At 43.7% G+C, this 72,089-nt stretch overlaps 4 protein-coding genes across 6 annotated transcripts in view; 2 read left to right on the forward strand and 2 right to left on the reverse strand.

Moving 5' to 3' along the window:
- LOC110485943 (E3 ubiquitin-protein ligase TRIM39) overlaps positions 1-3,006 on the forward strand; it is a 9,082-nt gene extending 6,076 nt beyond the window's left edge. For both annotated transcript variants that reach the window (XM_021557200.2, XM_036940618.1), the window contains one exon: positions 1,109-3,006. In XM_021557200.2, coding sequence (XP_021412875.2) covers positions 1,111-2,787 — 1,677 coding nt within the window. In that variant the 5' untranslated portion in view covers positions 1,109-1,110 and the 3' untranslated portion in view covers positions 2,788-3,006. The remainder of the gene's footprint in view (positions 1-1,108) is intronic.
- A 19,595-nt stretch (positions 3,007-22,601) lies between these two features.
- LOC110485945 (GTP-binding protein Rhes-like) lies at positions 22,602-24,382 on the forward strand. Its single transcript, XM_036940619.1, has one exon. The coding sequence runs from the start codon at positions 22,877-22,879 to the stop codon at positions 23,510-23,512; it is 636 nt and encodes a 211-aa protein (XP_036796514.1). The 5' UTR covers positions 22,602-22,876; the 3' UTR covers positions 23,513-24,382.
- A 3,065-nt stretch (positions 24,383-27,447) lies between these two features.
- Positions 27,448-52,011, reverse strand: LOC110485946 (phosphoribosyl pyrophosphate synthase-associated protein 1). Of its 2 annotated transcripts, XM_021557203.2 has the most exons (11): positions 51,457-52,011; positions 43,572-43,624; positions 39,642-39,708; positions 35,416-35,588; positions 32,111-32,226; positions 31,918-31,973; positions 31,623-31,777; positions 30,452-30,496; positions 28,672-28,742; positions 28,285-28,431; positions 27,448-27,933 (listed from the first exon to the last, which is right to left on the reverse strand). In XM_021557203.2, exons 1-11 carry the CDS (start codon positions 51,537-51,539, stop codon positions 27,775-27,777), a joined length of 1,125 nt encoding a protein of 374 aa, XP_021412878.1. In that variant the 5' UTR covers positions 51,540-52,011; the 3' UTR covers positions 27,448-27,774. The 2 variants fall into 2 exon arrangements, with proteins under 2 accessions (XP_021412878.1, XP_021412879.1); XM_021557204.2 differs by lacking the exon at positions 30,452-30,496.
- LOC110485947 (trichohyalin) lies at positions 51,636-55,410 on the reverse strand. The gene is made up of 4 exons (XM_021557205.2): positions 55,290-55,410; positions 54,201-54,465; positions 53,871-54,073; positions 51,636-53,495 (listed from the first exon to the last, which is right to left on the reverse strand). Exons 1-4 carry the CDS (start codon positions 55,321-55,323, stop codon positions 53,158-53,160), a joined length of 840 nt encoding a protein of 279 aa, XP_021412880.1. The 5' UTR covers positions 55,324-55,410; the 3' UTR covers positions 51,636-53,157.
- Between the last annotated feature and the right edge of the window lie 16,679 nt (positions 55,411-72,089).

Here is a 72,089-nt window from a genome sequence, read left to right on the forward strand (position 1 = left end):
CCGTGACTGGGCTGGTTTTCTTTTTGTAATCCGTGATTGACTGTAGACCCTGCCACATACCTCTTGTGTCTGAGCCGTTGAATTGCGATTCTACTTTGTCTCTATACTGACGCTTAGCTTGTTTGATTGCCTTGCGGAGGGAATAGCTAATATTATCTAGTTAACATTGAACCTGGATGGTTAGCTCCCAGCATATTCATGCAGGGTAGTAACGACATGATGTTCATTGTCGTTTAACTAGCAAACGTTAGCTGGCTGGCTCGTTAGCTAACGTTACATTCACCGTGTGATCTTACACGTTCTTTACCTAGCTTGGTTCATTGTTTACCTAGCTAGATAGCTACATGTCTTAAGCTAAAGTGTACAGCGCATTGAATATGGGCGGTGTCAGTAAACGTCTGCAAAAAAGCGCAATAAAATTGTTGCTAGCAGAGCTGGTTAGGCTGTTTTCATGTTATCCATAGGTAAACAAATCATCGGCCAGAGCGTCAAGTGTGCGCTCTGAACGCTCCGAGGGAGAAACGAGAGGGGTGGGGGTAAAGCTTAAGAGGGTGTGAACGATGCTAAATGGGTGTAGACAAAGAGGAGCTCTTCACTAGATACCAAAACATTTTCTCAAAAGTGCTTTCAAAGCAGAATTACTTTCCCTTTGTTCCTCAACAATGCAGTATATGATATAGCATTTTGTAGCTCTGAGTCTCCACTTTTATCCAATTGTACAATCCGGGTGTGCAAACCTCTTAGTGACTTACCTAGAAAGACTCACAGCTGTAATCGCTGCCGAAGGTGATTCTAACATGTATTGACTCAGGGGTGTGATAATTGTGTATTTCATTTTCAATACATTTTCTAAAATGTCTAAAAACAATGTTTTCATTTGGTCATTATGGGGAATTGTGTGTAGATGAGTGAGAAACAAATATATTTAATCAATTTTTTAAGTCAGGCTGTAACATAACAAAATGTGGAATAAGTCAAGAGTTATGAATACTTTCTGAAGGGCACTGTATGTTTAGTGAGCAAAGATATTGAAGTTGACTCATTCCAATAACTGATTTAGCCTATGTTTTGGGGGTTCTTTATAGTTTATATTCTGTATGTGTTCCAGATATGGCATCCCCCAGCAGTCTCCTGTCTGAAGAGCAGTTCCAGTGCTCTATCTGTCTGGATGTGTTCACTGACCCAGTCTCCATCCCATGTGGACACAACTTCTGCAAGGCCTGTATCAAAGGATACTGGGATAGCACAGGCCTGTTCCAGTGTCCCCTGTGTAAGCAGATATTCCACATAAGACCTGAACCGGATGTCAACAGAACACTTAGAGGAGTTGCAGAACTTTTTAAGGGATTGATAGTGAGAGACAGAGAGGATTTCGCTACAGAGCCTGGAGAAGTGGTCTGTGATGTCTGCACTGGCAGGAAGCGCAAGGCTCTGAGGTCCTGCCTGGTTTGTCTGACCTCGTACTGTGAGTCTCATCTGGAGCCTCATCACATAGCCCCAGCCCTGAAGAAACACCAACTGATCAACCCTGTAAAGAACCTTGAAGACAGGATGTGTAAGAAGCACAACAAACTCCTTGAGCTGTTCTGTAGGACTGACCAGATATGTGTGTGTCAGTTTTGCTCTGAGACTGACCACAAGGCTCATAACAGCATACCTCTGGAAGAAGAATGTGACCAAAGGAAGGCTCAGCTTGGGAAGACAGAGGCACAAGTGAAGCAGATGATTCAGGAGCGACTGCAGAAGGTTAAGGAGATCAAACACTCAGTAGATCTCAGCAAAAAACACACTGAGAGGGAGATGTCTGACACAGTACAGATCTTCACCGCTTTAGTTCACTCCATTGATAAATGTAAGGCTGAGTTCATTTGTGTGATTGAGCAGAAGCAAGAAGCTTCAGAGAAGTGTGCTGAAGGTATCATTAAAGAACTGGAGCAAGAAATCACTGAGCTGAAGAGGATAAGCTCTGAGCTGGGGCAGCTCACACACACCAAGGACCATCTCCAACTCCTCCAGAGCTCCCCATCCTGGTGTCTCCCTGTAAAGTCCAAGAACTGGTCGGAGATCAATGTTCAAAGCCACCTGCACATGGGGTACATGAAGAGAGCTGTATCTCAGCTGGGAGACAAACTGACTAGTGAGGTAACGAGATTTCATAATGAGATGGAGAACGAGCTGAAGAAGTTGTGTGAAGCTGAGATGAATATTCTGCAGTATGCAGTGGATGTGACTCTGGACCCTGATACAGCATATCCTGAACTAATCCTGTCCGTGGATGGGAAACAAGTGAGGTGTGGGGACCAATCACAGAATCTCTCAAATAACCCAAAGAGGTTTACTTATATATACAGTGTCCTGGGGAAGGAGGGCTTCTCCTCAGGGAAATATTACTATGAGGTACAGGTGAAGGGCAAGACTGAATGGGATTTAGGAGTGGCCACAGAATCCATCAATAGGCAGGGGTGGTTACCACTGAGCATTGAGGATGGAGTCTGGACTTTGGGGCTGAGCACAAATAATTACTATGAGGCTAATGACCCCAAAGTACAGCTGAGCCTGAAAAAAAAGCCCCAGAAGGTGGGGGTGTTTGTAGATTATGAGGAGGGTCAGGTCTCCATTTATGATGTGGATGCCACTGCCAGATCTCACATCTGCTCTTTCACTGGCCACAAATTCACAGAGAAACTCTATCCATACTTCCACTGTGGGTATCCTGATGGTGAGAGAAACATTGCCCCTCTGGTCATCTCTCCTGTCAGTCAGATGACTGGCCCAGTGCCACATTAGGGATGCATTTTGTTACGTTACAGATTTATTCTAAAATGGATTTCAAAAAAATATCCTCAATCTATACACAATTCCCCATAATGACAAAGCGAAAAACAGGTTTGAGATTCTAAATTGAGCTCGGATGCATCCTGTTTCCATTGATCATCCTTAAGATGTTTCTACAACTTGTTTTGAGTCCACCTGTGCTAAATTCAATTGATTGGACATGATTTGGAAAGGCACACATATGTCTATAGAAGGTCTCACAGTTGACAGTGCATGTCAGAGCAAATACCAAGCCATGAGGTTAAAATAATTGTTCGAAGAGCTCCGAGACAGAATTGTGTCGAGGCACAGATCTGGGGAAGGGTACCAAAACATTTCTACAGCATTGAAGGTCCCCAAGAACACGGTGGCCTCCATCATTCTTAAATGGAAGAAGTTTGGAACCACCAAGACTCTTCCTAGAGCTGGCCGCCCAGCCAAACTGAGCAATCGGGGGAGAAAGGCCTTGGTCAGGAAGGTGATCAAGAACCCAATGGTCACTCTGACAGAGCTCCAGAGTTCCTCTGTGGAGATGGGAGAACCTTCCAGAAGGACAACTATCTCTGCAGCAATCCACCAATCAGGCATTTATGGTAGAGTGGCCAGATGGAAGCCACTCCTCAGTAAAAGGGACATGAAATCCTGCTTGGAGTTTGCCAAAAGCACCTAAAGAGTCTCAGATCATGAGAAACAAGATGCTCTGGTCTGATGAAACCAAGATTGAACTATTTGGCCAGAATGTCAGGTGGTGGCTGCATCATACTGTGGGGATGTTTTTCAATGGCAGGGACTGGGAGACTAGTCAGGATCGAGGAAAATATGTACGGAACAAAGAGATAATGGATGAAAACCTGCTCTTGAGTGCTCAGGACCTCAAACTGGGGTGAAGGTTCACCTTACAACAGGACAACGACCCTAAGCACACAGCCAAGACAACACAGGAGTGGCTTCAGGACAAGTCAATGAATGTCCTTGAGTGGCCCAGCCAGAGCCCAGACCTGAACCAGATCGAACATCTCTAGAGACGTGAAAATAGCTGTGCAGCAACACTCCCCATCCAACCTGACAGAGCTTGAGAGGATCTGCAGAGGAGAATGGGAGAAACTCCCCAAATACAGGTGTACCAATCTTGTAGTGTCAGACTCGAAGCTGTAATCGCTGACAAAGGTGTTTCAACAAAGTACTGAGTAAAGGGTCTGAATACTTATGTAAATGTGATATTTAAATTTTTGTTTTGTTTTTACATTTGCAAAACATTTAAAAATAATAATATTTTTGCTTTGTCATTATTGTTATTGTGTGTAGATTGATGAGGGAAAAATCAAGTTAATCAATTTTAGAATAAGGCTGTAATGTAACAAAATGTGGAAAATGTAAAGGGGTCTGAATACTTTCTGAATGCACTGTATACTCAGGAGGTGGAAAAAGTGCCAAATAAAAGTAAAGATACCTTCATAGAATTTGACTCAAGTAAAAGTGAAAGTCACCCAGTAAAATACTACTTGAGTAAAAGTCTAAAAGTATTTGGTTTGAAATATACTTAAGTATCAAAAGTAAAAGTATAAATCATTTCAAATATTTCAAATTTAGTGAGTCTGCCAGATCAGATGCAGTAGTGACGTTCTCTTGATAAATGTATAAATTGGACCATTTTGGGTGTCAAGGAAAATGTATGGAGTAAAAAGTAAATGATTTTCTTTAGGAATGTAGTGAAGTAAAAGTAAAAGTTGTCAAAAAAAGAAAGTAAAGTTAAGTACAGATACCCCCCAAAACTATTTAAGTAGTACTTTAAGGTATTTTTTACAGTAGTATACTACTGTATAGTAGCTAATCGCCTGGTAAAAATGTATGATTACAACTGTTACTCTAATTTATTATGTGAAAATAAAGAACAAGTACTTCCCTAAACTGTGTGTGTTGATCAGTCTCTGTGTGTTGGATCAATGGCTGTAATAGAAAATGCCAAAGGAGTGTGGGGAACAGCATTCCTGGCATTGTTAATTGAACTAATCTGATCTGGTCTGACAGGAACAACAGGCAGGTGTGTGTTCCAGCAAACACCTTTTCACATCCAGTAATTCAGGCAGACTACTTGAACACATTTTGTGATGAAATGCATAGGCCTAAGTGATTTATGTAGATTCTGAGCTCCTTTTCATAAACATGATAATCTCAGGTCATATGCAGGTAGTACAAACCTGGGTCAAATGTACATTTGCTATTTCAAATACTTTAGGTGCATTTTTGCCTTGCCAATAGGAATAGTTCCAAAAGTGCCAAACTGCCCACCTGAAACACTGAATCTTAGCTAAATCAACCATGCCTCAAGTATTTGAAAGAAAATAAATATGCCGGTTATTGACTCAGGCCTAATGTGGCTTTGTGCCAGGCTCAAGTTACAGTATATGACTACTCTGACCACACCTCATCTAACTGACCCATAATTTGACATAAAAAACACCTACTGAATCTGACATATCAATGCACTATGTGCCCACACTATACAGTAGAATGTCCTAGATGCGGTTGTTTGCAGTAATGACAAAGCTAAATAGCAGTGCACCAATTACTAATAATTCCACACACATTAGAATGATAATGGTTCAGTTCCACCATTAAGTGAACTGTGGTGAAGGTGACCCATCTGTCAAGCCCACTTAATAAGGCAAATGTAATTATAATTCAGACAAAGACAAAGACATTAGATGTGCGTTTCTGGGTCAGAGCCTACATGTTTGTAACGGATTTCCTCCTCTTCGTCTGAGGAGGAGTAGCAAGGATCGGACCAATACGCAGCGTGGTAAGTGTCCATGATACTTTAATAATCACTGAACACGACAAAATACAAAAATAACAAAGTGAATGAAAACGAAAAACGAAACAGTCCTGAATGGTGACACAAACAACAAAACAGGCAACAATCACCCACCAAACACAGGTGGGAAAAGGCTACCTAAGTGTGATTCTCAATCAGAGACAACTAACGACACCTGCCTCTGATTGAGAACCATACCAGGCCAAACACAAAACACAACATACAAAAAGGAACATAGACAACCCACCCAACTCACGCCCTGACCATACTAAAACAAAGACATAACAAAAGAACTAAGGTCAGAACATGACAGTACCCCCCCCCCCCCCCCCCCCCCCCCCCCCCCCCCCAAAAGTGCGGACTCCGGCTGCAAAACCTGAACCTATAGGGGAGGGTCTGGGTGGGTGTCTGTCCGCGGTGGCGGCTCTGGCGCGGGACGTGGACCCCACTCCATTATAGTCTTTACCCGCTTCTTAACCCGCCTCTGTGGTGCCTTTCGCCGCCGACCTCGGACTGGGGACCCTAGCAATGGGTCCCGAATGGACGGGAGATTCCGGCACCACCGGACAGGCGGGAGAATCCGGCAGCGCCGGAGTGAAGGGCGACTCTGGCAGCACCGGACCGGCCGGAGACTCCGGCAGCTCCGACGTGAAGGGCGACTCCAACAGCTCAGGACAGACGGGAGGCTCTGGCAGCTCAGGACAGACGGGCGACTCTGGCAGCTCAGGACAGACGGGCGACTCTGGCAGCTCAGGACAGACGGGAGAATCTGGCAGCTCAGGACAGACGGGAGACTCTGGCAGCTCAGGACAGACGGGAGACTCTGGCAGCTCAGGACAGACGGGAGACTCTGGCAGCTCAGGACAGACGGGAGACTCTGGCAGCTCAGGACAGACGGGAGACTCTGGCAGCTCAGGACAGACGGGAGACTCTGGCAGCTCAGGACAGACGGGAGACTCTGGCAGCTCAGGACAGATGGGAGACTCTGGCAGCTCAGGACAGACGGGAGACTCTGTCAGTGCTGGACAGGCGGGAGCACCTGGAGGAAGGAGACAGAGAGACAGCCTGGTGCGTGGGGCTGCCACCGGCCTGATGTGTGGAGGAGGCACCGGATAGACCGGACCATGGAGGCGCACTGGAGGTCTCGAGCACCGAGCCTGCACAACCCTACCTGGCTGGATACTCCCCGTCACCAGGCCAGTGCGGCGAGGTGGAACAGACCGCACTGGGCTGTGCTGGCGAACTGGGGACACCGTGCGTAGGGCTGGTGCCATGTAACCCGGCCCAAGGAGGCGCACTGGAGACCAGATGCGCTGAGCCGGCTTCATGGCACCTGGCTCGATGCCCACTCTAGCCCGGCCGATACGAGGCGCTGCGATGTAACGCACCGGGCTATGCCTGCGCACCGGGGACACCGTGCACCTCACGGCATAACACGGTGCCTGCCCGGTCCACCTCTCTCCACGGTAAGCACGGGGAGTTGGCTCAAGTCTCCTACCTGACTTAGCCACACTCCTCGTGTGCCACCCCCAATACATTTTTGGGGCTGCCTCTCGTCCCAGCCGTGCTGCCTCCTCATATCACCGTCGCTCAGCTTTCGCTGCCTCCAGCTCTGCCTTGGGGCGGCAATATTCCCCATCCTTCTCCGTCCAGAATCTCCTCCCATGTCCATGAGTCCAGAGATTTCTGCCGCTGCCCGATACCACGCTGCTTGGTCCTTTTTTGGTGGGTGATTCTGTAACGGATTTCCTCCTCTTCGTCTGAGGAGGAGTAGCAAGGATCAGACCAATACGCAGCGTGGTAAGTGTCCATGATACTTTAATAATCACTGAACACAACAAAATACAAAAATAACAATGAAAACGAAAAACGAAACAGTCCTGAATGGTGACACAAACAACAAAACAGGAAACAATCACCCACCAAACACAGGTGGGAAAAGGCTACCTAAGTGTGATTCTCAATCAGAGACAACAAACGACACCTGCCTCTGATTGAGAACCATACCTGGCCAAACACAAAACACAACATACAAAAAGGAACATAGACAACCCACCCAACTCACACCCTGACCATACTAAAACAAAGACATAACAAAAGAACTAAGGTCAGAACATGACAATGTTCATGTTGTTAATTGGGATCTTATGTAGGTCACTGAAACTCTGGTGGAGATTGGACCAGGTTCTGTTACCTGAATCAGGGGGCACTGCAGAAGAAGAGAAGGACTTCTGCTGAGGAATTGATTTTTGGGGTCTTGTGTGTCTGAGTTTGACTCTGAAAAATGATATTCATATAAGCTAGGTTACTGTAACAGTGGTTGAGATCTGCCCAAGTTCTGCTATCTGAGTCAGAGGGCACGGACTGCAGAAATGGAGCAGCATTTTCAAGGAATTTAGTTGTTGTGGTTGTGTGTCTGGATTTGAGTATGAACATGTTTTTTAAAGGTAAGGCTGAACAGCAATGGTGTTCTTTTTGTTATTGGACTAGGTGGAATATAATAAAATGTGGGTCAGCAAGGTAGGGTGAATTGCACAATATCACCTACACAGAGATGACTTACTACACTCACACCTACAAGAGGGCTCTTACGGCCATGCTGTAGGTGGGCTCTCCTACTGCTTGCATATAGATGATTTCACTGCATAATGGCCCTTACAAGGATGTCCTGTTGAATGTTAAACAAATCCTTTCCTGGTGTACAATAACATACACCGCCACGTACTGTGATACTTAGCAAGCGTGGGACTGTGTAATTATGGGTCAAACACAGACAAACAAATAAATCCAGTTATTTCAGCTTCAGAAAACATTTGGTCAGTATCTGTTGACCAATGAATGGTTATTCCTGTAACACGTCTGTCCTTCTCTTTCCCATGTCGTCAGTGCACTAGAGGACGTTAGCACTGGCTGAATGTCTGCTGTCATAGACGGTTAACATTAAAGAGTGTGTCTATGGCAAATGCTTGCCTGGGGAGGAGAGCCCAACAACATTTTCATTAGACTCTCAAGGATTTCATCAGAAACAACAGATTGAGGTGGCTCATCCTCGCTCGGTGATGAAGCTGCTATGACTTAACGCAGCACCTGTGCATGAGGAGAATCGGGACCGAGGCTGAGCAGTAGTGAGGAGGATAAACCTCTTCTTTCCGGAATGTTCTGGCTGTTTCCCAGCCAATCTCACATGGCAGCTCGTCATGCGTGCCCTTGGTAGAGATGTGACGGGCCCAATAAGACGTGGCATAACGGATCTGTCCCTGTCACACACCATTAGGGCCAACGCAGACTGGCAGCCAGGCCATCTGTCTGCTGCTGTAGAGTCACACACACGCATACACGCACACACACAGAAACGCATATAGAAATAGGCACATGCATACACCAACACTGACTCCAGCACACAAACACAGAAAAAAAACAGGAGTTGCATGCATAGCACGCATCGCCACCAACACACTCACATGCAGGCAAACTAAAGGATTTCAGACACACACACAAACACTCTTGTCCTGTCAGTGGTGTAGAAGCGTGTGTGTCCAATGCCCACGCCCCACAGGCTCACAGTGCCTTGGCCTTTGAGAGTCTTATGTGTGTAAATATATGAGACTGGCTCCATTCCAGAGCTAAATCGATTGTAAACAGCATACATTAATCGACCAGATCTTCATTTGAATTCCCTCCAACACCAACATGAGTCATGAAGGTTATCTGTCAGGGTGTTGAGAGTATTGTTTTGCTTGCTGCTTATTCCCTGTTAGCACAGCGAGTCATACAATCAAATGTATTTATAAAGCCCTTTTTACATCAGCAGATGTCGCAAAGTGCTTATACAGAAGCCCAGCCTAAAACCCCAAACAGCAAGCAATGCAGATGTAGAAGCACAGTGGATAGGAAAAATTCCCTAGGAAAGCAGGAACCTATGAAGAAACCTAGAGAGGAACAAGGCTCTGAGGGGTGGCCTGTCCTCTTTTGGCAGTGCCAGGTGGAGATTATAAGAGTACATTGCCATTAAGGCCAGATCATTCTTAAAGATGTTCAAACGAACATATATGACCAGCAGGGTCAACTAATAATCACAGTGGTTGTAGAGGGTGCAACAGGTCAGCACCTCAGGAGTAAATGTCAGTTAGATTTTCATATGCGAGCATTCAGAAGTCAAGACAGCAGGTGCGGTAGAGAAAGAGAGAGAGAAGGAGGGAGAGAGAGTGAGGGAGAGGGAGAGAGAGGGTTGAAAACAGCAGTTCCAGGACAAGGTACCACGTCCGGGGGAACAGGTCAGGGTTCCGTAGCCACATGCAAAACAGCAGAAACTGGATCAACAGCAAGACCAGGTGGACTGGGGACAGCCAGGTGTCACCAGGCCAGGAGGGGAGCAAGAGAGAGCGAAAGAGAGAGATATGAGAGAATTAGAGGGAGCATACTTAATTTCACACAGGACACCAAATAACAGGAGAATTTCACCAGATAGGACAGACTGACCCTAGCCCCCAAGCACATAGACTATTGCAACATAGATACTGGAGGCTGAGACGGGGGGAAGTTGGGGGATACTGTGGCTCTCTCCGACGATAACCCCGGACAGGATCAAACAGGCAGGATATAACACCACCCACTTAGCCAAAGCACAGCCCCCACACCACTAAAAGGATATCAACTGACCACCAACTTACTGCCCTGAGACTGGCTGAGTATAGCTCACAAAGATCTCCTCCATTGCATGATCCCGAGGGTCCGTCAGACCGGACAGGAAGATCACGTCAGTGACTCAACCCACTGAAGTCGAGTATAGCAAAAAAAAGGCACGACGTGAGTCATCCCTCCTTGGGACAGCATGGAAGAGCACTAGTAAGCCAGTGACTCAGCCCCCGTAATAAGGTCAGCCCCCGTAACAGGAGCATGTGTAAATGGTAATGATGCCGCTGTAGCCCTATACCAAGAACAGTGACTATAGACTGATAGCTATGCCACTGCCATGTTAAACATCCCCCCGTAATGTCATCTCAGCACCTGGGGCATCATTTTAATTCTGATAAGGAATGAATTTAAGATACTATTCTGCCTTTTGGCATCTCCATCTTGCAATTTCATTTTCTCTACAAATAAAACTTGTCTGAACCGATTTGTACATCACTGAGTAGGTTAGTGGAGGGGCGTCCAAGATAAACATTCAATATTCATACTCCATATCTAAAGATCACACATTAACACACAATGCCTCCAGATCATTTCCATGCATGACAGCTTACAGCCAAATAAATATGTATATAGACCAGAGGTGGCAGCACAGGTGTGGCGGGAGGGAAAACAAATCTGGGGCCCGTAGTTTTTCCTGATCTGGTAACCTAACCAGGTAAAACTTCAAACCTTATACGGTATGACGTGATTCATCTATCTATTCATCTAAAAAAAATTCATTTGGGCGATGATGGGGCCAGAGTTTTTCTAATCAGGTCACATGGTTTTAAAAAACTTCCTGGAAAAACTCCTGGCCTTAGGGAGGATGAAAACCCTGTGAAACTGCAGCAACCTTGTACATGTTCATATGAATTATATTTTAAAGAAGAAGGACTAGGGGGTTTCCTATACACAGACAGAAAAAGCAACACAATTGGACAATAAAACCTTTACTCACAGTCTATGTCAGCTATTGTGTTAATTGATTGATTCCAGTTAATAATTTTGGTTTGAAAAAGTTTAGTTAGCCTAGTCAGCCGAAGTTTGAATTTAAACCAAATTTGATCGCATTCATATTTTCTCATAAACAAATGGGCTATAAATACACAACGTTACAGCTTTGTTTACCCTTTCCAGAGGGACAGGGTGCATAGTAGGCTAGCCTACGCAGCTGCTGTTGTTAGTAGCCTACAGTTGATCAGACTGAAAAAAGTAGTCTTGTTTCCATGCTTGAGCTTTTGCTTGTGTCTGTCGGGAGTACAGTGATGTGTTCTCGCACATAAATAAAGGAGGAAATTGATGTGTTCTCGCACATAAATAAAGGAGGAAATTGATGTGTTCTCACACATAAATAAAGGAGGAAATTGATGTGTTCTCGCACATAAATAAAGGAGAAAAGTGATGTGTTCTCACGCATAAATAAAGAAGGAAAGTGATGTGTTCTCGCACATAAATAAAGAAGGAAATTGATGTGTTCTCGCACATAAATAAAGGAGGAAATTGATGTGTTCTCACACATTAATAAAGGAGGAAGGTGATGTGTTCTCACACATTAATAAAGAAGGAAAGTGATGTGTTCTCGCACATAAATAAAAGAAAAGTGCTGTTCTCACACATAAATAAAGGAGGAAAGTGATGTGTTCTCACATATTAATAAAGAAGGAAAGTAATGTGTTCTCGCACATAAATAAAGGAGGAAAGTGATGTGTTCTGGCACATAAATAAAGAAGGAAAGTGATGTGTTCTCGCACATAAATAAAAGAAAAGTGCTGTTCTCACACATAAATAAAGGAGGAAAGTGATGTGTTCTCACATATTAATAAAGAAGGAAAGTGATGTGTTCTCGCACATAAATAAAGGAGGAAAGTGATGTGTTCTGGCACATAAATAAAGGAGGAAAGTGATGTGTTCTCACACATAAATAAAGAAGGAAAGTGATGTGTTCTCACACATTAATAAAGAAGGAAAGTGATGTGTTCTCGCACATAAATAAAGGAGGAACGTGATGTGTTCTCGCACATAAATAAAGAAGGAAAGTGATGTGTTCTCACACATAAATAAAGGAGGAACGTGATGTGTTCTCGCACATAAATAAAAAAGGAAAGTGATGTGTTCTCGCACATAAATAAAGGAGGAAAGTGATGTGTTCTCACACATAAATAAAGAAGGAAAGTGATGTGTTCTCACACATTAATAAAGAAGGAAAGTGATGTGTTCTCGCACATAAATAAAGGAGGAACGTGATGTGTTCTCGCACATAAATAAAGAAGGAAAGTGATGTGTTCTCACACATAAATAAAGGAGGAAAGTGGTGTGTTCTCGCACATAAATAAAAAAGGAAAGTGATGTGTTCTCGCACATTAATAAAGAAGGAAAGTGATGTGTTCTCGCACATTAATAAAAAAGGAAAGTGATGTGTTCTCGCACATTAATAAAGAAGGAAAGTGGTGTGTTCTCGCACATAAATAAAAAAGGAAAGTGATGTGTTCTCGCACATTAATAAAGAAGGAAAGTGATGTGTTCTCGCACATTAATAAAGAAGGAAAGTGGTGTGTTCTCGCACATAAATAAAAAAGGAAAGTGATGTGTTCTCACACATAAATAAAGAAGGAAAGTGGTGTGTTCTCGCACATAAAAAAAAAGGAAAGTGATGTGTTCTCACACATAAATAAAGAAGGAAAGTGGTGTGTTCTCGCACATAAAAAAAAAGGAAAGTGATGTGTTCTCGCACATAAATAAAAAAGGAAAGTGATGTGTTCTCGCACATTAATAAAGAAGGAAAGTGGTGTGTTCTCGCACATAAAAAAAAAGGAAAGTGATGTGTTCTCGCACATTAATAAAGGAGGAAAGTGGTGTGTTCTCACACATAAATAAAAAAGGAAAGTGATGTGTTCTCGCACATAAATAAAAAAGGAAAGTGATGTGTTCTCGCACATAAATAAAAAAGGAAAGTGATGTGTTCTCGCACATTAATAAAGGAGGAAAGTGGAGAGCGTCTTGAGCTTAATGCACTGTACTTTGTGCCCGGCCTGTGAGACCTGCGATTTCCGTGAATCTGATTGGTCAAGTCATGTGAGTGCCTGCAGCAGAACTCCAATGTGTAGGACAGAGAAATCGTGCACGTGTTGACAAATCACGATTCAAATTGTTCTAAAAACAACACTGACCCTCTTTTGAACGCCTTCGTCGATTGATTTTATTAAATTAAATCAAAAGTGTTTGAAAAGTGCTGTGTCAAATGCTGCCTCGCCACACGTTTTCCATCAGCCCTGATACAGACATCTCATGCAGTGGCAACCCGTCATTCAGGGCAGTGCCTTGCCTAGTTAAATAAAGGTAAAAAATAATTAAATCAACAATCTACTTGCCAATCTTTTTCAATCCTTGACATATGAAGAGAAATTATACAGTGCAAAAGTATTCATCCCCCTTGGCGTTTTTCCTATTTTGTTGTCTTACAACCTGTAATTTAAATGGATTTTTATTTGGATTACATGTAATGGACATACACAAAATAGTCCAAATTGGTGAAGTGAAATGAAAAAACCCAGCTTGTTTAGAAAAAAAAACCAGGGGAAAAAAAACAGAAAAGTGGTGTGTGCGTATGTATTCATCCCCTTTGCTATGAAGCCCCTAAATAAGACCTCGTACAACCAATTACCTTCACTAGTTAAATAAAGTCCACCTGTGTGCAGTCTAAGTGTCACATGATCTGTCACATGATCTCAGTATATATACACACCTGTTCTGAAAGGCCCCAGAGTCTGCAACACCACTAAGCAAGGGGAACCACTAAGCAAGGGGAACCACCAAGCAAGCGGCACCATGAAGACCAAGGAGCTCTCCAAACAGGTCAGGGACAAAGTTGTGGAGAAGTACAGATCAGGGTTGGGTTATAAAACAATATCTGAAACTTTGTACATCCCACAGAGCACCATTAAATCCATTATTAAAAAAAATTAAAAATATGGCCCCACAACAAACCTGCCAAGAGAGGGCCGCCTACCAAAACTCACAGACCAGGCAAGGAGGGCATTAATCAGAGAGGCAACAAAGAGACCAAAGATAACCCTGAAGAATCTGCAAAGCTCCACAGCGGAGATTGGAGTATCTGTCCATAAGACCACTTTAACTGGGTAAACTTCACAGAGATGGGCTTTACGGAAGGGTGGCCATAAATAAAACATTGTTTGAAGAAAAAAGAAAGCAAACATGTTTGGTGTACGCCAAAAGGCATGTGGGAGACTCCCCAAACATATGAAAGAAGAAACAAAAATGTGGCTTTCTGGCTCAAACACACCTCTCATCACCCCAAGACCGCCATTCCCACAGTGAAGCATGGTGGTGGCAGCATCATGCTGTGGGGATGTTTTTCATCAGCAGGGACTGGGAAACTGGTCAGAATTGAAGGAATGATGGATGGAGCTAAATACAGGGAAATTCTTGGGGGAAACCTGTTTCAGTCTTCCAGAGATTTGAGACTGGGACGGAGGTTCACCTTCCAGCAGGACTATGACCCTAAGCATACAGCTAAAGCAACACTCGAGTGGTTTAAGGGGAAACATTTAAATGTCTTGGAATGGCCTAGTCAAAGCTCAGACCTTAATCCAATTGAGAATTTTTGGTATGACTTAAAGATTGCTGTACACCAGCGGAACCCATCCAACTTGAAGGAGCTGGAGTAGTTTTGCCTTGAAGAATGGGCAAAAATCCCAGTGGCTAGATGTGCCAAGCTTATAGAGACATACCCAAGAGACTTGCAGCTGTAATTGCTGCAAAAGGTGGCTCTACAAAGTATTGACTTTGTGGGGGCGTTCTGTTTTTTTGTCTTATTTCTTGTGAAATAATAAAAATCACAATAAAAAATATTTAGCATCTTCAAAGTGGTAGACATGTTGAGTAAATCAAATGATACAAACCCCCAACAAAATAGGTAAAATGCCAAGAGGAGTGAGTAATTTCGCAAGCCACTGTAGAAAAAATGTATCGGTGCTCATCGGCCATTGGACATAAACATTGGACAAGTTGGAATTCGCAAATTCAACAACGAGTGGTTTGGAAGGATTCAGTGGCTAACTGCAAGCATTGCAAAGCAATCACTAGCCTGCTATTCAGTGGTGGCTGTGTGGTCCAAGTCTGGGTTTAGGGGTCTCTTTTCCAAGCTTAAAAGGATAAACATTCAACATTGGCCATGCTGTCAATCCAGCATGAATTCTGCCACATTCGTAACAACTGGATACTCAGAACTGGGAAATATCAGACTTCAGTGAGTTCAAGACAACTGGGAACTCTGGAAAAAAATAGCTCTGACTGGGAAAATAAGTTTTGAACGGTCATCCAACTCAGACCGAGGCTCCTGCGGTGGACGACTGGTTCAGGCGCGCGGAGGAGACATGGGAAGCTGTCCGTGTTCACCTTCAGTGGGCCGTGCTGCGCCAAAAGGAGAACGCAGACCGCAACCGCAGTGAGGCCCCGGTGTCCTCACCGGGGGACCGGGTCTGGCTCTCGACCCGAAACCTGCCACTCCGCCTGCCCTGCCGGAAGCTGGGTCCACGGTTTGTGGGGCCATTTACAGTCCTGAGGAGAGTGAACAAGGTTTGTTATAGGTTACAGCTTCCCCCCGATTACCTATTAACCCCTCGTTCCATGTGTCTCTCCTCAGGCCGGTGATGGCTGGCCCGCTCCAGGAGTCTGAGGTGTGGGAGGTTCCTCCGCCCACTCTGGACATCGAGGGGGCCCCGCGTACTCCATTCACTACATACTGGATTCGAAGGCGTTGGGCGAGGGGTCTTCAGTATCTCGTGGAGTGGGAGGAGTACAGTCTGGAGGAAAGGTGCTGGGTTCCGGTTGAGGACGTGTTGGACCCTTTAATGCCGCAGGAGTTCCACTGTCGTAGTCCGGATCGCCCTGCGCCTCGCCCTCCAGGTCATCCCCGAGGCCGGTGTCAACGCGCAGCTGGAGCCGCGTGTCAAGGGGGGGTAGGTGCTTCCTCCGAAGTCGGTCCCTCTCCTTGTTCGGGCGACGTTCGGCAGTCGACGTCACCGGTCTTCTAGCCATCGCCAATCCACCTTTCATTTTCCATTTGTTTTGTCTTGTCTTCCCACACACCTGGTTTCACAGAGCAGAAACACAGTTTTTGCTCTCCTGCCTCTAACTTACATGAGAGCATACATCATTAACAGAAACAACTTGTTACATCCCGTTGTGTTGTTGTCCTCCAGTGGCTAGCTAGCTAGCTAGCTAAAATTGTCCCTTTCCTAAATTAGCCATGGATGGAGATAGGTATTTGGACTTGTGTTTTACTTAATTATCTGTACTGGCCAATGACTATAATGGCGATTCTGATCCAACTATTAATTCATACATTGTTGTGCCCCTGGCTTGAGAGGATTGGAGTTCAATATGTAGCCAGATGTAGAAGGCTAATGTTAACTAGCTAACGTTGCCCATGAATGTAAGTTAGGCTAGCGAGCAAGCATTTTATCCAGGTAGCATAGGACAACAAAATATAAAAGCATGTACTGTATGACAGAGTGATAGACCGTTGGTCAACATGGAAGAGAAGAGGATGGCATTGGCATTTCTAGTAGGGTGAGTCAGCATGTTTTTCTACTTGCATGAAAGTGCACGCACGCACACACACACACACACACACACACACACACACACACACACACACAAATAATCATTGACAGCCACATCATATTTAGCTTACGTTGATTGGTTGAAATGTTGAAATGGTGCCGGAATAATGAAGCTCCTGTTTTCTTTGTGACTTGCGGTAACTCTCCGTGGTTCTAAATCAATAGTTGTTTAGTGGTCCAATAATGTCGGAAACATTAACTTGCTTGACCATGCTGTAGGTCATGTAACTGTCTGTTACTGTTGGCTTCCCCAGTGATTTTACTCACGTAACCGCTACTGGTTGCTTGTTGAGTATGCACAACAGTGTCTCCCTCGCTGCTTTCTATTACAACTGCCTTGGCCTGCACTGACCTCCATCCGTTTTTCTCTGTCACCTCGCAGGGGGTATTGGCCAATTAAGCCTGTGCATTGAGCAGCACTGAGCAGCATTGAGCAGCACTTCAGCACAGCTTCTCACCTGCCTTGGTTGTGTTAGGAGAGGGAAAATGTTGTGCTGACATAACCTCTGGTTAACAAGTCTATTTACAACATGGTCCCATGAAAGAACCAGGAGTCTGTCATTGTTTTACACCAATAAGACCTATTTGCCACACGCTGATAAAGGCTCTTCAGTCGAAACATTGGACAAATAAATCCACAGCAAGGAGAGAAGCGGGGGACTTTGTTTTAAACTAAGACATCATCCATTGGACCGAGCGCATATACGAAAGGATAGAGGCTCAGGAGCAACTATTTTAGCACAATGCTATTTTGACAGGCCTAAATATGGAACCGAGAAAGTAGAGGGGACCTGGGTCCGGCAGCCTTCTGGACAAAACCAAATCCGTTTTAGAGAGCATCTTGGAAGAGGACAGGGACAGTCAACCCATATCACAAATCAAACACGAGTGACACTCGTGTTGAAGCCCAAAGAAAGGAGAAGTGGAACGACCCAAACCAACCCCCGTAGGACATGGATAAGATTTAGAAAATGGCCTTGTTTCTCTGTCTTGAGTCAGTCAAGGGCAAAAAGCAGCAGAGGATAACAAAGGGAAAGAATGACATAAATACTGGCTTGTTGGTGTGGAACGAGCCAAAAGAGATGTACAGTGTTTATGGCGGAAGGCAACATTAGGTACAGTAGGATAGGTAGGGGATACCCTCTGACTTACTGTACTACCCATCCTTGCAAACATCCGATGAGCCATAATAAGAATGCCATATTGTTGAGAAGATATGGGCCTGGCTAGAGTTGGATTACCGGATCAAATGATAGTGTTTGTTTTCTCAGGTAATTGTGCATATGATGCTGCTTTCTGGAATTCTAACATACGAGGAAGGGGGAAAAGCTAAGAGATGATTGGCCTGTACTTAGGGAAGTCATATGGTGTAAATGACAGGACTTTGGTCAACAACAGAACATGTGACACAAATTACCAAAACATTGGTTTAATGACATTTCCATATCAACAGTTACTACTATACTACGATGAGGGAAGAGTGGAAACCATGGTGAGCACAAGTGAATACAGTATAATAACCATTTGGAATCAGTCCAAGCACTAAACCTACAGTAAACCCATAGAGAATGGATTTTCCACCCATCTAGTTAGATTTGTGAAACCCATCATAGCAGATACGTGACTAATGAGTTGAAAAACTGGAAACATTTTCAATGGAAGATGATACTGTCGAGGTCATGTTCCACTCCATGCATGCCTGGATTTTTCATTGAGGGAATTAAAGTTATTTCCTGATCAGAAACATTGGAAAGATTGCGCAGTCAAAAGTATTTACTCTTTTTGGTGGAACCACCACATCTGTTTGATATATTACAATGACAAATAAGAACACTTTTTCCCCCCCTACGAACATCATTACATGTGCGAAAGAACAGCAGCTTTTTACAAAGCTCTTCCCACTCCTCTCCTCCATGTTCCTCCATTTCATCAACAAAAACAATAACAAAGGTGCTGCCGTGTACATGGTGCTGTTTCCCTAAATGCGGATTCAATCTTTAACTGGTGCAGGCTAATTCAGTGCCTCACATACACAATATAATATAGGCCTATACATTTTTGGCCAAATATCACTGTTGTCATCTCCACCGTCTTATGTTGTGTTCAGTGGAGCCTGCTGAGGGGAGGACGGCTCATAATAATGGCTGGAATGGAGCGAATGGAATGGCATCAAACACATGATGAAACCGTGATGTATTTGATACCATTCCACTTATCCCGCTCTAGCCATTATCACGAGCCCGTCCTCCCCAATTAAGGTGCCACCAACCTCCTGTGATTGTGTTCCTCTCAGGGAATCATGGCACTGAACACGTCCACAGTACACAAGGGCTTTGAGCCTGGATACAGCACTTGGCCACACACCACAACCCCCCGAGCTGCTTTAGTGCTATTATAAACTGTTTACCAATGAAATTAGAACAGTAAACAAGTAATTTTGCGTCATACCCGTGGTATATTGTGTGATTTACCACAGCTTTCAGCCAATCAGCATCCAGGAGTCAAACTATCCAGTTTATAATGATTGTTAATTAATGTCCAAGTAATGACTCTGGTGATTAAAAATGATTAGACAGTCTATCGAAGGTTTTAGGTGATTGAAAATGAACGTCGCTGTGATCTTGATAATGATTGTAAATTAATGCTTGTGTAATTACCGTAGTAAATGGATGTCCGTCCGGCACTTGCACGCATAACGTTCGAGCTGAAGGAGCGATAGAGCTTGGCACACCTGGGTGCACGTGCAGCCTAATTGGGCTCTCCTACGCGGGGGGAGACCCACAGTGGTGGAGGGGCTTTGTCTTGAGAACATTAAACAGTCAAGGAGAAGAAGGACACGGGCAATTAGAGAAGAAGTGGACTGCAGGAGTGCACATGATCGCCCCCCTTCGCCCAAACATCTCCATCACTGCCGCCATGACAACACAAAAGACACCTGTTGTCACGCCTGCTCCCACTCTTCCCCCCTGGCGCTCGAGGGCGCCAGGCTCCCCAACATTACGCACTCCTGCCACCATCATTACGCACACATGCCTTCCCCCATCACGCGCATTATTGGACTCACCTGGACTCAGTCACCTCTGTCATTACGTCCCCTATATCTGTCTGTCCCCTCGCTCTGTTCCCCGCTTCAGCATTGATTGTCTTATGTCCTTGTATACCCGTGTGCTGACGCTGTTCCTGTCTCGTTTCAATCAGAGGACTCATCTGTAATGTAGAGGAGCACAGGGATAGAACATTTTCCTGAGATCAACAGCAGGACAGGGAGAACCAGTGTCTTGCCTGGTGATGGGACATTGGCAGCTTTTGGACAGACTGTACTATAATATGCTATCTACAGCACTACGAGGATCCCCCCCCCCCCCCCCCCACCACCATTATGCCCACGTCACAAGGGAAGAAAGAGGTACGCTAATAAACACAATGGAAGATAGGCCTATTTACTGGAAATTGGTTGTTCTGGACAATTGACATGCTCCCAAATGAGCCCACTAATGTCTCAGGTCATGTCAGAGTGGACGGAACATTGTGAATGAATAAGAACGGTAGAACACTGATTATAATTCCAGAGTTGTGAGTGCATACGAGTGCAGTATATGAGTGCATAAGAGTAGTATACGAGTGCATGGCAGTCTTGGAACATAGATTGTATAGATTATACTTCCCAGACTGCTCTGCTGCCTATCATACAGCCAGTGGTCTAGAGAAGATAACTGAGATCGGGTACACACCGTGGTGGGGAGGGAGTCCCTCCCTAGAGCTCAAAATGGTTCCATGCTGTCACTAGCCTGACGAGGCAGGGACAGGGAAAGTCACAGTCCGTCAAACGCTGCAGATCCCAGGGGAAATTTAAGAAGGAAATGGGCTCCCTTCTGTAAAGCATCTGGCTCTCACACAGGAGCGACATGATTCAGTACATATCACTCAAAGGCTATGAAATGCTTTAGCCTACACCTAATTGGATGCTGAGGAAAGAGCATGTGTTAAAGATTCAGGCAATAAGGACAAATGTGCCTCAAGACATATTCAATTTGTGGGAAGCATCACTGGAGTCAAAAACCAGATGTTCAGCAAACAACACCGTTCTTTTTCTCAGTGAAATAAGATTACGAGGACTATATTGGATTTTGCAGGATTTTCAAAAGAGGTGCCACAAATACATCATTTCCTTGAGTCAGCGTGTTACAGCTGAATAACAATAACCACCTACTCCAATGTCTACCTGGCTGCACTACTCGCGGAACACAACACACCAGGTTGCCAACGGTGGACCCTCTCATCGGGTACAGTTTCCTCCTGGTAATAACGCAGTAGTGGCATTGAGGGCTTTTGAAATGTTGGCAAATGTCATCAGAGCCGGACCTTATGGCCGTCGAGTTGTTTCACTCCTCAGCAACACAGACCCCTGGTGTGGAAAGGTCAACTGGAATTAATTCCTGTGAATACATACCTGTACATGTCATTTACACTGACTGTCCATAAAAAATACATGAATAGGTGTTGTGATTAAGTTCATCTGATAAAATATTCAGCGTGTTGTGATTAAGTTCATCTGATAAAATATTCAGAGTGTTGTGATGAAATTAATCTGATATAATATTCAGTGTTGTGATTAAATTAATCTGATATAATATTCAGTGTGTTGTGAGTAAGTTCATCTGATATAATATTCAGCGTGTTGTGATTAAGTTAATCTGATATAATATTCAGCGTGTTATGAATAAGTTCATCTGATATAATATTCAGTGTGTTGTGATTAAGTTAATCTGATATAATATTCAGCGTGTTATGAATAAGTTCATCTGATATAATATTCAGCGTGTTATGATTAAGTTCATCTGAGATAATATTCAGCTCACTAATTGGCTTCTTAAATAATCAGGCCAACACTGCTAAAGGGTTTATTTATGTCACGCTAATCATCTATGTCATACATTATTTGCGTGACCTATAGACATTACCATAATGGTCATGTGAGGTGAATGGTTTATTTAACCAGGAGGACCATAGCAAACCAGACAATCTGTCCTTGCACTGGCAAAGAGTTGTTTATGTAGAAGAAAATGACAAGCATGAGTCATAAAGTGGGATGTCATCATTTGATTCAAAATGTATTACCAACACATTTAGATGTGGACTGAGAGACTTCAACCATGAGGAAATACATAGCAAGCAGCAAACTATAGTCTCCTTGATGGCATCTTTTGCTGTTGTAATCACTGTCAAACACATTCTATTAAATTAAAGTCCATACTATAAATGTATAACTAAAGACACATTGTAATCACTACTCAAGGCAGATTTACTATATTTAAAAAATATATGTTATTTTTTATTGTGCACATAAACATAAAATAGAATATCAAGAGATCAGGCAGCTCTTTCATCTGTGAGTCTGCTTTGAATGATTATCAGACTGCTGCTCCTAGCAAATTTTCTCCGCTCCACTTTTCCAGTAGCTCTTGTTTATAGACTTTCAGATATCACCTCGTTTTCCCCTCCCAAATCTGTCTAGCACTCACATTTGCATGCAGACCAGTGATTGGCCGCTCGTATCTTACGCCGCAATAGACAACCATGTGCTGATTGGCTCCTGTCGAAAGAGGGCATGGAATCCCTGCGACCAAAAACACACATAAAAGGGACCGTGGAAAACGACAGAGGCAGACAAGCACCTACCTATTACAAGAGAACTTTGAGCACAATCAGAGACCTTCTGCTAGAATCTGTACAGAAATCTCAGACAATCTACACTCAGTGTGCAATTGCGCAGCTGTTTCTACCAACAGCAACTTCACCAGAAGACAGAAGAGTTTGACTGGTCTTGTGTCATACTATTCTACCTGTCTGCTGACAGAGACTGTCATTGACTGAACAGTCAGTTTAAAGATACTTTTAGAACCCAGACAAAAAGACAAAAAGCAGTATCATGTCTCTAGAGGTGAAGGAGAAGACCCAGGTGAGGTTGGTGTTCCTGGGGGCGGCCGGCGTGGGCAAGACGGCCCTGATCCGCCGCTTCCTCCAGGACACCTTCGAGCCCAAGCACCGGCGCACCGTGGAGGAGATGCACAGCAAGGAGTATGACATCGGCGGCTCTAAGGTCACCGTGGAGATCCTGGACACCAGTGGCAGCTACTCCTTCCCTGCCATGCGCAAGCTCTCCATCCAGAACAGCGACGCCTTTGCCTTGGTATACGCGGTCGATGATGCAGAGTCACTGGAGGCCGTCAAGAGCCTCCGAAACGAGATCCTGGAGGTCAAGGAGGACAAGTACACCCCGATCGTGGTGGTGGGCAACAAGTCAGATCGAGCAGGAAGCGACCGGCAGGTGGCAGCTGACGATGTACTGTCAACAGTGGAGCTGGACTGGAACAACAGCTACGTGGAGACGTCGGCCAAGGAGAACAACAACGTGATGGAGGTGTTCAGGGAGCTGCTGCAGCAGACCAACCTGCCCAGCCGGCTGAGCCCTGCTCTGAGGCGCCGCAGGGAGACCTTCCCCAAAGGAGACCCCAAGGGCATCCGGCCGCCCATGAACAAGACCAACTCCTGCATCATCTCCTAATGGGGCAGGTTGAAGGAGAAAAAGAGGGAAAGGGTGTGGGCTAGTACACCTGTTAAAGTGCTGCTGGACAAGAGGGAGAGGGAAACTTGACTGTGTTTGGGATGAAAAGGTTGAGTTGAGGGACTGCCAGTGTGCTGAAACGTAACTCCCAAACACTCTTGATTCCACTTCTGCTTCCCTTGTCCAAGCAATGTGGTTGATATGGGAAGAGAATGGGTGACAACGAATGGTTATAAAAGAGGACTTGGTCCAACTAATGTAAACATTGTAAGGTGGGGAGATAAGGGTGAAAAGGTGACAAAGATGTTCAACTGCTCAGTTGTTACTCAGTAATTACTTAATGTAATGTGTTGCTGCTTATTTGGTTAACAGGCTTCTGCTGTTTCAGTTTAGATCAATGTATAGCTTTTGTATTCAAATGATGCTAATTTTGCAATGTGTGTTTGACATTCACTTGCAATAAGACATTTGACTGTTGCAAACATACAATAAGAGTATTTATTGACTCAAAAGGAAGATTTATATGCTGGGGTTTGTGCAAAGTCAATGGTTTGATGTAAAACACCATCTATTCAGTTGGAAATTCACATGTAGCACAGCATTATTGTTTACAAAAGACTCGCTTGTATTCCATTTTTTTTTGATTGATTTGCTATTAAGCATGACTTGATTAATATATGTAAAAAGTGTTGACATGCAAATGTCTATTACATGCAATATGTTTTATTTTAAACATGTTTTTACATTCTTACGTTTTTTTAATTCACGATTTATACATTAAACTGCTTCACCAGTGTTCATTTTACGATGGAATGTTACCCCATAAAGCTAAATAAATAGTACACAAAAATAAAAAAAGCTATGATCTCGTGTAATAACTAACTGCGTTATGAATATGAGACACATACTTGCACTCTCAGTCGAGAATGAACAACTGGCAGACACCAACTGGAGGAGTGAAATGGATATCACACACACATCAGACATCGCACACGTCAATCAAATAGCAACGGTCAATCTATCATCATGACCCCAATAGATGTGCAGGTGCACCATGATGTGGATCAAATTTCCACAAGCAAACTACAAAAACATACTACCAAAGCCCACTTACTAGTGAACGTCTGCATAGTAGAATAAGGCCTAGACCAGGGATGGGCAACTTTGATGGGGGTGGGGACTCATCATGAGGGGCCGCTGTGGCTCACGGGTCTGCACACCCACATCCATACCCACACATGCAGTCAGAGCAGGCCCTAGCCTTTTTGGGGGCCCTAAGCTACAATTTTGGGGGGGGGGGGGGGGGGGGGGGGGGGGGGGATTGATCGCGGGCCTACAAAAGAGCTGCCAGTTGCCCATCCCTGACCTAGGGTATAGCCTACAATTACACAAGGCTCAAGGGATTTTGCTGTCGTTACTATGCTGGCGTTGTCAGGCTACCTGGAATACAATTGAATGACATTAAGCCTGAACCTTAATTTGTAAAGAATAAGATAGGCTTACAAAAATTGCAGACATAGCTTACTGTGATTCAGTTCACACAGCCCCACTTCTTGGTCCAGAAAAGGCGTCGAACTGAATTGTGCAGGCTGTGTTATAGTCCAACAACGCCCTCTAACGACACTTGTCTTTCACTGCGCCCCCTTCATAAAATATTTATCAACGTTATAAGCATAAATCGTTGCATTTCTTTAAATTACTGTATTTAATCAGTCTACCTTTGAGACGTTGACCGTTGCTCTCACAAACTAAATTTGGCTTAATTAGTTACACCTGCAGTCTAGGCATGCGCCAGAAGCCTCAGTACTGTATGCAAAATTAGCATCATCACGAGACAATAGGCTACCTTTCTCAAATGATATTTAGCACAATATACTGCACTTGAGTGAGCCCATCTTGGGACCTTTTTACTTTACTAAACATATCCCTTACAAAGTATTGTATTTCTGTCTTGTTTCGATAGCCTTGCGCAATACATCAGATAAGAGGAATGTTAAAAACTTCTGAGAGAAATATGTACGCGGATTTTCCCTGTATGTCATGAACACAGACAACACGGTCACAGCTCCCAACATACATGTAAAGTAGAGTACAACACACGGTCTCCACCAATAGCTGTGGTTGGTCCCCTGTCCCCCCATCAGACGCATTGTTTCCTGTCTAATATGAGGAAGTGGCCTGATGAACGTTAGTCCTCTAGTTCCTCTTTCTGTCCAGTTAAAACATTCTTCCGTACTCTCTCCCTATTCATTCATGGAATGGACGACTGGAGAAGAGAGGTCTATATATACACACAGTCAAACAGGTACGTAGGCCTTTGAGTCACAATAGTGTTATTCAATGACACGACTGAGGCGTTTTAACTGCGATACCTAAAATTGGTTCTCATATGCAATAGTTCTGTCTGTGATGAGTGATGACTAAATGCGGTACTATAGCCTACCGTATTGAAATGACTTGTAACTTATTTTGATTCTCTAGAAAATAAACCAAGTACATATCGTGTCCTCAGTTCAGATGGATGTTCAGTGTCTATAGTTGTCTCTGCCCCTAGACTTGGTCAAAGCTCCTCAGCAGATGTTTCAGAGAATCCTGAGGCGTTTAGAACAAGTTCAGGGTCCTGGGACTCTTTTTGACGACTACAATGCATCTGAAGATAAAACATTTGCTATAAAATGTGATGTTTTCTGTGAAGACAGATCAACAAGCTGGTTGAGACAACACACCAATTCTCTTAATATTCTGCTTGCAAGACGTAGTTAGCAGGTGCCGTTTGACTCCACGTTCTAGTCCATAATGAACTGTTCTTTCCATAGTTGCCATTAATACTGTATCCTCAGACAAGCATAAGTGAAATTAGGTGATATCACTAGCACACGTGGCAACAAAAAAAAATACAGAAAATATATACATTTCCTCACTTCTTCAACAGACTAGTTGCCTAATAGATCCATGCACTTGCCTCATTGCTGTACATTTAAGCTAGTACCACTTGCTTTCATGGCATGGTTCAGATGGAAAATACAGACAAGCTTCATTTGAATTTAGAGGAACCCAGAACCAAGATGTTAACCACACGCAACCAAAACCACCGTCAACATTGAGACAATGTTTCCATTGAGTCATTGAGTGTGGTAGATCATAAAAAGTGAGAGAAGCGGGCCTATTGAATAAGCTGTCAGAAAGAGGCAATAACTGACAGACCTATTCAGCTTGACCCTCCAACATCAGCTCGACAGGTTTATGAACGTTGTATTTCATTCCACATAGCTGTGAGAGGGAGACAAAAGAGAGGCACGCAATATCTACACACAGAACAGGTCAATTCAATGCACCTCTGCAGAACATGGAGCCAGTACTTCACTCAGACAGTTGTTTGCGCATGACGGACTTCAACAGAACACAACGCTTCAAGGGAACGAGAGGAAGAGATCATCTCTACACATGAAAATATGTAAGAGCAGATTTAAGCGTTTGTTCTCTTCAAAGGTTTAGCCTCATCTACTTCCGTGTGGTTAATGGGTTCAGTAAAGTCCTCAATATGCGTATTCCCTGTTTTCATCTATGAGCAAATGGAGATCAAATCCCCATGAAAACAGAGCAGTCTTCTTTGATAGCTGATAGACTGAGGTCCTCTGATTTGTCTATCATAATTTGCCAAGTGACAGAAAAAATAAACAATTCTTATTTTTTGTGTGTGCAGAAAACAGACTGTGCAAGTGTCTATTCTTGTCCGATTTCAGTTAGAGCGGTATCGGTATCTGTGACTAAAATAGGCCTTGCCACTTGTTACAATTCAGTGCTATAGTTCAACGGCTGCGAAGAGCTTCGGGCCATAGGCATCTAACTACAAGCTAATTCAGTAACCTTTTGAACAGACTAACTACGTACCAGTCTTGCTTCAATATTGGAGTTCAATTGATCACAAATACATGTTCATCAAAAAAGGATTTATTAACCAAATGCTGTGCTGTAAGTAAACACTGAAAAGTTGCATACAATACACACACTGTAGGATTAAATTAAACTAATCCAAGATATATCAGTGCAAATTGTTCTTTATGAGAGTGATGGGTGATGTATTTACCATGCATATAGTATAACACAGTACAGTAGTGGACTGAACAGTAGACATTTATTGAGAATGCAATATTTTTTCTTACATGGCAAGTCAACAAGAATGAAAAGCAACAACTGCCTATGTAACCGAGGTGAAAAGCCTTGGTCTCACGGTGTGAACACAACGTATTTGTGCGTGTAGCTCAGTCATCTACTGTGATGTTACGGAACAGGTAAGCCATGGACTCTCCATTGTGGATGCGTCGGATGGCCTCGGCCAGGATCATACTGACGTCCACTGTCTTGATCTTGGGACACTGGAGCTTCTGGACCTCGTGAGGGACTGTATTAGTCACCACCACCTGGGGGGGGGGGGGGGACAAGGACACAAAATGGAGAGCCAGGGTACAGCAGGACCTATGTTTAAGAATGTCCTTTGAATTATTAGAAAACAGTAATGTATTCGCAGAGTTTGAGTATGCATTGCATATTACTGTATTTGGGTATCGGTGTGTGTACTTGTCTTTTTAAGAAAGCATAGATTTGTTTGATTTATCCAGCAAAGAGACACACTTCCGACCTTGAGAAGCTTCAAGTATCGGAGCAGCACAGACTACTTACAATATTTGTCAGTGGTGTCGATGTTAGAAAAGACAGCCATTTCAGGCTTAATAAAACACCTGTGCGAGTACAGCCCGTGTCCTTCGTCTTACCTCGTCGATGGCGGATTCCTCTATGAGCCGGGGGGCCTCTGCTGAGAGCAGGCCGTGTGTCGCCATGATGTAGATCTTATAGGCCCCTCTCTCTTTCAGAATCTCAGCCGCCGCCACAAAGTCCTCCACGTCGTCTATGATGTCATCCTGAGAGAGGGAAACGACAAAGGCGGAAGGTTATTAGCGTCTAGATAAATAAAAAAACACAAGCTCTATCATACAGTATGTCCAAATACACCTTACACGAGGACCTCCTCAGAACAGTGAGTGTGAAACTTCACTAGTCGATATAACACTCACTCTTGATTGTTAGCAATAGCTTGAAGTTTTTTTTTGTCCCATAGGGGTTCAAGTTTAAACAGAAATAAGAGACGATCAAATTCTTACAACAATGATAGCGATGCGACCTCCCACATCTCCCACTACAGTGATTGGCGGTTTCTCCTTGGCCATCATTACTGAAAGAGAAGAGAGATTTATAATCACTTTCAAAACAGTGGTTCAGAGGAAAATGAGGGGGAAAAATGACATTGAAATTATTGGGAGAGGAGATTGAGTAAGGGATCAAGTTCAACACCTGCAAAGACCATGCAAGACAGCTCTACCTCAATGTCCACAGACTGCTACAACACCTACAGAATAATCCTGAAACTCTCATTTTGACAAAAGGACAACTAGGTGAAATTATTTGGGGTAAATATAGGGCAGCTTCAGGCATATTGCGATGATAGCAACACATGGCTTATGAGTATAGAGCTGTCTTCCTTCCCACAAATAAAACATCCGGTTTGGGATTTAGGGATCCACACAGCAACCCCATGCCATGCCAAATCACAACCAACTTCAAACCTGTTTCCTCATCGTCAGCCCAGAGGCATCCAACCAGATGTCTGCATATTTAAAAACTCAAGTTTGAATCATGAGGCTCTACTTGGAACTCCAAGGTGTTGACATTAGCAACAAAAGGATTTTGTTCAAATAGATTTGTTACGGCTTTGGGGGGGGGGGGGGGGGGGTTGAGTTTTTAAATAAACAAGAATCATACCGTTGCTGAATCAGCAAGTTAGCTCTAAAAATTCTAATCTAGGAATTGATCAAGAAAAGGGATGCAGGGGAACACAACCAAGCTTGCCATCATGCCTCACTCAACCTCTGAGGTGCTTGCAATGTTTCCTTCATCTCCATTGGAGCTATAGAGAAAATGACATAACATTTATGGGGCAATTATTGGCCCCATAAAATGTATGCCAATCACCAACCTGGCAGTGGAATACAGTAGGTGCCCTCTGGTAAGGCATTTGCATTAGCAGCCATTTTGTTGGTTGCTTTGAAGGGGTCAAAAGTCAGATAAATGCTACATTTGAGGCATGTTGAAGGGAATGTTGACAAGCCACATGGTTTCAAACTGGTATTAATTGTAGTGCAACTCCAAAGTATACATGAGAAGAGACATGTATTTTTCCATGATGCTTTGCATGAATGCATCCAGCAGATTCGTATTGCTATCGGTAGGGTTGAATGTGATGATTTTATTAGAATTTTGGAAGTTCACAGTTAATTGTGTATTAGACAAAAGGCATGTAATGTCAAATGTATCAAGTGAGGAATACCGTACAATGTAAGCTTGAGATTATCTGAAAGACCTTGACACCAATTTGAGGTGAAGAAATCTGCTGTTTTACAGATATCTTGTTTCAATAAGCATACCAAATTTGGTGACAGCCAACAGTTGGCGGGGCAGCACTTAAAATGTATTATATTCCCTTAAATTTTTTCAGTGTTTTATTTTTAAATTTGTTTAAATTGTCCCCTATCCATCGCTTTAGGAATTTCCGTTGCTCCCACGACTGTCTGGCTTTCGTTACAATGACAGCTAGCAGGCTAAATGAAAAGACTATAATTGTAGGACGATTATCATTTCTACACAGTTTTTTTTTTTAAAGATTTTTTTTTAAAACTCAAGCCCCAGGTGTGTTTGACCGCCCCGCCCTCGGTCTAAACACTGAACTGAGATCTTCACACAGTGGAATTTAGAAGGTCAGTACTGCTAGAAATGGAAACTCCCTCGGTAGACATCAACATTACATGCAGGCAGGTTTAAGCGATCACAAATAGTATTGCAGGATAGGGGGTTAGCAGAAGAGAGAGTGGAGCATTACGGTCATACTTGGGAGCTCTATGCCTGGGAACGAAGGCTGGTGCCTCCCTGTGTCTTCAAAAGATAAATGGTATATGTTAATACTGTCATATACAGAGAATATATAATAGACATACAGACAGACATACAGGCAGCATACAGACAAACAACTCCAGAACTGAAGACAGGCCTTCTGGTCCCATTTATCCAAGGAAAGCAAATAAAATAACGTTTAAAATAAAAAAATAACAGGGGGGAGGGGGTCTTATTTTCTCAAAGATTAAAAGGTGCCCCTTTGCTCCGTATCTGAATTTAGCTGTTGTTTTGATAAAGGGAGACCAACCCTGTTCCTGTGTAAAGGAAGGGAGAAACAGAGAGAAGAATGAGAAGAAAAAGGTGAGAAGAGAAATCCAGAAGCTGTGTGGAGGAGAGGGGAACGAGGGGAATGGATGACTTATGACCTGCAGTATTTCACAGGCATTGCCAGTAGTGTCAGGCTTCCGAGAATGATTGCTTTGTTGCTGAACCAACACATACTACAGCCCTGACTGGCTGAACCACTCCAGTTGCACACCGTCAGCATGAGGACAATGTGTGGAGGTCCTCTTTGCTACCAGTGCCTTTAAGCATTCAGGGCTGGATTTTTTAAACAGCATTTCTGTGACAAATGGATTTGTAAAAATAACTTTCTCTGAGCTATGGGTTGTTATTCGGACAGTCCATAAATACAGTTTATTATTTTTCTGTAAATACTGTTCCATTAGATCTCTGTAAAGCCTCCCTTTGACCCAATGCCATGTTTCAGTGTCTCTACAATGGATAGGATCAGAGTCTGGGTGTACGTGCGTTCACAAGTGTATGCATGCTGCATGGGAGGCCCATCCCAGTGTCGTCAACTCCCCATAAGCAGTGGGGGTTTAACCCTTCGGTTCAGACTCATTACCTTTCTATGGATTCCTCTGATAGACAGCAGGTCAGTTGGCTGAACTCATCCTGTCCTGACACTAGTGGTTACATAAACCAGCACTGTCTGCTGACTAGGCAGATTATATACATGAGAGCAACACAAGTGATTTTTATGTTATGGTCAAAGGCAGGGATGTTTTCTAGTGTGTGTGTGTGTGTGTGTGTGTGTGTGTGTGTGTGTGTGTGTGTGTGTGTGCGTGCGCACACACGCCTGTGCATATCAGGGGTATCTTACATGGCAGCTCCAGACCAGGGTGGCCAGAGGTGGTGCGTCCTGAAGACATTGGAGGGGGAGAGTGTCTTCCGTCAGCCATGTCAGACTCTGAACACTGGGCCTCCCCGTGCATCACCGCCAGGCCCAGCCGCAGCCGCTCAGCATAGGATTGAGCTCTGGAATGAACGCACACACAAAAAAGGATTTAAATACATACAGAGCAAACAATCACAATTACACACAAATCTGCAGCCACAAACACACTTCACATCATTCACTATCCATCTCGCTGGAAAACTCCCAACCTTTATGTTACCTCTTGGCCGCCGAAGGAGACTTTGCAACGATAATGGCATTTCTGTAGTCTGGAATCTAGAACCAAATAAACATTATCCAACATGATTTCACAGTTCAACACCACATTAAAACTAAACTTTAGTCAACAAATACATTATGTCATGATTGAAATTCTACAAGTGGCTGGAGGATTCTGGGTAATGTAGTCTTACTTCCTCCTGGATGTACTGTAGCAGGAAGGGCGAGGCACGCAGGTTATCAACAGGGAAACTGAAGAAGCCCTGGATCTCCTTCTGGTGAAGGTCCATTGTGATGATGTGAGTTAGCCCTGTGATAACACCAGTGGGTCAAGCCAGTGGTGTAAAATACTTAAGTAAAAATACTTTAAAGTACTACTTACAGTGGGGCAAAAAAGTATTTAGTCAGCCACCAATTGTGCAAGTTCTCCCACTTAAAAAGATGAGAGAGGCCTGTAATTTTCATCATAGGTACACTTCAACTATGACAGACAAAATGAGGAAACAAAATCCAGAAAATCACATTGTAGGATTTTTAATTAATTTATTTGCAAATTATGGTAGAAAATAAGTATTTGGTCACCTACAAACAAGCAAGATTTCTGTCTCTCACAGGCCTGTAACTTCTTCTTTAAGGGGCTCCTCTGTCCTCCACTCGTTACCTGTATTAATGGCACCTGTTTGAACTCGTTATCAGTATAAAAGACACCTGTCCACAACCTCAAACAGACACACTCCAAACTCCACTATGGCCAAGACCAGGCCTGTGAGAGACAGAAATCTTGCTTGTTTGTAGGTGACCAAATACTTATTTTCCACCATAATTTGCAAATAAATTCATTAAAAATCCTACAAATGTGATTTTCTGGATTTTGTTTCTCATTTTGTCTGTCATAGTTGAAGTGTACCTATGATAAATTACAGGCCTCTCTCATCTTTTTAAGTGGGAGAACTTGCACAATTGGTGGCTGACTAAATACTTTTTTGCCCCACTGTATTTAAAACCAGATAGTTTGACTTTTACTCAAGTAGTATTTTACTGGGTGACTTGCAGTTTTACTTGAGTAAAAGTAAAGATACCTTAATAGAAAATGACTCAAGTATGGCAATTTGGTACTTTTACCACCACTGGGTCAAGCAACACCCGAGCTAGACCAGCTCACATATGTGCTTGTGCGAATTATAATTTTGTCCATCCCCAACCAGACAATAATTGTAAATCAATTATATTAATTTCAGGGCAGGTTGGAAAAAAAACATGAATGAACATTTTGCTAGCTAGCTAGTTTGCCTTGGAGATTAACATTGGATTTAACCTGACATGCATATGGTCCTCTTTTTAGCTGATTCTTTGTAGAAGTTTGACCCGGTGTTATACAAAATAGTATTTCTCTACTCTGACGATTAATCCACAGATAAAAAGTAAAACAGTTCATTTTTAGTTCGTTATCTTTGATTATTCTCTCCTCGTTCGTCTATCAACCACCCACGTGGGTTTGTATCCTCGTGAAAACCAAACCAAGTTCTATTTTATTTTGTGTTAAACGCTCTACAAAGCTTTCTTAGTGTCCAACAAGCTTTCTCTGCCCTTAACCTTGTTCTCAACGCCTACAAAACATGTGGTTTGGTAAGAAGAACGCCCCTCTCCCCACTGGTGTGATTACTACCTCTTAGGGTTTAGAGCTTAGGTAGTCACCCCATACAAGTACTTAGGAGTATGGCTAGATGGTACACTGTCCTCTCAGCACATATCAAAGCTGCAGGTTAAAGTTAAATCTAGACTTGGTTTCCTCTATCGTAATTGCACCTCTTCCACCAACTGCTTAACTAACCCTGATTCAGATGACCATCCTACCCATGTTAGACTAAGGAGACAATTTATAGATCGGCAGGTAAGGGTGCTCTCGAGCGGCTAGATGTTCTTTACCATTCTGCCATCAGATTTGCCACCAATGCTCCTTATAGGACACATCACTGCACTCTGTAAACTGGTACTCTCTGTAGAGTCGTCGCAAGACGCACTGGTTGATGCTTATTTATAAAACCCTCTCAGGCCTCACTCCCCCCTATATGAGATGTCTCGTGCAGCCCTCAACCTCCACATACAACACCTGTTCTGCTGGTCACTCCTCTTTTCAGTTAGATGCAGCGAGCGACTGGAATGAGCAAAAAACACTCAAACTGGACCGTTTTATCTCCATCTCTTCATTCAAAGATGGAATCGTGGACACTCTTACTGACAGTTGTGGCTGCTTCACGTGTATTGTGGTCTCTACCTTCTTGCCCATTGCGCTGTTTTCTGTGCCCAATGTTTGTACCATGCTTCGTGCTGCTGCCATGTTGTGTTGCTGCCATGCTTTGTCGTCGTCTTAGGTCTCTCTTCATGTCGTGTTCGCTCGTCGTGGTACGTGTTTTGTCCTATTTGTATTTATTTGAATCGGTAGGCCATATTTGGTAGGCCATCCTAGTAAATAAGAATTTGTTCTTAACTGACTTGCCTAGTTAAATAAAAAGGTTGAATAAAAATAAATTACAAATTTGCAAAACGTATGATACGGTTAAGGTTAGCTAAAAGGGTTAAGGTTAGGGGAAGGGTTAGCTAACATGCTAAGTAGCAAGTCGTTGAAAAGTAGCTGAAACGCTGAAGTTGTCCCGTGATGACATTTGAACTCACAACCTTTGGGTCGCCTTATAAGCCCACCCACCCACCCACCCGACTTCAATTTTGTGTGTCTTATGTAACCATACGTAACACATCATACAATTTGAGTGTCCGGGATTTACATTTCCTGTTACGTCTAGTAGATCATCAAGGACAACAACCACCCGAGCCACAGCCTGTTTACCCCGCTATCGTCCAGAAGGCGAGGTCAGTACAGGTGCATCAAAGTTGGGAACGAGAGACTGAAAAACAGCTTCCATTTCAAGGCCATCAGACTGCTAAATAGCCATTACTAGCATATTAAAGGCTGCTGCCCTATATAAACTTGAAATCATCACTGGCCACTTTAATAATGGAACACTAGTCACTTTAATAATGTTTACATATTTTTGCATTACTCATCTCATATGTATATACACTGTATTCTATCTTAGTCTGTCGCTCTGACATTTCTCGTCCATATATTTATAGATTCTTAATTCCATTCCTTTACTTAGATGTGTGTATTGTGTGTTTTGTTGTGAAATTGTTAGATATATTTGTTAGATATTACTGCACTGTTGGCACTAGAAACACAAGCATTTTGCTACACCCGCAATAACATCTGCTAAACACGTGTATGCGACCAATAAAATTTGATACCAGACTGCGTTACCTCACTGTAAATAGGTCCAAAAAAAAAGTTAATTAACTACGTGTACAACTTATCTTAGCAGTTTTGTAACCATCTTCCTACAACATTGTAAACTACTATGCAAAAAAATAAATAATAATCACTATTGGTATCACAACAACGAGAAAGCCACATGATGCATACAGTAGCCATATAGTAACATACCGGCTTTAGCGAGCATGGAGGCCAGCAGCTTGCAGACAATGGAGCCTCTCTTCCTCATCTTGCACTGCTTGCTGTAAGGGAAGTAGGGGATGACCCCAATGATGTTCTTGGCACAGTTAGTCTTGAGAGCGTAGGCCATGACCAGCAGCTCCATGATGGCCGTGTTCACATCTCTGGGTAGGACAAAAGAACCATTCAAGAGACAATGGAGCAAGATGGACAGAGAAGATAACATAATAAGATAAGAGTAGTTGTAGATATTTCAGTAAACTGTTGAATAAAACTGGCTGTTGTGTTGTCATGGTTTTAATTTGCATGTCGTAGTAACTGACGGGGTATAAAATTCAAGATGTCGGCACGTCTCAAAACCACATTAACACACTCAGAGCGTTCGCTCTCGGAGTTAACACTCGTCTTTGTTCAAACACATTCACTACACATTTAAGTAAGTGAGTCTATGACGCTAGTCAGTATCCTACAATGTTAAACTTACCTGACTACGTGCCCATTGTCCTGGCACTAATCGCCACATTGTAAGACAAGACGTTGAGCGCCACACTAATAGTCGTTCCCTAAACCCTGAAGTATAACCTTGAAAGCTATGGGGCATTTCTAAATAATTAAGCCTCGAGATCGTATCGAAGAATGACTCCATTGTTGTATGGGATTCAGCTAGTTCATGAGAGAAGCAGAGGCAAACTTTGTTGGGGACTTGAGGCACTTTTATTAACACTATAATTAGTAATCAAAGATAACGTCTTATTACTAATACAAAGAGTGCAGTAAGGTAGTGCCAGAGAAGATTTGACCTAGGCAGCCTCCTGAAGCAGCAGAGCCAACCACAATCATTAAAAGGGCAACTAAACCCCAATTTCACCCGTTGCATGTTCTAAAAAATGCATTCAGGCTAGAAGTTGTGGGTGGAAGGAATTGGTAAACATAGTTGTACCTGATCCCAACACTTTCTTACTAAAGCATAATCTGACAATAACATTATGTGCATTGTGAGCAAATACATCTCTGGACAGTTAGCGCACAGTGGTTAGTCACCAAGTTCCTGGCATCTATTGCCACTTGCGGTTTAAGATCAAATCCCACTTGGGGTGCAAAAATCCTATATTTTAAATGTGGACTCACATTGCGGTATTGTGCTGAGGGGAAAAAAATGCAATAGTCACCTTGAAAATTAAGATTAGGGGCTCAATTCAATCCAACCTATACTGTATTATTTACGCAGTAGCTCTTTTTCCAACAATCAAATTAACTCAGATTGGTCTTGGGTACCTTGGCCGGCTCGCTCATTAGGTAGGATTAGGCATCCACCTATGGTGGCAGATCGACTAGGGCGCCATTTTCTGAGCTAAACTGACCAAGACTTACCTCCAACCTCACAATTAATTCTGCCCAAAAAACAATGACAATTTCTCTCAACCTGTGGCATATGGGCTTTTAATTATTTATTTCCCCTTTATTTAACCAGGTAGGCTAGTTGAGAACAAGTTCTCCTTTACAACTGCGACCTGGCCAAGATAAAGCAAAGCACATCGACACAGAGTTACACTTGGAATAAACAAACATAGTCAATAATACAGTAGAAAAAGTATATATACAGTGTGTGAAAATGAGGTAATGCAATCAAATAGGCCATAGTGGCGAGGTAATTACGATATAGCAATTAAACACCGGCGTGATAGATGTGCAGAAAATTAATGTGCAAGTAGAGATACTTGGGTGCAAAGTAAATACAGTATGGGGATGAGGTAGTTGGATGTGATATTTACAGATGGGCTATGTACAGGTGCAATGATCTGTGAGCTGCTCTGACAGCTGGTGCTTGACGTTAGAGAGGGGGAGAAGGAGATATGAATCTCCAGCTTAAGGTGGGCACTGATGCTGCCCTATGATAAGCATTGTAAACTTTGTCAAAGGCAGGGCCGCAAAATATTTAACTCGTCCATTCCAAGCGCACCTCTCCAGAGTGCAGTTGGAGAGACGCGTCGCTACGGCGATCCACCAACATACCATCATTTTTTTTTTTTTTTTTACATAAATCATGTAGCATATGGTAGAAAGAGTATGTGGTCTTTCCTGTAGCCTAAAGACTGGAGATAAAATGTATAACAACGTAATGAGACTAACCATTTTTACATCATGCCGGTTTCTCCAATCCAATTGCCTAACCTAAATGGCGTCCAATCAAATCAAGAATGCGCTGACATCTTGACAAACATCCTAAAAACAGGATGGGTCAAAGTAAAATAGACAATATGGAATGGACAATCAGGCTACTCACAATTGCTGTCCAGGACTTTCATCCCGTGTGCTAAATTTCATGTGTACGCCGACATGTTTTTTTACAAGCTGATATTAGCGAAAAATTAAATTCTGCATTTCCCACTGTGTAAACACATCGCAAATAGGCTCAGGATAACACCTACTGATACAATTGGATTGCTGATAGTCAGAGCTTAAAAAGCCAAATTGATTAGTCACAGGAATCAGGACTAATAAAGCCAATGCAACGGCCTGTTTTACAAACGATGGGCATTCATACATTTCCATTGTGGTCAGACATGGTTGTCTACACCCCTGTAAGGACGGACCGACAGTCTTTTGGACATCTTTTTTTGATCTGGTCATCTTTGTTTTTCATAGGGTAGGCCTACCACATAGATGGCATTCCTAAAATTATATTTTAGACAACACTGTAGGCCAGGGATGGGCAACTCCAGTCCTCTAGTGCCAAACCCGTGTCACACTTTTGCCCCAGATAACAAATCTGACACCAATAATCAACAAATGAGCATCTGCAGTTTAGAATGGAATTAGTGTCAGCAGCTGTGTTGACCAGAGATGTGGAACAAGTTTGACACCTCTCCCGCCCCCAAGGACTGGAGTTGACCATCCCTACTGTAGGCTATACCTCGGTAAGAACGGACAGATACGGGCACCTATTGGACTTATTTTTTTGTCCGGTCAGGACCAGCCTTTATTTGCAACAAACATACTTCTATGAATTACATCTTGTCAACTTTCATTCAGAACCGAAAATGAATCTAACTTCAACATCTGGAAAAATGGACTTTAGATGTCTTTCCAACATCATTTTGCTTACTGGGACTATTGTTGAAGGGGCGTCATTTTTTGTTGTCTCGCCTAGGGGTGCAGAAGGGCCAGGAGCAGTCCTGTAGGTACTGTATAAAACCCTACAACTACTACCAGGGATACATATTGTACATTAAGGATTTGAAATAAAAAGTATCTGCTCCATGTGGGATTAGAAATCACAACCATTGAACTATGAGCCACCAATTAGTCATAGCAGTTGGGAGAAAATACGAGTTGACAGCGCCACCATTGTCACCCATTTCTTATTATGATGGATATAGCTACGAATATAAAACGTAAAATCCTCAAAGCCTACATGTTTTTATTCTTCGTAAAAGCACATGCGTGTATGAAACAGTAAGCAAAAAATTGATCATATGCGGAAATGTGCCTTACTGCCTTTTGAATTTTGTGTAATGTCAGTAGTCTAGTCAAGGAAGCCTTATGCTAAATATACTGGCACACTCCACTTACCAGACCATTACCAAATAAGGCGTGTGGTCACCTGCTTTTATAGTGAGCCTCGAGGTGGTACCACCTAGCACATCTAGAAGGGAGTGTATTTCATACCAAACCTCTCCCTTGAGATGAAGAGGCGCCTTCTTTTACATTACAATTTCAATGGTTGAGTTTAACCGTTAAGGACAAAAAGAGCTAGATTTATTACTAAAATACCTAAATATATCACTTTTGCAACGAACTGTCAAAATGAAGACCAGAATTTATTTGTTTCACTATAAATAAGCCTAAAACATCTTGTTTTAGACTAAAAAATACATTTAAAAAGTTCAGGAAAGTTACTTGTTACAGGTCAGTGCCCCGTAGCTGGCTGTTAATATTGCAATCTCAATTTCCCAGGCAGCTCCTGCCAACCCATAAATGACATAACCACTGGATGAAAATATGTTTGTGGAGGACAGACACCCATGGGGGTCATATTCTGACTGATCAGCAATGAATCAACAATGTCTGCCTAATTTCACAAGGGAATACATTTACGTTCCTCTCATCTAGTTTCTATTGATCAATTTGGTTCTGTGGCGATACTGCAAATCCAACCAACTAGAATATACACACTTAAGACGGTGTAGAAGACATGACCACCTGGATCCTCTCACCTTGGAATGGTCTGAATGATAAAGATGTCTTGACCACGAACAGACTCTTTCACATCCACCCTGGTTTCTGGAAATTAAAAAAAAGCAGCAAATCAGTTCCAGGAGCAAGTAACCCCAGATACAGTATGCCGACCATCATCTACGGTGCATTCGGAAGCTATTCAGACCCCTTGACTTTTTCACGTTACAGCCAATCTACACACAATACCCCATAATGATAAAGCAAAAACAGTTTTTTCTTTAATTGCACAATTACATACAAATTAAAACTGAAATACCTTATTTACATAAGTATCAAGACCTTTTGCTATGAGACTCGAAATTGAGCTCAGGTGCATCCTGTTTCCATTGATCATCCTTGAGAGGTTTCTACAACATGATTGAAGTCCACCTCTGTAAATTCAAATGATTGCGCATGATTTGGAAACACACACACCTGTCTATATATAATATCCCACAGTTGACAGTGCATGTCAGAGCAAAAACCAAGCCATGCGGTCGAAGGAATTGTCCGTAGAGCTTAGAGACAGGCTTGTGTCGAGGCACAGATCTGGGGAAGGATACCAAACAATGTCTGCAGCATTTAAGGTCTCCAAGAACACAGTGGCCTCCATCGTTCTTAAATGGAAGACGTTTGGAACCACCAAGACTCTTCGTAGAGCTGGACGCCTGGCCAAACTGAGCAATCAGGGGAGAAGGGCCTTGGTCAGGGAGGTGACCAGGAACCTGATGGTCACTCTGACATAGTTCCTCTGTGGAGATTGTCCTCCTTCTGGAAGGTTCTCTCATCTCCTCCAAACAATGGTAGAGTGGTAGGCGGAAGCCACTCCTCAGTAAAAGGCACGTAAAAGGGCACGTTGACAACCTGCTTGGAGTTTGCCAAAAGGCACCTACAGACTCTCAGACTACGTGAAAGAAGATTCTTTGATGTGATGAAACCAAGATTGATCTCTTTGGCCAGAATGTCAAGTGTCTCGTCTGGAGGAAACCTGGCACCATCCCTACGTGAAGCATGGTGGTGGCAGCATCATACTGTGGGGATGTTTTTCAGCGGCAGGGACTAGGAGACTACCGGTAGTCCGGATTGAGGGAAAGATGAAAAGTAGAGAAAGATCCTTGTTGAAAACCTGCTCCAGAGCGCTCAGGACCTAAGGACATTGATCCTAAGCACACAGCCAAGACAATGTAGGAGTGGCTTTGGGACAAGTCTCTAAATGTCCTTGAGTGGCCCAGCCAGAGCCCGGACTTAAACGAGATTGAATATCTCTGGAGAGACCTGAAAATAGCTGTGCAGTGACTCTCCCCATCCAACCTAACAGAGCTTGAGAGGATCTGCAGAGAAAAATGGAAGAAACTCCCCAAATACAGCTGTGCCAAGCTTGTAGCATCATACCCAAGAAGACTTGAGGCTGTAATCGCTGCCAAAGGTGTTTCAACAAAGTACTGAGTAAAGGATCTGAATACTTATGTAAAAGTGATATGTTTATTTTTAATAAATTTGCAAAAATGTCAAAACCTGTTTTTGCTTTGTCATTATGTGGTTTTGTGTGTAGATTGAAAGAAAACAATTGAATCAGTTTTAGAATAGGGCTGTAACGTAACAAAATGTGGAAAAAGTCAAGGAGTCTGAATACTTTCCGAATGCACTGTATACCAGGGATATTTAGCTCTTACACTACGAGGTCCAGAGCCTGCTGGTTTTCTGTTCTACCTGATAATTAATTGCACACCTGGTGTCCCAAGGCTTAAAAATCCTTTTTTACCTAAGACAATTGAGACATGGATTGTGTATGTGCGCCATTCAGAGGGTGCCTTTGAACAGGGTATGGTAACAGGTGCACCGGTTTGTGGCAAGAACTGCAACGTTGCTGGGTTTTTCACACTCAACAGTTTCCCGGGTGTGTCAAGAATGGATCCCCACCCAAAGGACATCCAGCCAACTTGACATCTCTGGGAAGCATTGGAATCAACATGGGCCAGCATCCCTGTGGAATGCTTTCGACCTCTTATAGAGTCCATGCCCAATGAATTGAGGCTGTTCTGCGGGCAAAAGTGTGGGGGGTGCAACTCAATGTGACTCGTTTCAGGAAAACTCCTGTCACGTCACTACTTAACATAAGGTATTTGAACGCAAACATTTTTTTAATCAAAATTCTTTTGGAATGTGTACTCAAGTGCTTTAACAAAATTGTATGCCATTTGTAAATACGAATAAAATAATTTAAATTACGAGCCTAGTTGGTTTAGCCACAGAAAAAAAACAGGAACCTTTCCAATAGCTATGATTGGCTGAGATAATGGATGGGCTGCTCAAGCCAATTGGATTGGTCTGCCATGTAGCTTCTTTCTTTAGCGTGAGCTGCGCAGTATGCGTAGGTAATCCTTTCGAACGCTTTTTGTAAGATATCACAAAGAACTGCAAAAGTGTTGCTAATGCTCTCTACTTTCATGAGGACAGTTTTAAAATTGGTGGAATGCCCGGTGGAAGCAGAGTATGACAGCTAAGGAGATAGAAAAAATTCTGCCGTTTGATTGTAAATACGCGGAGGGAGTCAAAAAGAGAACACACACAAGGCTGTTGTATAAAACACTTGTCTCCGGATTACATCTTCAAACTAAGGGCAACCATGGCATCGGTCAGGGAGAAGCGTTAATCTATGAATACATGTAAGAGTCTAGCTAGCTACAGTTTCCGATATTATACGTTTCTAATTTTGGCAGAAAATAACGTAATAATAATATTATTCTTACCTCAGAGCCATTTGAATTGCTACCTATAGCCTAATGTTACCTAGCTAAGAAACAATGAACCTAGTTGGTTAGCTTTACCTACCTGAAAATTCATAAAGGACAGTAACGTTATGAGTTGGGATTAAGGTTCATTGTTGAGCTAGCTAGCTAGCTAGCTAAACAAAAAAACTCCACTATGCAAGTAAACGTTCACTGTACCGTTTACATCTTCTGTATCATATGCATGTGACAAATAAACAGATTTTATTTGATATCGTGCGTGTTTACCAGAGACGGTAATGTGAAGAACATGACCAGCACCAAAGTCAAATTAGATATAACGTTAGGCCAAATAGACAGTGTCCAAGTTCAATAAATACAATTATTTGTCACAATCACAAACTATTTTCTGTAGTTAGCTTGCCATTAACTTGTAAATAATGATCTTGTTGTGAGTTTATTTACCTTAAATAATTAATACAAAATAGGTCAATTAAAACATTGTCAGCTATATGATATGGTAATTATCTGAACTGGCAAGCCAGCTAACAAGCTAGAAACTGACCAAAACATTGTTTAGAAAGTTGCTTTTATTTGCCTGGTTTGCTCGATTGACATATACTAAATTAATTTTAACAAATTGGTTTATTGGTGTTAAAATACACCAGTTATGCTATTTTGGACCACCAGGATGCTGATGTCATGCAGCCTGTTGTTTTTATTCATGTCACTGCGACAACATAGAATGTTCATGTCACTGCGACAACTGTATACAGACTGTCGATAGACATAGTATAAACCTTTAGTTGTTTAGTTCACTACTGTAATCACTCGGTTTAGCACGGCCTCACATGTGAATCCTTAAAGAGACGGGTGTGGCTTAAGAGGGTGTGAACAATACTGAATGGGTGTAGACAAAGATTTCTCCAATAGGTATAACAAAACATTCAAGGGCCATTTTATCAAAAATGGGGTTACAAGTTTATCAACTTTCAAAGCAGAAGTACTTTCCCAATTGTTCCTCAACTGTAGTGTATGATATCACATTTTTTAGCTCTGAATCTCTACTTTTAGAGACTCACAATTTTGCCACATAAGACTGAATCGAGCTGGTCGTTCACATATTAGGAAGGGGTCCTTCATGTGTTGTACACTCAGTGTATACTATATGAAGCTGAAAGGGTTAACCTGGCATCTCACCTCTGTTGGACTCTTGGTAAACAACCGACTTTCCCAAGTCTACGCCAAGCCGTCTGCAAGGAGAGAAGGAAGGTGTTAGACAGTAAATAAACAAAAACACACAACTAAAATCATCCACACACAGGAGGAATGCCCGCCTTTTGAGTAACTGGCCCAACTCTTCAATCATTATTATTGTGGGTGCTTATGTTTGTCCTATTTAAGATCGAGTTGAAGTCAGAAGTTTACATACTCCAACCTAAGTGTATTAAAACTGGTTTTTCAACCACTCCACAAATTTCTTGTTAAACTATAATTTTGGCAAGTCGGTTAGGACTTTTGAACTCTAATAGTGGTGGTGTAAAGACATTTGTTTATTATCAAATGAAATGTTTATGAATACCTGTCATTAAAATGACTTAGTAAATTTGTAGAATATTAGGTTTCTACATTGTGTAAACACGCAATGTTTCTATTGAGATGCATTACATTGAAAAATTGTCCACCATCTCTAAAAAAAAAGTCAGGTGAAAGAGAGATGTCATTCATTCTTTGCTATGATCATTGATATCCTGAAGAAGCTATCCCTTTTATTTCTTTGCCTGAAAATGTTTGGATATACTGGTGAAGTTACATTGTTAGCTAGCTAGTCAATGAAGTAACATGACTGAAAAATGTGTAAACAAATGGTGAGTAGATTTGGTAGGCCCACAACATTTAAAATGGGGTCCCGGTAATCCGCAATAGGAAGATAATGTTGCACCAGTGTGGTGAGGAAACTCGAGACGTTGGAACACAACTATACGAGTGCTTATTTTCAAAGAGCGCTCCGTAAGCCAAGCCATGGCAGAGCAGCCGCACACAAGGGAAAGGGGGATACCTAGTCAGTTGTACAACTGAATGCCTTCAACTGAAATGTCTTCCGCATTTAACCCAACCCCTCACCATGCGCAATGCCAATTGTCGACTGGGATTGTGTGAAGCTCACCGCCATTGGATTCTGGGCGCAGTGGAATCGTGGTCTTTTGAGTGTCGTCCGACAGACGAATCAGTGTTTGGCCGATGCCAGGAGAACACTACCTGCCCGACTGCATAGTGCCTACTTTAATGTTTGGTGGAGGAATAATAGTCTGGGGCTGTTTGTCATGGTTTGGGCTCGGCCCCTTAGCTCCAATGAAGAAAACTCTTAACGCTACAGCGATACACTGTGCTTCCAACTTTGTGGCAACAGTTTGGGAAAGGCCCTTTCCTGTTTCAGCATGACAATGCCCCCATGCACAAATCGAGGTTCATAATGGTTTGTCGAGACCGGTGTGGAAGAACTTGACTGGCCTTCACAGAACCCTTTACCTCAACCCAATCGAACAGCTTTGGAATGAATTGGAACGCCGACTGCGATCCAGGTCTAATCGCCCAACATCGGTGCTTTCACTTCAGCGGATGGGAGTAGCCATGTCATAAACCCCTCCCTTTGCCATTCTCACTCAATGCTTTTGTATAGTAAGAGCATTTTGAGAAACGAGAGTGGACTAGTTAAGTAGCCTAGCGGTTAGTGTTGGGCCAGTAACAAATGTCGCTAGTTCGAATCCCCAAGCCGACAAGGTGAAAAATCTGCCCGAGAGCAAGGTACTGTTGATAAAGGCAGACCCTAGGTGTGACCCCACTGAGTGTCTATCGTTGAGTTTGAATATGCAAAAAAAAACATTTCCAATTCATACGTGCATAATACACACTTGTACATACAGTTGAAGTTGGAGGTTTACAAACACCTTAGCCAAATACATTTGAACTCCGTTTTCACAATTCCTGACATTTAATCCTGGTAGAAATTCCCTCTGTTAGGTCAGTTAGGATCACCACTTTATTTTAAGAATGTCAAATTCCCAGTGGGTCAGAAGTTTACATACACTCAATTAGTATTTGGTAGCATGGCCTTTAAATTGTTTAACTTGGGTCAAACATTTTGGGTAGCCTTCCACAAGCTTCCCACAATAAGTTGGGTGAATTTTGGCCCATTCCTCCTGACAGAGCTGGTGTAACTGAGTCAGGTTGGTAGGCCTCTTTGCTCTCACACACATTCTCAGTTCTGCCCACAAACGTTCTATAGGATTGAGGTCTAGGCTTTGTGATGGCCACTCCAATACCTTGACTTTGTTGTCCTTAAGCCCTTTTGCCACAATTTTGGAAGTATGCTTGGGGTCATTGTCCATTTGGAAGACCCATTTGAGACCAAGCGTTAACTTCCTGACTGATGTCTTGAGATGTTGTTTCAATATATCCACATAATTTTCCTGCCTCATGATGCCATCTATTTTGTGAAGTGCACCAGTTCCTCCTGCAGCAAAGCACCACCACAACATGATGCTGCCACCCCCGTGCTTCACGGTTGGGATGGTGTTCTTTGGCTTGCAAGCATCCCCTATTTCCTCCAAACGTATGGCCAAACAGTTCCATTGTTGTTTCATCAGACCAGAGGACATTTCTCCAAAATGTTATGTCGATATAAGACCCGTTTTACTGCGGATATAGATACTTTTGTACCAGTTTCCTCCAACATCTTCACAAGGTCATTTGCTGCTGTTCTGGGATTGATTTGCACTTTTCGCACCAAAGTACATTCATCTCTAGGAGGCGAGGAACGCGTCTCCTTCCTGAGCGTTATGACGGCTGCGTGGTCCCATGGTGTTTATAATTGGTGTACTATTGTTTGTACAGATGAACGTGGTACCTTCAGGCATTTGGAAGTTGCTCAAGGATGAACCAGACTTGTGGAGGTCTCCAATTTTTTTCTTAGGTCTTGGCTGATTTCTTTTGATTTTCCCATGATGCCAAGCAAAGAGGCACGGAGTTTGAAGGTAGGCCTTGAGATAGGCTAATTGACATGTTTTGTCAATTGGAGGTGTACCTATCAGAAGCTTCTAAAGCCATGACAATTTTCTGGAATTTCCAAGCTGTTTTTCAAGGCACAGTCAACTTAGTGTATGTAAACTTCTGACCCACTGGAATTGTAACACAGTGAATTATAACTGATAATCTGTCTGTAAACAATTGTTGGAAAAATGTGTCATGCACAAGGTAGATGTCCTAACCAACTTGCTAAAACTATAGTTTGTTAACAAGAGATTTGTGGAGTTGTTGAAAAATGTGTTTTAATGACTCCAACCTAAGTGTATGTAAACTTCCGACTTCAACTGTACCTAGAATTCATATAGGCCCAATATAAGCTGTATCTCAATATTTATTTTATTCTGGTGCTCTTAAAATTTCATGAAGCGCGTCTTACTTTTTGTAGTGCTCCTATCAGCAAAATGTTCATTTAGAGCCCTGCTGATCAGGCCTAAAATTTCCCGCCTGCATCGATGGCCCTTGTTTTTAGGGGGCGTTATGGCCACATGAATGCATTGTGGCCAAAGTGCTCCGAAGCACGGCTCGCGGCTCTCATATCTCAATTCTTATTAGCCAATGCCCATCACGTGACCGTACCCTTCTCACAGAAATAGCAGCTCTGAAGTAGGCTACTAGTGAAGACAGAGACATCGGGGATGCAACGGTGCACGTCTTCCTTATCGAATTCCGAGGTGCAATGATTGGCTGAGATAATGAATGGGCTGGACATGCTGAAAGAGGAGTTTGGATTGGTCTGCCATGTAGCATGCTTCTGTCTATAACATGAGCTACTCAGTATGTGTAGAGAATCCTTGCTACCACAGCTTTTTGAAAGATATAGTAGCCATGGAGAACTGCAAAAGTGTTGCTACTGCTCTCAACAGCATTTCTGCCCTGAATTTTACAGGTGCTATCAACAAAGCTCAGTAGGGAAGAAGTTGCGAATAATCAGATGAGGAAATTCCTGACTTGGGCAAAAACATTTTCACTGAACCAGACATTGCAGAGTCTTCTGATGACAGTGGTGGAGAAGAAACAGCAATCAACAGTGTTGTTGTCACGGAAGAAGTTAACTAAGATTTTTAATAAGTGGAATGCCCGGTGGAAGCAGAGTATGAGAAGAATACCTGCAGATTCATACTACACCATTTCATGGGATTGTAGTTCATTGTTTAGCTATTTTTTGACTGAAAGCATTTGACTGAAAAGGAGGTGGTTGGTGACATATATACGTCATTAAAGTGTGGCTACATTTTCTGGTACTCCCTTTTTTTTTTAAGTACAATAAAAGTTAGTAGAAACATGCCAAACGATGTTTAAAAATCAATCCTCCGGTTATTTTTGTCATAAATAATCAATCATATTTAAACCGGACAAAAGCTTTGTCAATAGGAAAGGAGAAACAAGAAAGGCGCGTTCCCGGTCAGGCGCATGGCTGATGAATGGAAATTTCCACTAGCCACTGATTAAAAGTGCTGTATCTCCCTAATTTTTCAGAGTAAAAGCCTGAAACAATGCCTAAAGACTGGCCACATGTAGAGGAAGCCACAGAGCTCGTGAAGTCTTTGTATGGTGGATAGGCTTACAATGGAAAAACAGCCTTTCAAAATAATAGTACTTCCTGGTTGGATTTTCCTCTGGTTTTTGCCTGCCATATCAGTTGTTACACACAGACATTATTTTAACAGTTTCAGAAACTTTAGAGTGTTTCCTATCCAAATATATTAATTATATGCATATCCTATCTTCTGGGTCTGAGTAACAGGCAGTTTAATTTGGGCACGCTTTTCATCCAAAATTCCAAATGCTTCCCCCTACCCTAGTGAAGTTAACAAGAGAATCACTGACATGATGTCAGCTGGTATTTTGTGGCAGGGCTGAAATGCAGTGGAAATGTTTTTTGGGGGATTCAGTTAATTTGCATTGCAAAGAGGGACGTTGCAATTAATTGCCAATTCATCTGATCACTCTTTATAACATTCTGGAGTATATGCAAATTGCCATCATACAAACTGAGGCAGCAGACTTTGTGAAAATGCATATTTGTGTCATTCAAAACTTTTGGCCACGACTGTACTATGTAGGCACCGGAGCTTACCCATAAGGAAGACTAAGCATGTACATTACCTATCAGATTAGGGGTTCTGAAATCACCATCACCCACTAATAAACTTGTCATTTTTGCAGATTAAGTGACCGAGCTAGGTATGTTTCAATATTTATTGTTTACAAATTATGAGTCAATGAATATATACTGAATGTACAAAACAATGGTTTTGTTAATATTTGTCTCTCCCATTCACCCTCTTATATGGCACACACACAATCCATGTCTCAATTGTCTTAAGGCTTAAAAATCAACTTAAAAATCCTTCTTTAACCAGTCTCCTCCACTTTATCTACACTGATTGAAGTGTATTTAACAAGTGACATCAATAAGCTTTCAAAGCTTTCACCTGTTCAGTCTGTCACGGAAACAGCAGGTGTTCATAATGTTTTGTACACTCTGCACAACTGAATTCCACCCATCTCAAAATCCAATGGTTTCTAACAGAGATCTAACAGAGAGATCTTCTCTTCTCGCTTTGGCCATGCAGTGGGCCTCCATGTGATTGCTGCCCTCATTATGAAATTATCTACTTTACCCTGTATATCTAAAGATGACCATATACACCGATTGTTTAATGCAAAATGACCAAAACCTGATCGTGAACCTAAACACTCAAAATAAAATATATTGCCTGTTAAAATCTATTGCCTGTTCAGCAGTTATAGCCAGATGAGTCTGTTTGGGATCCTGAGTGGCGCAGAGGTCTAAGTCGCTGCATCACAGTGCTGGAGGCATCACTTCACAACTGGCCATGATCTGGAGTCCCAGTAACGGCGCACAATTGTCTCAGCGCCATCTGGGTCAGGGGAGGGTTTGGCAGGGGTAGGCAGTCATTGTAAATAAAAATGTGTTAACTGACTTGCCTAGTTAACTCTTTTTTTAAAATCTGTCTCCAGTACCTTACTTTCATTCCGGGTAAAAACATTTAACAGCGCATAGATGGGGCTCCCGAGTGGCACGGCGGTCTAAGGCACTGTATCTCAGTGCTAGAGGCGTCACTATGGGAGTCACTATGGGAGTCATGAGCCTAAAGCCACAGAAAGGCCAAACTCCTGTTTCTAAAAATGACATAGCCTATTTGAAGTGATGAGCGCTTCTTACATTCACCTTCATTTTTTCATGGTATCCAATTGGTAGTTAGTCTTGTCTCGTCGCTGCAACTCCCGGTATGGACTCGGGAGAGGCGAAGGTTGAGAGCCGTGCGTCCTCCAAAACACAACCAAGCTGCACTTCTACTTGACACAATGTCCGCTTAACCAGGAAGCCAGCCACACCAATGTGACGGAGGAAACACCGTACACCTGGCGACCTTGTCAGCGTGCATGCGTGCCCGACCTGCCACAGGAGTCGCTAGAGCGCGATGGGACATCCCTACCGGCCAAACCCTCCCCTAAACCAGACAGCGCTGGGGCAATTGTGCGCCGCCCAATGGGTGTCCAGGTCGCGACCTGCTGCGACAGAGCCTGGACTCAAATCAGGATCTCAAGTGACACAGCTAGTACTGCGATGCAGTGTCTTAGACCCCTGCGCCACTCGGGAGGCCATAAAGAATGTAATTTAATGAATATTCTGACCAATGCATGTTATATTTAGATCGGTTTGGGGTCAGCAGACTGATGCACTTGTATATTAAACATGGGAATCGGGAAAAACAGGTCAGTGTCTGGGGCTGGGGCAGCAACTGTAACTGCCCCTATGTTTGAAATACTGTTTGCCTGGAATGGGCCGTTTGTTAGACCAGTTTGCTTGAAGTCCCTTAGCAAAGTTATGTGCGAGGTCATTCTCTCTCATCCTTGCAATTTTAAGTGACAGATCATCTGGAGTCTAGCAAGCTAAAAGTAGGCTTAAAAGGCTGCTTTTACAAAGATAGCCCAATTCTGATATTTTTCCACCACTTTTTAAATTTATGTAGTGGGGCTATCCCGCCCTTTACTTATTTTATTGTATAGGCGAGAGGAAAGTTAAGAGTTTTTGCTGAAAGAGGGCCGGATTCAAACCCACACTGGCAGCGGTACATGTTCTCTAGAAGCAGCGGCCTATACTGCTAGACCAGTGGTTCCCAGGGGTACTAGGACCCCTAGGGGTACTTTGCCTTTCCACAGGGGGTACTTGAGAAGACTCATGAGACCATAGGCCCACTGGTAAAATGCACACGAGGGGGTACTTCAGGAGTAATCCGGCAGAGCAAAATTCAGTTGGTGGAACAGTAACCTAAACTCACCCCATTCCGTACAAATGTGGGCAACCGCAACATTCAAACCAGGCTGTGTTGACTTCAAAATCTGGGGTGTGAACAAAGTTTCTATTCAAGCCTTGGTTGACATGGTAATGGCTCTATAGTGTTGGAGAAAAGTTGGAAAAAAACAGACCCTCCGTTACATCGTGACGTGTCATGCAGTAATGTACAGCACGCATAAAGCAATGACACATATAAACTCTTTATAGTGTTTTATTTATATTTTAGAGGCGATCAGTTGGACAGATCGAGTGAAAAAAAGCAATTTTCCCACACAACATATCTCCTCACTATCACGCATTAGTATCGCTTCCCCACCCGCCATTTTTAAAACGGGGCTCATTGCCTACTTGAATCATGCAGAAACGGGCAGCGTGGGGGTCATGTAATTAATAATGTTGGAAAGGGGATAAATTGTGCTTTACAATGGTATTGACATTACAGTTGATCTGGAAGTATTACGTTTTTGGGGCGCTAAAATAAAGGTAAATTGTACAGACCGAGGCGATGTACAAAAGTGAGTGAGTTTACGTTAACTGAAAACGTTTGGGAACCACTGCGCTAGGCCACCACTAAATTTGTCTTTTGACTACTTTTAAATAGAGTTGAGAGAAAAAAAAATGTGATTTGAGAGAGTTGCAAGAGATTAATTTGAATGCGCAGCATATACTTACTCCGTGATCTTCTTGGCAAGCTCGGTGCATGCGGTGGTCGAGTTGGCAGAGAAGACACGGTACCCACTTTTTGAGATATTCATTGTTGAGTGATATAGGAAAGCTTTGAAGTTCGAGAATGACAGACGAGATTTATAGGGCCTTATAAAAGTCAATGGCCACGTACTTTGCCTACTCACATTGACAATATCGACTCCTTTTATAAATGCAGGATTTAAGAACACGGAAATACGTCGAGTGAGGAATGTTACAAAATCTAAAATAAACACCGGCCTATATGTAGCTAACCCACATAACTGGCGTAAGTAAACACAGCTACTTATCGATCGCAGTATGACTGGTCTATCAAACTAGAAAACTGAGTTTTTCCACATCCGCACATAGATCTGTAGGCTACTCTACGAAAAACGCGCTCCACCTAATTCTTCAACTGGAAAAATATTTTTGCAATAAAAGTACACTACAGCAGACTCGTGTAATCTCAAAAAGTGTATACAATGTTGCGTCTAGCGTAGCTAATGTAAACTTTGTAGCAACGAGGTCGCGTCAAAGAAAATAAGAGTAATTTCATTGGGTAGCCAACGATTAACATATTGGCAGTATAATAATCCAATGTGATTGCTGCTTTGGAACAGAGGGCGGTTTGTTCGAATTTTCAACCACTCAGACTACTTCAATTATGCGCGAGGTCAAAGAGTAACCTTACGTAGAAGGCGTAAAAAGACGTAAAGAGACGCTCAAGTAATGAGTTATTATGAAGAAACAACATCTAGGTAACATATTATGTTTTAAATACTTTAAAAGTGGTATTTCAGGGGGAACGGTACGTCATGTATAATTTAATATAATACAAATCAAATAAAAATTGTTACACAACTTTGTCATATTTCCTAGAAATCTAACTAGCCTAATGAAACTTTTCTATACTCTTTCCTCAATTAACAAATACAGTTTCAAAATTGCTTGTAGTCATCCCATATCATTAGGAGGTTACGTAAGTACTTTCTTGAATTTTCAGCAGGAACAGCTTCATAATAATGACCACAAAGTCAGAATTGACTAAAGAGTTAATTGACATTGGGAGAATTGCTGGCAATTTTGTCTTTTCACTATAAAAATTACCCTTGATGAACAGCTTGTTATTCTATCACCAAAGGATTTGTTTAATAAGATAATGTGTGGGTATATGTACAGTGTGAGGATGTGCTACCTATTTTTTTTGTCAGTGTCCTTGTGGAATGCGGTCATCCAGCTTAGCTCAATGCTAGGCATGGATCTCCACACTTATATATGGGTGTCACAGCAGATTCCTTCACTAAGGCCATTGGCGTAGAACAGGGGGCAGAGGGTGCGATCCAGAGGTAGTACCACCCTCCCAACGTCTTAATGTTATGTCCATGTAACCGATGTGAAATTGCTAGCTAGTTAGCGGTGGTGCGCGCTAATAGCGTTTCAATCGGGTGACGTCACTCTCTGAGACCTGGAGTAGTTGTTCCCCTTGCTCTGCAAGGGCTGCGGCTTTTGTGGAGCGATGGGTAACGATGCTTCGTGGGTGTCAGTTGTTGATGTGTGCAGAGGGTCCCTGGTTCGAGCCCAGGTAGGGGTGAGGGGACAGAAGTTATACTGTTACATCCACACCATACACCTTTGGTCCCTTCAGCCCCTCACCTGCCCCCCTCCACCACCACCCCATCAATCCTCTCATCCTTTGAGCACCTTCTCCTTTAGCAGGTCCAATATGACCTGTCTTTCCTGGCTCTCCAGCTCGAACCTCCTCTCCCTCTCCTTCCTCTCCGCCCCCAGCCTCTCTCTCTCCAGAGTGATCTTACTCCTCTGGATCTCTAGCTCCTCCCTCCTCAGCAATAACTCCTCCTCCCGCAGTCGTTGTTCCGCCTCCGAGCGCTTCTCCAGGAAGCTGAGGATCTCTGAGTAGGTCTGGCAGCAGCATTGGCAAGGCTGCTTGGCCATGGGCGCCGCCGAGACTAGCGAGAGCTCCGCCAGGTTCTCCTGCTGCTCCTCGGGCTCTGGGGTCATGGGGACTGAAGGGGGCAGGGAGGGGAGAGAATAGAGAGGGAGATAGTTGGTGATGGGGAGGATAAAGTCTCAAAAGGTCAACATTTTTTGGTTATCACTTCTTTGGTCGTAGTCACTCAAAAATGTTGCTGAGGAGCAAACATGTCACTGTGTGTCTCTTTGAGTACCAGCACACACAGAGACAACTGTTTTAGGCGGGGCAAGGGCAGGGCATTCTAAGCAATTGCAGGGGAACCACTGGTTTGGTCACAGTAGTGCTATAATAACAGTAATCTCTTCAGGTATGTGTCCTATTTCCTTCCTCCATTTGAATATAATCACAGATCTAAAAGTTATTCTCTCACCTCACAGATCTAAACAGACTTGGATGGGGTTCTTACCTTTGGGTTGTCCTGTTTGTGTGGAGATAATGATGGGTTTGTCCTGCTCTGGTTGACTAGCCAGCTCTTCCAAGGCTCGTTTCCTGAGTTCCTCATCCTGGTACTTACTCTCCCCGCTGGCCAGAAGACCCTTCTCTGCCTCCAGCTCCAACACCTCATGGAGTAGGTCTTCTTTCTGGGCATACAGCCTCTCTGTCCCAAACCTGAACACATACAGGCAAATACGCATGAACAGACACAGACACACAAGGTTGGGTATCAGCTTCTAATACATTCCTCCTATTAAGCGTATGTATGTCTAATGTCAACTTCTGGCCAGTCTTGACCAACCTGCGTAGGCTGGGGAAGTCCTGCTTCTTGTAGTAGTCCAGCAGCAGCATGGTCCTCTCCCTGCAACGCCGGGCGTCCACCTCAAAGCTCTCGTCCTGCAGGGCAGCTGTGATGATCTCCCCGACACGGGCCCAGATACGACCCGACTCCTTGGAACAGAACGGGTTCTGAGCAATGACCTCACGGAGCAGCAGGATGTCGTGGCGGGCGGAGAATCGCACCTGTCGCTTGCGGGGAGTGGTGGAGGGGCCGGCGAGGGAGAAACCTAGGGAGAGGAAGGGGGACGGAAAAAGTGACTATTGGTATAGAATCCTCAGATGTGACCTTTGCCAAAAGGTCTGGGCCCCTAGTGCACTTATACTGTAACACTGGTTCAAGCCTCACTGACTGTTCCTCCTCAATTGCTACTTCAGAAAGTAAATAGACAATCCAGGTGGTAAGGAAATAACTTGAAGTTCAACATGGGGAGCTGCAAGATAAACTACTGGGCTGAATATAAGGGGTTCACATTGGTGAATGTTTGGGAAACATACCTTGGTTGTAGTCCTTTTGGAAACCGTTTCCGTTTAAGGAGACGTAAAGAAAAACGGGTGAGACCCTATTTGAATTTGTCCCAATAGAAACTCTCGTTTGCGGTTTCCGTTTGAAGTAAACGGTTTTGCAACAGGGCGAAACGATTTGTAACAGATTAAGCTAATGATTACAACCCATGGCAAAGTATTTAATCATAAACGCAATTTAACTGGGAACGACCTTTAGGCTATTTGTTGGCGATTGGGGATCAGCTGTCATACAAAGCAAAGCCGATATTATCATTTTCACTGTCAAAGCAACAGCCGAAGCCTGGTGGTGTAGGCTAGTTGCTAAAACGCTTTGCCATTCTAGGCACAAGTGCAAGCAACACGGCACGTCTACCCATGCAGAGGCAACGCAGTTAAAAAATTGTAGTATAAATGTTGCATTGTTTATTATGGGCCAGCGCGCGCACAGGAAAATCACACGAGCCGCATAAAAATGACAAATGCTGGTTATGGATTTATGAACAATAAAATATGTAATGTCAGACGTAGCAGTTTATGTCGGGCTCACCACCGTTATTTGCCATCTCCACCACACGTTCCATATCTGCATGTATCCGGGATCAGCTGATACACACAAAATGTTGAGGTCACAGTACACGTCCACTCACCAGTACAGGTTCCATTCTGACTTGTAACTCAACTTCTCTGGAAATCTGGCGAAACTGGCCAGGCGAAAATTGTGCAGGACCGCGGAGTGTCCACAAGATGGGGTCAATGTACCGCGCGTAAAGTTTCTGGTATATTCTGACAAGTGAAGTCAATTCCATCATCACAGAGAAATGGGTCTGGATGCTCTGTGCAATCCATAATACAGAACATATTCACTTGTGGCTATGACTTGGCATGGTAAAAGGCAATCTGGAATATATAGTTGACCTACATAAGATTGCTCTATTCTGCATCTGATTTCTTTTTATTGACCATAAACAGTTGAACAATGCACTCACTTCAGAGTGAGTGGCACCTCAAATGTCATAATTCACTCTCCAGGTCAAGAGCTATTTACTGGAATGATGTGTTGAATAATTACATTTGAATGTCATCAGTATTCAGGTGGTCTCTTACCTCCCACCTTTTAACCCCATCCACCTCGCTCACTTACACACACAAGTCACTCTGCCCTACCCTGCAACTCTCTCACATTTTAGTCATTTGACAGGCGTTCTTAACCAGAGCGACTTACATGAGCAAGTGCCTTGCTCAAGGGCACATTGACTGATTTTTCACCTAGCCTGCCTGGAGATTCGAACAAGCGACCTTTCGGTTACTGGCCCAACGCAAGGCACTTATCTTGTCACGGTGACATGGCGCTAATGAAATCTACTGAGGTATTGGACAGGCTTAATGTGCTGTGTATAACACATCACCATAATAGTTATGCAATAGTCATTATAATGGTCTCTACCCCATCAGACCAGAGTAGGCGCACTCCTAAAAACACACATCTAGGCTGTATCCTAAATGGCACCCTATTCCCTATATATAGTGCACTACTTTTTAACAGTGCCCATAGGACTCTGGTCAAAAGAAGTGCGCCCTGGTCAAAAGTAGTGCAAAAGAAGGGAATAGGGTGCCATTTGGGACACTATTAGAGATGGGATCCAACTGGCAACTGACCTACTTGACCAGTGTCTCATTGAAGAAGTCAAATGTACATCTACACTGAGTGTACAAAATGTTAGGAACACCTAATATTGAGTTGCACCCCTTTTGCCGTCAGAACAGCCTCAATTCGTCAGGGCATGGACTACAAGGTGTCAAAAGCGTTCCACAGGGATGCTGGCCCATGTTGACTCCAATGCTTCCCACAGTTGTGTCAAGTTGGCTGGATGTCCTTTGGGTGGTGGACCATTCTTAATTCACACGTACAACTGTTGAGCGTGAAAAACCCAGCAGCTCTGCAGTTCTTGACACACTCAAACTGGTACGCCTGGTACCTACTACCATACCCCGTTCAAAGGCAGTTAAATATTTTGTTTTACCCATTTACTCTCAGAATGGAAAACGTACACAATCCATGTCTAAATTGTCTCAAGGCGTAAAAATCCTTCTTTAACCCATCTCCTCCCCTTCATTTACACCAGGGGTTTCCAACAGGTTAATTGCGAGCTACCAGTAGCTCATAGCCCGTAAACTACCAGTAGCTCATAGCCCGTAAGCTACCAGTAGCTCATAGCCCGTAAGCTACCAGTAGCTCGTAGCTCGTAAGCTACCAGTAGCTTGTAGCCCATAAGCTACCAGTAGTTTGTAGCCTGTAAGCCACCAGTAGTTTGTAGCTCGTAAGCTACAAGTAGCTTGTAGCCCGTAAGCTACCAGTAGCTCGTAGCCCACCTATGAGTAGCTCGCCAAACAATTCTGAAAGTACATGCACATGTGCCCTTGTGGGTTGACAGAAATACTTTCCCCCGAAACCTTCTCAATTAATTAAGGATCGGACCCTTTTTTCCAATTTTCGCCTAAAATGACATACCCAAATCTAACTGCCTGTAGCTCAAGACCTGAAGCAAGGATATGCATATTCTTGATACCATTTCAAAGGAAGCACTCTGAAGTTTGTGGAAATGTTAAATTAATGTAGGAAAATATAACACATTAGATCTGGGAAAAGATAATACAAAGAAAAAAACATGCATGTTTATATATGTATTTTTTCATCATCATTTTTTTTCATCAAATACAAAAGAAAGGCCAATATATGACTCAGGAAAAGAGGCGCAGTTTACATTTTGGCCACTAGATGTCAGCAGTGTATGTGCAAAGTTTTAGACTGATCCAATTAACCATTGCATTTCTGTTTAAAACGTTGTATCAAGACTGCCCAAATGTGCCTAATTTGTTTATTAATACATTTTCAAGTTCATAACTGTGCACTCTCCTCAAACAATAGCATAGCATTAGTGTTCTTCCAGACCAATTTGTTTTCCTTCTGATGTGATTTAAGCATTGACATGGACTCAGAACATCCAATTTCGTTGTTTCTCTATTAACAATTGTGATTTTAAGGGGGAAAAACAAAATCTAAATCAAGGAAAAATAAAACTTAGAATCATATTTGGGAGAAAATAAAACATAATTCGTAAAAGAAATCACACATTTTATAGGGCCCCCCTTGGAGTTGTTTATTATCCATTATTTTACCAGGTATAATGACAGAAAGGACCCGGAGAAGAGTTGCAGGGAGGAGAAGAGAAGAATGAGGAGCAAGCAAAAAAAAAATTGGAAAGCCCAAAAATGTGTAGCTCGTGATATGTTACATTTTTTAAGCTAGAAAAGGTGGGAGACCCCTGATCTACGCTGATTGACGTGGATTTAACAGGTGACATCAATAAGGGATCATAGCTTTCACCTGGATTCACCTGGTCAGTCTTTGTCATGGAAAGAGCACTCGTTCCTAATGCTTTGTACACTCAGTGTACATGTTTACTTACAGCAAGGTCTGAGATGGAGAGGCGATAATATGAATACTATCATACACTATGATCATAGACGCTAACTTGGCCCCAAGCTACATTTACAGAGTACAAATGCTTTATACATGAATGAGTAGCCTGTGACTCGGTCTTCATAATCTAGTGAGATTTTGAACAAACCTTTGCCAATTTGCAAAATGCTTTGTGTTTCAGTAGATGTTAGTGGCCAGTAACTTTATTTTCCCACAGTAGAAATTCTTTATACTCATACTATGCTATGAACAGTGTATTCTGTATGTATATGAGCAGGGGGTCATTTAATTATGTCCATATAGGTTTTAGTATTTGACTTAGTATTTGCTCACCTTAAGGCTGCGTTTACACAGCCAGCCTAATTCTGATCTTTAAGACCCATCAGATCAGAGCATTTGCTAATAATTGGGCAAAAGATCAGAACTGGGGTGACTGTGTAAACGCAGCCTAAGTGACACGTGGAACGTCTGACAGACATTAGTGTGCAATTCAGTTGAGTGTTGACGGGTGCCACACTGTACAGAAATCTGTCATCTTTCCAAAGCTGTGACAGCTCTGTCTCAACGGCAGGCAGGCTTTTTCTATAGCCTCCATGGCACAATAAAACTGTCACCGTAACCTCCTTTTCTCTTCGCCTCCCCACCCCCCTTTTTTTTGTCTAGCCAGCAGTTTGTTAACCGTCTCCTCTGGCTGTGAGCGAATGTCACTGAGCGAATGTCACTGAGCGAATGTCAAACGTGGCATTCTCAATATCTTCAACACAGATTGACCCCTCCAGTAGCAGCTTTCTTCAATCGTCTTGTGTTGGTCTGTCTGCACTGCACAAATCAAAGGGTCATTTCAAACCAGACGATCCAAGGCTTTTGTTGAATTTACTTTTGAATGGTTTCATCAAGATGTTTTATGAATCATACATCCCAATACAATTCAGTCAGTGAGATGTAAATACTCTATGACAGATCATGTCATTCACACTTTGTTCTTGGCCTCCATTATTTGTTTCATAACTTTCTCAATAGCCTGAACGCAAATGGTAACTTCTCTTTTTTACTCTCTCTCTCTCTCTCTCTCTCTCTCTCTCTCTCTCTCTCTCTCTCTCTCTCTCTGTCTCTCTCTCTCCGATCTCCTTTACCTGTCAAACTGTCAGGCACAATGTCCTGTGAGAGTCTGTGGAAAGACAGAGGCTTCCTATAGCTTTTTCTGTCACAGTCTATACAAGCTCTCTCATGAGACGACACAGAACCCCACCACGCACGCACATACTCTTTCTCTCTTTCTCCATGTCTTTGTTTCTTTCCTTCTCTGGTAAGGGAGCTGTCTTCTCTCTGAACTGCTGTGTTTGTCAGGACCTGATGGAATGGAGGAGGGAGTGGGAGAGAGAGGGGTGGAGAGAAAAGAGAGGGGGTGGGGAGAGATAGAGAGAGGGGGTAGAATAGAGAGCATCTAGGATGTCTGTATTGTCCCCCCGCCTCCCTCTCACACACTCTCCTATCTCTCCCCTCTCTTTCTCTCTTTAATTTTGTCTACCTAATGTGCGCAGACATGCAAACACACGCACGCACACACACACGCGCGCGCGCGCGTATGCACAAACATGCAAGCGCGTGCACACACGCACATACACTCTCCTCACACTTGTTTGTCTGCCTGTCTCTCTGTGCCCTCCCAGGGATGGAGACAGAGAAATCGCTCTATAAAAACAGTTGTGAGGAGTGTGTGCGTGTGTATGTGTGTGCACGCGCGTGCATGTGTGTGCATACATGTGTGTGTGTGTGTGTGTGCGTGTGTTTGCGTGTCTGCTCACATTAGGTAGACAAAATGAAAGCAAGAGAGAGAGAGAGAAAGAGATGGGGAAGGAGGGAGAGATAGGAGAGTGTGTGAGAGGGAGGCGGGGGGACAATACAGAGATCCTAGATGCTCTCTATAAAAACAGTTGTGAGGAGTGTGTGCGTGTGTATGTGTGTGCCCGCGCGTGCATGTGTGTGCATACATGTGTGTGTGTGTGTGCGTGCGTGTGTTTGCGTGTCTGAAAAACATTAGGTAGACAAAATGAAAGCAAGAGAGAGAGAAAGAGGGGGAAGGAGGGAGAGATAGGAGAGTGTCTGAGAGGGAGGCGGGGGGACAATACAGAGATCCTAGATGCTCTCTATTCTACCCCCTCTCTCTATCTCTCCCCACCCCCTCTCTTTTCTCTCCACCTCTCTCTCCCACTCCCTCCGCCATTCCATCAGGTCCTCACAAACACAGAAGTTCAGAGGGAAGACAGCTCCCTTGCCCGAGAAGGAAATAAACAAAGAAACGGAGGAAGAGAGAAAGAGTGAGGGGAATAAAAAAAGAAGTGGTATTAACAGTGGAGGACAAGTTTTGGAGGAGAGGAGAGCAAAGGGAGAGAGGGGTGGTTTGGGTGGGGGGTGGGTAGCGTACAAGGCTGCTCCGTCTGTCTCCTCCATCCCTCCGTCTCCGTCGCCGTGGGTTCACAGCTCTCCCTCCCCCCCTCCCTCGCTCCCTACCTCCCCCGCTCGCTGCTGGCGGGAGCCTCCGAGCTGCTGCGGCGGAGGTCGTCTCGGATGGAGTCGCCAAGAGACGTAGGAGGAGAGACGATGGAGCGCGGGGAGCGGCCAGAGCGGGCCGAGCCGCTGACCGATGCCGAGCGGGAGATCATCCAGAACACCTGGGTACACGTCTACGAGAACTGCGAGGACGTGGGCGTGTCGGTCCTCATAAGGTATGTGGTCAGGTGGGTCCTCATAGTGGTGGGGCTGTTGGTCTCCATAGTGATGGGGCTGTTGGTCGCCATTGTGGTGGGGCTGGTGGTCCTCCTAAGGCACATATAGGGCTGATGTTCCTCATTGAGTACGTGGGGCTTAGAGTCCTCATAGTGTTGAGGCTGGAGGTCCCCATAAGGTACGTGAAGTATCAGGGGGTCCTCATAAGGTTTGTGTAGCTGGTGGGGCAGGATGGCATGGGGGGGTCTGCAATTTTAGTGGAGTACAATTAAAAAATGAAGTTCGTTCTGTACAGCATCTTATCAGGCATAGAAAAGTTTGGGCAAAGAAGTTGTGAGTGGAGGGTGATTGGGGTTAATGGGGACTAGACTCGACCAACATACAGACACAGATTTCCACTGATGTTTCCGGCAGCTGAGTACCGCTGGACGTGTGTTTTCCATAGATACGTGCAGATTGGAGGGGGATCATGCATTTCTATGAAAGCCCACAGCAGGCTCTGGAAAAGGCAGGGGGATTGAGTCCACACTGCGCAGACCACACACACACACATAGACTGTTCTGCTCTCATTCACTCACTTCTGTCCTCGTTAAAAAAAAGCAATTTCTCAGAAGCCCTCTTCATTCTACAGACTATTTTTGTAAGACGCGATAATTGAGGGAGAGCACACGTTTCTGCTTAAATGTCCTCCTGTCTGAGGCAGACATTCCTGTTCTAGCTGCTCAGTTGGTGCTTTACACCTATTTCACATATTTTACCTGTCACATTTTCACTCTAAACTTGAAGCACCAGTTTAGCAGGTACCTTTCTGTGGCACCTGGATGACTGCTTATTATTCTTTATTTATTGAATTCTAATATTACAAGTTGTTGGTCTTAATGCTGAGGCTCTGCATCTGAAGAAAGAGTCGCTGTCTGATTGAGCTGGGATGTGTTTGACTTTTGTCCCAGTGTTGTCTCAGTGTTGTCCCAGTGTTGTCTCAGTGTTGTCTCAGTGTTGTCCCAGTGTTGTCCCAGTGTTGTCTCAGTGTTGTCCCAGTGTTGTCTCAGTGTTGTCTCAGTGTTGTCTCAGTGTTGTCTCAGTGTTGTCCCAGTGTTGTCTCGGTGTTGTCTCAGTGTTGTCCCAGTGTTGTCTCAGTATTGTCTCAGTGTTTTCCCAGTGTTGTCTCAGTGTTGTCCCAGTGTTGTCTCAGTGTTGTCCCAGTGTTGTCTCAGTGTTGTCCCAGTGTTGTCTCAGTGTTGTCTCAGTGTTGTCCCAGTGTTGTCCCAGTGTTGTCTCAGTGTTCCACATGGAATGCCGAGAGGGCTCGTTAAAACGGACAGTAGGGCGCCGCTAAGGCAGTGATGTGCTCTGATTTTGGGTCGGAGCGACAAGATAGTCCCTTAGGGAAAGCTCTGAGGGCAGAGAGTGTGTAGAGTTGTCTGTGTGTGTGTGTGTGTGTGTGTGTGTGTGTGTGTGTGTGTGTGTGTGTGTGTGTGTGTGTGTGTGTGTGTGTGTGTGTGTGTGTGTGTGTGTGTGTGTGTGTGTGTGTGTGTGTGTGTGTGTGTGTGTGCGTGCGTGCGTGCGTGCGTGCGTGCGTGTTTGTCGTTCTTATCTGTGGGTAACAGCAACAAGCTTTGGCACTAAACTGTCTCTCTAGACTCTCCCTCTCGGTCTCTCTCTCATCCTCCGTCTCTGTTCCTCTCTCTCCCTCACTTTCTTTCTCACTATCCGTCTCCCTCCTATTCTCTCTCGTTTTCCTCAGTCTCCCTCCCATTCTCTATTCCTTATGTCGCTTTCTTTCTATCTTTCATTTCTCTCTGTCCCTTGACAACAAGATCACAGGCTCTCTTGACATGCCCAGGCTTGAATGCTCTGCTGGGTCTGATAATCCTACTGAGTGCAAAGCCTCTCGACTGCACCTACAGTACCAGTCAAAAGTTTGGACACACCTACTCATTCAAGGGTTTTTCTTTATTTTTTATTATTTTCTACATTGTATAATAATAGTGAAGACATCACAACTATGAAATAACACGTATGGAATCATGTAGTAACCAAAAAAGTGTTAAACAAATCAAAATACATTTTATATTTGAGATTCTTCAAAGTAGCCACCCTTTGCTTTGATGACAGACAGCTTTGCACACACCTGGCATTCTCTCAACCAGCTTCATGAGGTAGTCACCTGGAATGCATTTCAATTAACAGGTGTGTGCCTTGTGAAAGTTAATTTCCTTAATGCATTTGAGCCAATCAGTTGTGTTGTGACAAGGTAGGGGTTGTATACAGAAGATGGCCCTATTTGGTACTTGACCAAGTTCATATTATGGCAAGAACAAGAACACATCAAATAAGCAAAGAAAAACGACCGTCCATCAATACTTTAAGACATGAAGGTCAGTCAATACGGAACATTTGAACAACTTTTATCGCGAAAACCATCAAGAGCTATGATGAAACTGTCTCTCATGTGGACCGCCACAGGAAAGAAAAATCCAGAGTTGTATCTGCTGCAGAGGATACGTTCATTAGAGTTACCAGCCTCTGAAGTTGCATCCCAAATAAATGATTCACAGAGTTCAAGTAACAGACACATCTCAACATCAGCTGTTCAGGGGAGACTGTGTGAATCAGGCCTTCGTGTTCAAATTGCTGCAAAAAAAAACAGTACTAAAGGACGCCAACAAGAAGAATATACTTGCTTGGGTCAAGAAACACGAGAAACCTGTCCTTTGGCCTGAGGAGTCCAAATTTGAGATTTCTGTTTCCAACCGCTGTTAAACGCAGAGTAGGTGAACGGATGATCTCTGCATGTGTGGTTCCCACCGTAAAGCATGGAGGAGGAGGTGTGATGGTGTGGGGGTGCTTTGCTGGTGACACTCACAGTAAATTATAAAAAATTCTGTGTGATCACGCTCTCCGTAGCCGACGTGAGTAAGACCTCTAAACAGGTCAACATACACAAGGCTGCGGGGCCAGACGGATTACCAGGACGTGTGCTACGGGCATGTGCTGACCAACTGTCAGGTGTCTTCACTAACATTTTCAACATGTCCCTGATTCAAATCAAATCAAATTAAATCAAATCAAATTTTATTTGTCACATACACATGGTTAGCAGATGTTAATGCGTGAGTGTAGCGAAATGCTTGTGCTTCTAGTTACGAAAATGCAGTAATAACCAACAAGTAATCTAGCTAACAATTCCAAAACTACTACCTTATAGACACAAGTGTAAGGGGATAAAGAATATGTACATAAAGATATATGAATGAGTGATGGTACAGAGCGGCATAGGCAAGATACAGTAGATGGTATTGAGTGCAGTATATACATATGAGATGAGTATGTAAACAAAGTGGCATAGTTAAAGTGGCTAGTGATACATGTATTACATAAAGATGCAGTTGATGATATAGAGTACAGTATATACATATACATATGAGATGAATAATGTAGGGTATGTAAACATTATATTAGGTAGCATTGTTTAAAGTGGCTAGTGATATATTTTACATCATTTCCCATCAATTCCCATTATTAAAGTGGCTGGAGTTGAGTCAGTGTGTTGGCAGCAGCCACTCAATGTTAGTGGTGGCTGTTTAACAGTCTGATGGCCTTGCGATAGAAGCTGTTTTTCAGTCTCTCGGTCCCAGCTTTGATGCACCTGTACTGACCTTGCCTTCTGGATGATAGCGGGGTGAACAGGCAGTGGCTCGGGTGGTTGTTGTCCTTGATGATCTTTATGGCCTTCCTGTGACATCGGGTGGTGTAGGTGTCCTGGAGGGCCGGTAGTTTGCCTACGGTGATGCGTTGTGCAGACCTCACTACTCTCTGGAGAGCCTTACGGTTGTGGGCGGAGCAGTTGCCGTACCAAACCCGACAGGATGCTCTCGATTGTGCATCTGTAGAAGCTGTGGACCTATTTGGGCGGTAAGCAAATTGGTAAGCAAATTGATTGAGTCTGTAATACCAACATGTTTCAAGCTGACCACCATAGTCCTTGTGCCCAAGAACACAATGGCAACCTTCCTAAATGACTACAGGCCCATAGCACTCATGTCCGTAGCCATGCTTTGAAAGGCTGGTAATGGCTCACATCAACACCATTTTCCCAGAAACCCTAGACCCACATCCATTTGCATACCGCCCCAACAGATCCACAGATGATGCCATCTCTATTGCACTCCACACTGCCCTTTCCCACCTGGACAAAAGGAACACTTATGTGAGAATGCTATTCATTGACTACAGTTCAGTGTTCAACACCACAGTACCCTCAAAGCTCATCACTAAGCTAAGGATCCTGAGACTAAATGCCTCCATCTGCAACTGGATCCTGGACTTCCTGATGGGTCTCCCGCAGGTGGTGAGGGTAGGTAGCAACACATCTGCCACGCTGATCCTCAACACTGGAGCTCCCCAGGGGTGCGTGCTCAGTCCCCTCCTGTACTCCCTGTTGACCCACGACTGCATGGCCAGGCACGACTCCAACACCATCAGTTTGCAGACGACACAACAGTGGTAGGCCTGATCACCGACAACGACGAGACAGCCTATAGGGAGGAGGTCAGAGACCTGGCCAGGTGGTGCAAGAATAACAACCTATCCCTCAACGTAACCAAGACTAAGGATTTGATTGTGGACTACAGGAAAAGGAGGACCGAGCACCCCCCCATTCTCATCGACGGGGCTGTAGTGGAGCAGGTTGAGAGCTTCAAGTTCCTTGGTATCCACATCACCAACGAACTAGATTGGTCCAAACACACCAAGACAGTTGTGAAGAGGGCATGACATAGCCTATTCTCCCTCAGGAAACTAAAAAGATTAGGCATGGGTCCTGAGATCCTCAAAAGGTTCTACAGCTGCAACATCGAGAGCATCCTGACTGTTGCATCACTGCCTGGTACGGCAATTGCTCGGCCGCCGACCGCAAGGGACTACAGAGGGTAGTGCGTACGACTCAGTACATCACTGGGGCTACGCTGCCTGCCATCCAGGACCTCTACACCAGGCGGTGTCAGAGGAAGGCCATAAAAATTGTCAAAGACCCCAGCCACCCCAGTCATAGGCTGTTCTCTCTACTACTGCATGGCAAGCGGTACCGGAGTGCCAAGTCCAGGACAAAAAGGCTTCTTAACAGTTTTTACTCCCAAGCCAGAAGACTAGTCAAATGGCTACCCGGACTATTTGCATTGTGTGCCTCCCCAACCCCTCTTTTTACGCTGCTGCTACTCTCTGTTTATCCTATATGCATAGTCACTTTAACTATACATTCATCTACATGCTACCTCAATTGGGCCGACCAACCAGTGCTCCCGCACATTGGCTAACCGGACTATCTGCATTGTGTCCCGCCACCCACCACCCGTCAACCCCTCTTTTACGCTACTGCTACTCTCTGTTCCTCAAAAATGCATAGTCACTTTAACCATATCTACATGTACATACTACCTCAATCAGCCTGACTAACCGGTGTCTGTATGTAGCCTCGCTACTTTTATAGCCTCGCTACTGTATATAGCCTCGTTACTGTTATTTTTCACTGTCTTTTTACTGTTGTTTTATTTCTTGACTTACCTATTGTTCCCCTAATACATTTTTTGCACTATTGGTTAGAGCCTGTAAGTAAGCATTTCACTGTAAGGTCTACACCAGTTGTATTCGGCGCATGTGACAAACACACTTTGATTTGATTTGAAAATTCAAGGCACACTTTATCAGCATAGCTAGTACAGTATTCTGGAGCAATACGCCATCCCATCTGGTTTTCTCTTAGTGGGACTATCATTTGTATTTCAACAGGACAATGACCCAACACACCTCAAGGCTGTGTAAGGGCTATTTAACCAAGAAGGAGAGTTATGGAGTCCTGCATCAGATGACCTGGCCTCCACAATCACCCGACCTCAACGAATTGAGATGGTTTGGGATGAGTTGGACTGCAGAGTGAAGGAAAAGCAGCCAACAAGTGCTCAGCATATGTGGGAGCTCCTTCAAGACTGTTGGAAAAGCATTCCAGGTGAAACTGGTTGAGAGAATTCCAAGAGTGTGCAAAGCTGTCATCAAGGCAAAGGGTGGCTACTTTGAAGAATCTCAAATCAAAAATATATTTGGATTTATTTAAAACTTTTTTGGTTACTACATGATTCCATATGTGTTATTCCATAGTTCTGATGTCTTCACCAGTATTCTACAATGTAGAAAATAGTACAAATAAAGAAAAACCCTTGAATGAGTAGGTGTGTCCAGACTTTTGACTGGTACTGTATGTCACACTCCCTAACATCCCTCCGATTCAGGGAAACGGAGACATCACTGTACCCACTAATTGGCCTGCTCCTATTAACAAGCAGATGGCCCGAGTAAACAGGTCATCTGTGTGGAATGGATAATGGTCTAATAGCTATCCTGAAAGCACATTGAAGAGTGGATGGATACTGGGTCAAAGCCTTCCACGGTTCGGTTGACTTCCATGGTTTGCCATGTGAATGCTTAGCTATTTGCATTTCTATCCTTCTGCTTGGATGGTTGGAAAGAATAGACAGTGACAATTAGCCTGGGCTAATGTCATCATCAATGCGCACAAATGCAATTTCACCCGTGAGGAGACCACCTCCGGCCATCTCGAGTACTGTAAAAAAAATGGCAGCTCAATGAAATCACTAAACATCGAACAATAGTACTAGGCTGTGACTGGATGCTTCTGCTACTAGCGTGATGGATATGGAGTTCTCCAAAGTGGTCCGTCTTGAGGACTGAGGAGTCGAGACTTGATTTGATTTCATGAAGTGCTTTGAACGACCATAAAGGGAAACCATCCCTCTGTGCTGTGTCTGATGCTCGCTCAAGTTAGTCAAGGATCTTTCTCTCAGTACTCAAAAGCGTGTTGCCTTCCCAAAAAGAACCCTTCAAGACTAATTCGAATGTGACTAACAAACCACTAATGGTGCTGCGTTGATGACTTCATTGAAATGCAGCGATAGGTTTGGGGGAATTCAGTGTGAGAGCATCTTTGACACTCCAGACACTCTCACTCTCTGGCTCTGGTTGTGTTAGGGTTTCAGGGCAAATGTTTTGACAGTCTTGCATTATAGAGATATCGAGATGTAGAAATATACATGCAGATATGAAAGTGAATATACACTGTTTGTATATTTAACAGTATATTGCACAGTACTCTTGTACCTATAAAGGAGGCCCTAAAGAGGATTGGCGAGGTATATGAAAAAAGTCCTTCATTTCTGATTTCTAAGAGAAAAAGTACTCTCCTCACACAGCTTTAAGGGACTTTCATGTTTATCTGCAAGGAACAACAAAGTGTTTCAAAGGCAAAGTGAAGCAGCGACAGCTGGGAGAGCTTGGCTTGGGGACAGCTACAGGCAAGCAGGCGCCTCTTTAGCGTAGCATAGCATAGCATAGCATAGCTTGTCACAGGATCTTCGGGGATGCAGTGCAGTGTAGCGCTGCTGCCAGAGGCCAAACCTAACCAACGCTGAATAACTAAACCCTCGTACCCATTCAGCCGCACTAGTGTAAAGAACTTACATGAGTCAAATTGGGTCAGGGGTAAAACAAGACGAGAGTGTATGTGTGTTCCAAGTGTTCATTTGTTTACATATAAAGCATGCTGTGCTTTCACCAGAAAGGGTGAGAGCAGAGTCAAAAATCTAAAAATATCCCCCGTATATCTCCTTGTACGAGCAGTGTAAGCTTGTGAAAACCTCATTATAGTCTTATCGATAAAATGCACGGCCGCTAATTGAGGTGGCCTGACGTGGTCAGTGTTGGTGGAGGGGATGTACAAACTGTAGACCTCAATCAAAACAAAGCCGGGCCATTCCCTTAGGGTGGTTGGAGAATGGGCGTTACTGTACGGCCCTAAAAAACAACGTGCGGTTCAAACTAGTCCATAGACGGCACACACATCAGTCACAGTACCCTCTGTGTGAAGTCAAGTAATCCTCAGAGAGGTGCTCTTCCTTTTGAAGTTCCATTCTTTTCCGTTCAGGAAAAGTGTGTAGTTCTGCAGGATATACAGTATCTGTGACTAGGGAGGGGAGGTCTTGACAGAAGCACTTTAGGACGTACAAGGCTCACATAGAGGCTGGTATCTACTGTCACTTTTGTGGATGACAAAGCAGTCGCAGGACATAGAGTTTTTTTTGCATCCTTTATCGGCTGTGTGTGGCCGATAAAGGGTATTGTTATGTGGCTCGTAATCAATGCCAAGCCATTTAGGCAGAGGAAACATCCTACGCACAGTCACCACGGGTGAAATGCTCCGGGAGGAACATCGACTGCCAACAGTCTCGCTCCTCCGGTCCCCAGCAGCACCTGCCTCTAATTACACTCAAAGAAACGTAACGATCTTGGCGCTCCTCGCCTCATCAGCACCACTTTACCGTTCGCGCCTGCCAATCACCCCGTGCTGCGTGTTGGGGGTGCCCTGAGCAGATTCTCCAAGTAGACACGAGAAACCACTCCACTCGCAGGGCGTAAACACTTGAGTCGTAAAACCCAAGTCGTGACAAGTGCAAGCAAACCCAATCACCGAGATGCAGATGAGGCTATGTTAATAGGCTGATTACAACTCGAGGCACATTGTGCATTTTGACAACTTTGAGTCGTTTTCATTAGCTCCAGGTCACACATACAACGAGCAGTAATGTCTCCAGAATTTTTCTTTGTGACGCATGTGACTTTATGGCCACAGGGCATCCGTTCAATGAGTAGATTCAGAATGAATGCTTCGAACAAAATGTTATGAAGCGCACATATTCCCCAACTAGTACCGATTTCAGTAACTTCAGTCTCTTCAGTGGCTTTTGCCCAGGGTCTAAACTGACATGTTATTCATCCCTCATTTTTTACACTGACACCGTTTGATTGCCTGTGGGCATGTTGATATCTTCTGGGTTGCTCTGTGTGGATTGCGGGGACATTCGAATAAGAGTGCTCTTGTCTAATTAGAATGTCAACGTCCTGGAACATTTGAAAACCAGCATGGATGATATCCGCATAAGTTGTGCTTGTACCGTCATGGCTCGGCACTAACTCTAACCCGGACTCTTTTGTCCCCCAGTTTCTTGGACTTCCCCTGATATTGTTTGATTGCACGGTCGTTCTGTGGGTGTTATGATATTATGAGTACACTAACTTCTACTCAGAGCCATAGATTAACCTTGACACCAGAAGTTCCAGGAAAATCACAGAGTAAGAATGGTAATTGCTCTTTCTGTCCTCCAGGTTCTTTGTGAACTTCCCGTCGGCCAAGCAGTACTTCAGCCAGTTTCAGGACATGGATGACCCAGAGGAGATGGAGCGCAGTGTCCAGCTGAGGCACCACGCCCGCCAGGTGATGGGCGCCATCAACAAGGTGGTGGAGAACCTCCACGACCCAGAGAAAGTGTCCTCTGTTCTGGCTCTGGTGGGCAAGGCGCATGCTGTCAAACACAAGGTGGAGCCTATGTACTTTAAGGTGAGAGAGCGTGGCTTGTCTGTCCATAATGGTCCATAATGCCCCTCTGAAAGGTTTTGACTGAAGTTGCGTTGCTCTGTTTCAACTGGAAAGGCTTTGAGGGTGTTTTTACTCTCTTTTTTTCATCTGGCAATTTGTATTTTTCTTTACATCTTGCCATCCTCTTCCTCTCACCTTTCTCCCCAGTGCTTATCTCACTTCCTCCATTTCTCCATCTCTCAGATCCTGTGTGGTGTAATGCTGGAGGTGTTCTCGGAGGACTTCCCAGAGTTCTTCACGGCAGAAGTGCAAATGGTGTGGACCAAACTGATGGGGGCGGTGTACTGGCATGTGACGGGCGCCTACGCAGAAGTTGGCTGGGTGCAGCTCTCCAGCTCGGCAGTGTGAGGGGCGATAGCAGGGGAGATTTTTAGGGCTGAGACTGTTCATAGAATATCTTGTTGTGTTCAACTTTTGGGGGAGTCTTTCCCCTCTCCCTGCTGACTCATTGTGTGTACTTTACTGTATAGCCCCTGAGATGTTGTCTGTATAGCCCCAGAGGCGTTGTCTGTATAGCCCCTGAGGTGTTGTCTGTATAGCCCCTGAGATGTTGTCTGTATAGCCCTCGAGGCGTTGTCTGTATAGCCCCTGAGGTGTTGTCTGTATAGCCCCTGAGATGTTGTCTGTATAGCCCCCGAGGCGTTGTCTGTATAGCCCCTGAGGCATTGTCTGTATAGCCCCTGAGGTGTTGTCTGTATAGCCCCAGAGGTGTTGTCTGTATATCTCCTTAGGTGTTTTCTATATAGCCCCTGCGGTGTTGTCTGTATAGCCCCTGAGGTGTTGTCTGTATGGCCCCTGAGGTGTTGTCTGTATAGCCCCTGAGGTGTTGTCTGTATAGCCCCTGAGGTGTTGTCTGTATAGCCCCTGAGGTGTTGTCTGTATAGCGTACAGTAAGTGAGCGTGTGTATTCTCTATGCCCTCATCCAACCCTCATTGTAGTATTGTAAATCTCCAATGCTTTCAAGGGAACTAAGGGCTCCATTTTAGGGAGTTTTGTTGCTCACTGAATGTATGCCACTTTGGATTCCCAAACACACCCTGTCTCTTTCCATGCCCATCTCATGCACTATACAAACACACCCTGTCTCTTTCCATGCCCATCTCATGCACTATACAAACACACCCATCTGCTAACACCCTGTCCATACGGCAAATGGCTATTTAAATGTAGAAACAATTTCAAAGTGATGGGACAGAGCCACAGGTTGACAGACCACTGTTAAGGTGCCATCTCCTCTTTATAAGCATGCATGCACGAGCACACACACACACACACACACACACAAACACACACACACACCACTCTGCCGACTTTGACCGCCCACATGCGAATATTTCCGGAGCATTTACTTGGTTTACATTTCCTCATTAAACTCTCCATTAAGGGTTTAAGAAAGTGACTCCGGAGGTCTCTGGAAATACAACGGACCCTTTGAAGTAGCATCAGTGTATCTTTCACCATATCTAATATACTAAGCACTCTACAACCCTACCAAGAGGTCTATGCACTTTGGTACAGTTTAAACCATGTTGGGTTGGAATGTACAATACGGTGCCACAAGTTGGAGCCCTGCTCCCGACTTTTCCCCTGAAAACACTACAAATGGATTTTGAGTGTCAGTTTAGATCCAATCTC

This window comes from Oncorhynchus mykiss, chromosome 13 (genome assembly GCF_013265735.2).
Source record: "Oncorhynchus mykiss isolate Arlee chromosome 13, USDA_OmykA_1.1, whole genome shotgun sequence".
Classification (NCBI taxonomy): domain Eukaryota; kingdom Metazoa; phylum Chordata; class Actinopteri; order Salmoniformes; family Salmonidae; genus Oncorhynchus; species Oncorhynchus mykiss.

Coding starts and splice junctions, on each gene's coding strand:
- LOC110485945 (XM_036940619.1), top strand. CDS start 22,877: ATGTCTCTAGAGGTGAAGGAGAAGACCCAGGTGAGGTTGGTGTTCCTG.
- LOC110485946 (XM_021557203.2), bottom strand. CDS start 51,539: ATGAATATCTCAAAAAGTGGGTACCGTGTCTTCTCTGCCAACTCGACC. Junction 39,709..43,571: donor TTACCAAGAGTCCAACAGAG/GTGAGATGCCAG, acceptor TTTAATTTCCAG/AAACCAGGGTGGATGTGAAA. Junction 31,778..31,917: donor TCTCCTTCGGCGGCCAAGAG/GTAACATAAAGG, acceptor CGTTCATTCCAG/AGCTCAATCCTATGCTGAGC.
- LOC110485947 (XM_021557205.2), bottom strand. CDS start 55,323: ATGGAACGTGTGGTGGAGATGGCAAATAACGGTG. Junction 54,466..55,289: donor GGAGATGGCAAATAACGGTG/GTGAGCCCGACA, acceptor TCCTCTCCCTAG/GTTTCTCCCTCGCCGGCCCC. Junction 54,074..54,200: donor GACTTCCCCAGCCTACGCAG/GTTGGTCAAGAC, acceptor GTATGTGTTCAG/GTTTGGGACAGAGAGGCTGT.